Source organism: Cavia porcellus, unplaced genomic scaffold (genome assembly GCF_034190915.1).
Source record: "Cavia porcellus strain 051 isolate PalLab524CR breed Dunkin Hartley unplaced genomic scaffold, mCavPor4.1 scaffold_17, whole genome shotgun sequence".
NCBI lineage: Eukaryota > Metazoa > Chordata > Mammalia > Rodentia > Caviidae > Cavia > Cavia porcellus.
The window spans coordinates 50,235,906-50,307,994 of record NW_026947500.1 but is presented as its reverse complement, the minus strand read 5'-3'; the positions used below and the strand labels follow the sequence as shown (position 1 = coordinate 50,307,994).

Below are 72,089 nucleotides of genomic sequence, written 5' to 3'. Positions count from 1 at the left end.
CACTAGCAGCATTTGGGAGTGCAGAGAGAGACTGGAAAGTCCACAGCTAGTGGCTTTGCTTTTGGGGACACGGTATTTAAATTATCTTCTGACAACTTAATGGTAAAACTTAGCAAAACTTTATTGGATAACAGGAGATCAAAAAATTATCTACAGCTAGATGGTCAATATTTTTTTATTATGAAAAGAAAATCAGGATGGCAGAGACTGGGAAATACCTGTCACAGGACCTCAGACAACAAGCCTTCTTTCAGGGCTTTCATCTGTGTTGTCCACTTCAGGTTGTGTCATGTGAAACTTCATAATGTTTCACAAATACAATCTTTATTTTGAGCTGTGTGACCTTTCTGATGTCAAAAGAAACTTAATTTTATATGACTATTAAATCTAAAATTATTATAACATTTAACCCTTTATTTTACTTTCATTTCTACTTTTCTTAATTGCAGAAGCAAAAAAGCAGGAAGAACATGCAAGTGCATATTTAAATTATGCTTTCAGTGTATTGGCCTGCTTTCAAGTTTGAGGGTAGTCTTTTCAGGTTTGAGAAAAAACTGAAATGTGTTTTGAGTATTTGTCACAACTGCACAACCGTACTGGAGGAATACTGTGAGATACCTCAGAAGATACACTCTAGATTGCAACATTAAACAGGAAAACGGCTCATAAAGTGTCAATCTCTCACTGTGTGTGTGTGTGTGTGTGTGTGTGTGTGTGTGTCTGTGTTTGCACACAAGCATATTCACATATGCATAAATATTTACAAAAAATATTACAAGTACTTTTGAGGACTTGAATTCTTTAAAGAATAGGCAGCTAAATTTTTAAGTTTAACAAGCTGACACATCTCTCGCTTTATTTTTGCAGCTATAACAAAACATCATGGCATGGATACTTAATAAAGAACAGAGATTTCTTTCTCATAGGGAAGGCACAGCAATCTAAACTCTAGTGAGGACTTTTTCCTTCATTATGTCTTCATATGGGGAAAGGTGGAGAGGTCGCAGCCCGTGCACTAAGCCTTTTATTGATATTTTTTATTTATTTTCTCTGAGACAGCGTCTCTTGTAATTCAGGCAGCAAGGCTGAGGTACAACTAGAAAAGCCAGGGAGCACTGCACCATTCCCCGCGTTTTGGACAGAGATGGAGGGAATGCATGGGCTGCCAGAACTTGGGGGCGCTCCAAGCTCAGCCTTCTATGCCTGGCTCAGTGCCACACCACCCACTGGTTTGCATGGCATCCTCACTTTTGTCTCTCAAACTTGTGCTTCATTCTTGGAATCGCTAAGCTGAACACGTCTTTTCCCGTTTTTAGAGTTGCATCTGTATTGAGTGATCCTAATAGTGGATAATCTGAAAATCGGAAACATGGTCTTATTTACTACTGCCTCTGAATAATTTTGTAGTATCATTATTTTATTAGATGTTTTAGACAGGAACACAGACAGTGAAAGTGGTGAGATATGAAAGAATAAAGGAGAGGTGAGTAATTGACAAACTCTCCAAAAGATATTACGTATAACATATAAAAATCATTGTATTCACTATATACAGATATACCACATAATTGGTAATTACACAGGAGATGTATATAGTGGGTAGGTGAGTGTGTGTGCGTGTGTTCAATTGTGGTGACTTGAAAAATTGTCTCTGTTAATCTTCTGCCTTGCTTTGACAGATCAGATGGAGTATTTCTTGCTCATCACATTTTTCTTAAATTGGCTCACTTCTTTAATTTTAATGAAAATGAAAACTAACCCAAGTAGAACAATTGCAAAAGATAATTTCACACCTATTGTCACAAATGGAAAGAAAACACTGAAATATTTAGAATATCAAAATGTTTCTGAACCATATTAAACTATCTCATATACTATACTTAAGTAAAAATTATAAAGAATGAATGATTAAGTGTTAGCCAAAAGCCATTGTGAAGTCATCTGAGTTTAAATCTATTCCAAGTTATTTTCAAACAGACTATAAATTTAGATTTTAAAGTTAAGAGATGATATTAACATGTAAAATATATAATTTTTATTTATTTTTGTAAAACTGTATCCCTGGATGCAGAAGTTCAAAGTTGGTATAATTCATATTTCTTATGAAATATTATTGTCTATCACCATCATTTTTATAAAAGTAATTTTTCTGCCTCAGGCTACACCAAGCAGGCAGTGGTTATGGACTGGGTTTGACAAAGCTCAATTCCTTCTGCATAATATTAACACTCTTCTTTGCCAGCCTACCTTTTGTCTGTATATATTGTTTACATTTTATTTTTTTTTAAATTTTATTTAAGAGGAAAAAGAGAAAAACACAAAACAAAACAAAGCAGTGTAAGGGTACACATAATACAGAACTACAAACATTGTGAAGATGGCCATTCTCCCCAAACTGTTATACAGATTCAGTGCAATCCCAATAGAAATACCATCAACATACCTTATAGATCTAGAGAAATCACTCCTAAATTACATTTTATTTTTAATTGATGTTTTGATACTTGTATGCTTAGCAGAATGATAGAATCATTGCTATGAGCTTGGTTATCAACTCAAATTATTTGGTTTCTTTGAGATGGAACATTGAAAATCCTACCTTCAAGTTAATTTGAAATATGGAATACATTATTATTGAGTATCATAGATCTAAATATTAAAACAGAAATGCTAAATCTACTGGAAGATAAAATAGGTAGAAATCTTGATGACATAGGGGTAGGCAGAGAGTTAATGAAGAAAAATCAAACTGTCCAGAAAATACTTCTCAGAACCAACAACTGGGATCTTATCCTATCAAATAGTTTTTGCATGTCAAAAGAAATGTCCAACAGAGTGAAAAGAAAACCTATGAATTGGGAAAATATCTTGGCCAACTATCCCTCAGACAAAGGACTGCTATCTAGAACGTACAAAGAATTTTAAAAAATCAGGACCCCAAAATTCAAGGACCCAGCTCAGAAATGGTCATCTGAGATGAATGCACACTTCTCAGATGAAGAAATATAAATGGCAAATAAATATATGAAAAAAAATTTAACACCAATGGTCATTCAAGAAATTCAAATTAAAACTGGCAAGATCAAGAAATCAACCAAAAAGTAGATTGTTCTTAATATAAATAATTCTGGAGAGAAGACAATGGAATATAACTATGGTTTCAAACCCTTAAAATTATTTTTTGGTGGAACTCATCTACAGTTAGCAGAGAAATTAATCCCAGGTATGCTCTACAAGCACTGTAAAAAAAATATTTTACTGTTGTTTGTTTTGGAATTCTGAAACCATGACTTCGAACAACTTGGAGAACTAATAGCTCAGACTTTGAACAAAAAAGTGAAGCACATGATGAAAAGAAAAATGACAAACAAACCTCCTTCATGACTATCATATAAAGCTGAGATTGTTAATCTGGGTAGCATTTAAGTTTACAAAATCTTTGGAGAGGGAAACTACATCCATTCTACTGAATACCTGCGTTTAAAATTATGTTGCAAAATCAGTCCCTAAGAGGAAAAAGGCAAGCAAAGATCTAGAGAACTTTGAAACTTCTCTGAGAGCTGCAGGGATGATAGCGCCTTCCCAAGCATTAGTCAGGAGACCAATAAGAGCTCATAGAAACTGCAGTTCCAACAGGACTGAATGAAATGGGACTATCCTGGTTTTTTGATCTCCCATAACCTAGGATGTCCACAGACCGAGCAGCTTAAGAGGAGGATAACATCCTCTCATGACTGTGGAGGCTCAGATCGAAATCTGACTCCATAGCACAAGCCCTGCTCTGTCTCCTTGTTCCTAAGGCTTGTGCTCCCCACCCCATCTGAACTTCTCTCTCCTCTTAAGGATAAAGAACTCACGGGAATGAGAAGCTCTCTCATGTTCACAAATGACATCTCCATGACTCTACTTCCAGTTAAAGTCCTTGCGAGTCTCTGTGAGTTAAGACTTCAGCATATATTTTGGGAGACCCCTTTCTACCCATACTGTGTAACAATGGTGCAGCGTCAAACTTTTCTCTACAAGCATGGTGTAGAGAAAGCAGATGAAAATTCCTCAGCCTCCAACAGCAGCATCTGGATAGGCTACTGGAAGGAAATAGCTTGGCAGTAGGGTCTAAGAGGATTAATTCATAACCAGCTAACCTGACAATAGGAGGCCTGGACAAGTCCAACCGTGTAAGTAGGGAAGCAATAAAGGAAAGAGAATTAAAATGTAATTTTTCCTGAGAAACTGTAGTCCAGATGCTCAGAAATATGTTTCTGGAAAGTATTATAAGAACAGTAGAATCAAGGAATAAAGTTTCCTCACTAGTAGTTAAAGTGGTAGGACCTCTAAATACTGTGATAGAATAAGGAAGAACATAACTTTCTCATGATATGCAGAGTTGAGTAACATGAACACCTTCTCTATTCAGAATTCTAATCTTAATCTAAAGCAGGGGGAACATTTTTGAAAGACAGAACAAAGTTTCAGGCTATTGGCTCCGACTTTGTGGAAACAGGCCTTAAATATTAGACATGTGTCAATGGGCAGCACAGTAATAAAGTTTAGTATGAAATTCATGCCTTTTCAACAGAAAAAGATGGAAATTAAGGTCTCTGGCTTGTATTGCTAGTGTTTTGTTTAGAAAACAAAATAAAATATTGGAGTGGCTTCTGAGTAATGTCTCTGCCACAAACATCACAGCAGCATGATCTTAGAATGTCAGATTTTAATGTCAAGCTCTGTGGAAGCAGATGGCACTCGAGTGCCCACATTTTTCTGTTTAACCCTAAACTCTTGGAAGTGAACATTGCAAATTCAAGGGCAATAGTAAGCGATGATAATCTTCCATGCTGCTCTCAGACTCAATGCCCCCGCTTCATGGAATGCCTCCCAAGTTCCCTGAGGAATGGCCCACTGGTAAGTGGAGGGAATGTAGCTATTTGCATGAATCTGCCTTGCCAGGTGCCTCAGCACCATCTTTGCTTCTTCTTGAATTCATTCTGCACTTACTCAATTGTCTGCTCGTTTTAGTTAGACGCACAGTTATCTGAGGATGAATTAAATTTTCATGAATGCTTCCATTTCCCTCTGGCTTTTCCCTATTAGGCTATCAAGTGTTGTAGAAAGGACATAAATATAATTGTTCCTGTGTCAAGAATACATTATAGAACAAGTGATCTGAGAATGTATCAATCTAGAGAAATTAGATAGCAAGTCTCATCATTTCTGTTGTATCCAGGCCTAAATGTGATACATTTGTGTGTATGTGATAACATTGTGTGATGACATTGTGAAATGCATTGATCACATTTGAATGTACGTCCAAAGCACTGCCATTTAGCTATATGACTGATAACTTGTAGATACTGAAAACTGAAGCTGAGCTGCTAATTCAGAGAGTCAAAGAATAAAATGGTAGTAACAAAAGCTGGAAGTAAAGATTTGCAGATCACATTGCCAAGGTGCTAAGTGATGATACTTCAAGGTAAAAAATTAGACATTAAGTACCAGTAAGTCATACTCCTTTGTCTTTTGATTATGATGAAGGCAGGAAAGACTTTTGATTAAGATGCTTCTCCTTTCTAACATCAAAAAATATGTACTAAGATCCACATCAGGGAGCTAAATGGAGAAAACAAAGTATTGGAACATAAATATCATTAATAATTGAAAATGCAACAAGAAGAACAAACTTTATGATTATAGTAATACATGACTTGAAGTTTCTAAATATAATTCTGTTGCAAAAAATCTACTTAGGTATAGACATTTTAATACATTTTAGGTAATCTACAGTCATGAAATTCACAGTCATGGAAGATAAATGAATTATTTTTTTCTGCAAAAACTGCACAGGTCACAAGAAATTTGTGATGAACAATTGTATAAATAAAAAAACCCCTAGGAAATAGTATTCAAATCTAAAAAAAATTTGCAAAATAACAATTATTTATCTAAACTGATTTGTTTTATATTTTTGGTACAATTTTATAAATACATTGACACTGAGCAGTTTTATGACCGTGATAGCAGGTGGAGGGTAAAGCATTTGTAATATTCAGAGCATGTTCGTGAGGTAAAACGGCACTCTGTCACAGTGGACATTTTAGTATATGAAAGAGCTGCCTTTAGACAGTGCTATTTGAGCTAGGAAATTTAAGGTGGGACAAACACCATACATGCAAATATACCACTAGGATACATAGTTCAATATCACTGCCCCAAGCATTTCTTGGTGATTACTTTGGTGACTGCCTCTTTAACATCCTTGTTCCTCAGACTATAGATCATGGGGTTCAACATGGGAATCACTGTGGTATAAAACACAGCCACCATCTTGCCCTGCTCCACGGACTCCTCTGTTGGTCGCCTGAGGTACATGAATATGAGGGTCCCATAGAACATGGAAACAGCGGTCAAGTGTGACCCACAGGTAGAGAACGCCTTCTTCCTCCCATCAGCAGAGCGCATGCTGAGCACAGCCACTACAATGAGAGTGTAGGAGATAAGGACCACAGACAGGGAGTATGTGAAGTTAATTCCAGCAATCACAATCATCGTGTATTCTTTGACACGCACCCCTCCACAGGCAATCTTGATGAGGGGAGGGTCTGCACAATAAAAGTGGTTGATTTCAAAGTTGCCACAGAAATACAAACCATATGTCCACAGTGTGCACATTAAACTCACAGAGAATCCGTAGAGGTAAGGTACAGAGATGAGCCGAACACACACAGTCCTGGACATTTTACTGCCGTAAATCAGAGGGTTGCAGATGGCCATGTAGCGATCGAAGGCCATCACTGCCAAGATGTAGACCTCGACATGGACAAGGGCAATGAAAAAGTAGCACTGCACTAAGCACCCCGCGTAGGAAATGGTTTTGGTCTTGGATAGTAAGTTTTCCAGCATTTTGGGGGTAACATTGGAGGAGAACCACACATCCACAAAAGACAAATGACTCAGGAAAAAGTACATTGGGCTCTGAAGCTGGGGACTGATGCCAATCAAAATAATCATACCAATATTCCCTAGCAAAGTGATCATGTAAACAATCAGGAACACCACAAAAAACAGAACCTGGAGCTCTTGATGACTTGTCAACCCCACAAGAATGAATTCTGTCACATCCGTGAAATTTGGCATTGCCTGAGCATTGAGTAGGATGGGGTGGCCTGTAGAGACATTTTTTTCAATGTGAATATATTAATTTTTCTGAAGCTTTACATTCTAGTTATTTTAATCGTGTTTTTTTTAAAAAAATTAAATACAGTGTTTACCCACCAATGTCTAAAGTAAGATTAAAAATACTGCGTGTATAGTGTAATGAGTACATAACATAGTAAGCTATATAGATTTAAATCAAATCTAAGTTACATGATTTTACCTTGTCTGTCTTAGCTCATTTTTAAGTGAGAAAATATTTAGGGAGATGTGAGCTTTGTGTGTGTGTGTGTGTGTGTGTGTGCGCTCGCGCGCGCATGTGTTCATGTGCATATGTGTGAAATAGAGCTAAATATAAAGATTTTTCTATATTAAAAACTTTATCCTTAATTAAATTGTCTATATTCTCTCCTTATCAGAATTTGATTTATTTGGCACTACAGGTAATACTACTGGTTTTACTATTTTATTTTAAATACAAGGTATATTAAAAATAACATCAAGATTTTTTGGAAATGTGACCTAACATTCTTCTGATTTCTTCCAATCATTAATAGGTTTATTTCTCTTCTTCTACATACAATCATTAGTTGGGTGGTAGTGAGCATTACCTTGGAGATCTGTCAACTTCCAATTTAAAGGGCAGCTAAGGTAGCTAATGTAATAGATATTGCTAATGTAACAGATGTTGAGACATAGTCAAGTATATAGTTTTCTTAGTTTCCTGATGTGTAGGTCAGCATTGTATCTGTTATATGAGCACATCATATCATTCAGTATATTAATAGTATTAAAACTTCATGAAAGACTTTTCTCATGCAGCAGTGCCAGATTTATATGTAGAAGAATAAACAAGTTTTAGTGATTTCTCATTGAGTCTTTTACATGCAAGTAGCTGTGAAACAGCTTCCATTTGCATATCCTCTTTGCTAAGATGGAACTCAGGAATGAGGCACTTAGGTCTCTTTGGCATCAGTTAACTGGCAGGACTCATTTGCAAACCAAATAATGCAATATACCATTGTTGCTCTATAATAACCATCTCTTGCTGCCTTTAGTAACCTATTCTAGGACGTCTCTTGTCATTAGAGGTCCATTTGGATTACCTTCCAACTGATAAGGCAATTCTCCCTTTAATAGCTCATAGCTGCTGGCTTGATAGAAACTTTTGTGATTACAGAGAAGCTGGACCCCAGAGACAGTAGACCAGTGCTTCCCCTCACCTCTCTATGTTTAGGATCTAGGATCCTCTAGTTTGACCTAGGATCACATTACAAGCAACATTTATGAGAAAATCAATTTACTATATAGGGATGAATTTTTTTATAAAACAATCAACAAGGTGGAATATATGATTCATAAGTAAGAAATTTTGCCAACATTTCAATTATTTCTTATGATAATAAAGAGTAAAGGTATAAATGAATGGATCTGTAATTTTTTCTCACTCAATAGTCCTTATGCTATTTATGTATATTGTAAAATAAGAATGTAAAAATCAATAGTCCAATAAATCAGTTTGTTAACAAAAAATCTATAAATAAGGTATTAGTGCTCTGTTTAAAATAGTATTTAAAACTATAAAATTTGACTGTATAATTCTATATCATGAAGAATATAAAATCTGTAGACCTACCTTCAGCCAAAGAGAATAAGAGGTGATAATTTTTCACTATTTAAAATAAAATCTTGAACACCATGGGTAATGGGAAGATTTCCCTCAGGTACTATCTAATTAATTATGAAAGGAATAATGACTAAGATTGCAGAGACATCTCAGGGTTGTAATTAAGGGCTGTACATAGAAAGAATTATTAAAATATTCTTGACACCATGATTATCTCCCCCATCACATAGATACCACTCTTTCATTCACACATTGCCAATTTTATGGTTCTCACTAAAGTTTATCCATGTATCTTGAAATATGTTGTTGAATTATTTTCCTTTTTTCCTGTATGACTGTTCTAAAAAGCACATTGTGTGAGAGGAGGTGTTATCAACAATGTACGCACCGTACACCCCATGGTTGTTCTCAGGTGTCAGCTGCCTCAAAATACAGACAAGGTGGCAGCACCTGGGAGAAGGACTCTAAACAGAGGTCAACACAAAGAGGAAAACACACCTTCAAATTAGACATCTGAGATCGAATCCTTGCTTCTACCAAGTTCAAGTGAACTTGAACAAATAACATACTTCTGAGCCTCTATGCTCGTATCTGTAGAAATAACTCTCAGACTCCATCGGTAAATAAATAAATAAAAACAAAGGCTGGCAATGTAGCTTCAGGCAGAAGCTCTGATTTCAGCCTCTAGTACCACAAAAGTTAAAAACATTGTAGAGATTATTATCTTGCAGTTCTTACAGGGTGATTGTAATGATCTCAGATTCTATAAGAAGTATAATTCTATCCACAATACCTACTCTTTATTGTTGTTTATGCTTGCAATACGTAACAATTGCACTCAACTTAGGGAACGGTATGCCCTTTATTTCCACTTAGTCTCCTCCACTCTCCACTTTCTCTAGATCTCTGTTCCATGTTTGCAAAGTCTGCCTGTTTGCTATCGACTTTCTTTAGTTTATATCTTTAAATTGTTCATATTTGGGTTTCTTAAATAAGATAAAGCCTGGAATACTTATTCTTCAGTGTACGATTTATTTCCTTTAGCATCATGGTCTCAAAATTTTCCATTTTTTTAATAACTGACTCAAATCTATCCTTCTTTAAGTTTGGATCCAATATAAAATAGTATATAATATAGTATTCAAAACAGTGTAGTATATACAGTATACCAAATAGCACATAAAACATTTTCTTTTTCCATTCATATATTTATAGTCATATATACAGTAATATGTATCACTGTAACACAATGTCTTTAAATCTTTGAAGAATGTACCCAAAAGAGGATTAGATGGGTGGAATGGAATTTCAATTTTTGGTTTTTGAGGAATCTTTATACTGATTTCCAAAGCTGTTGTACTAGTTTTCATTCCCACTGGCCATGTGGAAGTGTTCCTTTCCCCCCACAGTTATTGGTTTTTGAGTCCTGGTTGATAAACATTCACCATGGGTTAAGATGTACTGTCCTATATTTTTTGTATATCAACAATGCAGGGCTTGATATTATTTGTACAGTATCAGTGTCACAAGGTGCACAACTATTGTCTCCCCTCACCTATGGGATTGTGACTATTACATTTACTTAGAAGAATAAAAATATACACATGCAAAACAACTATGAAGCTACATTTTTTAATCTACTGTAGATAAAAGTTAAAACATAGAAAAATCCAAATTGGTAATGAACTATAAAATATATATTGATTCGGTTTGTTCTATGAAATTATGGACATAGTGTGTTCAACTTTTTTTTCTGGAATTTTCAGTGCCCAAATATTCACAAAGTTTCAGTGCTTTTTTAATTATTAGGGAAAAAGGTTATTATATAAAGTCATTTACACCAAAGAATTATGTCTTAATACACAATAAAGAATAGGTATATTGGAAAACAAGACGCACTATGTATCTGTGAATCATATTTCTTCATCTGTGTATATTCTCTACCAAAATAAAGTGATTTATTTATATACTTATTTATTTTTATGAGGACACGTTTTAATAAAGTTCTTTCACAGTTATTGACACAGGCATGTATTTTCTGAAATGACATAGATTTGAAACATGAAAGTTACAGGAATGATGCTGTTTTTCTTAATGAATACTAAAATATCTGGACAGAAGGATTAAATAAGAAGCTATTATTGTTTTCAAAATAGTAATCTTTGAACCCTTCACAATGAAATAAACAAGATTCTTTAAGCAACCTTATAATCCTCATTGGCACCACAATTTGCATATGAGAATATTAGGAAATAAACTTAAATGCTGTTTTTTTCTGCACTAAATCAGTTTGTCAATGGAAAATGAATGTTTCCCAAATATATCTGCTGCAATTTTGAATAACAAAAATAAAATATTAAACATAAATGGTTAAAAGTTGAAGTGCTATCTATAAACTTTGGCACCACTAGTTTTTTTCAGTGGATTATTTTATTTTCATTAAGATTTCAAGCTTTCATCAGTAAAAACAGGTTATCAATATTAAACTAGATTTTAAATTTTTCTTTCAATTTTCATTGATATTTTTCTCTTCCTGAAACAATGTTTACCATAACGTTCTAATATTGGACAATAACCTCCATTAAATAAATAATAGAAGATAACATAATGCCATATTTTACTTTATTTTGAAAAGTATGTTCTACTAATCAGTTTGTCCATGGCTTCTTTCACATCCTTGTTCCGTAGACTGTAGATCATGGGGTTCAGCATGGGGATCACTGTGGTGTAGAAGACAGCCACCATCTTGCCCTGCTCCACTGATTGTTCTGTGGGTTGTTGGAGATACATGAAGATCAGGGTACCATAAAATATACTGACGGCTGTCAGATGGGATCCACATGTGGAGAAGGCCTTCAGCCTTCCTTCTGATGAATGCATTCGTAGAATGGCAATGAGAATGAAAAGATAAGAGATGATGACTACAGTCAGGGAATAGGTGAAGTTCACACCTGGAAGAAAGAGCATTGTGTATTCTTTTACAAAGATCCCAGTGCAGGCCATTTTGATAAGTGGTGGGTCTGCACAGTAGAAGTGGTTGATCTCAATTTTTCCACAGATGTGCAAGCCATACGTCCAGAACGTTGCTGCCAGAGTGGTGAGAAAGCCATGCATGTAAGGGAAAGTAATCAGCCAAATACGGACAACCCTTGACATTTTGCTTCCATAGAGTAGAGGGTTCCCAATTGCCATCTACCTATCAAACGCCATCACAGCAAGGATGAAAATTTCCACATGGACGAGGGCAATGAAGAAGAAACACTGTACTAAACAACCAACATACGAAATGGTTTTTCTCTCTGATAACAGATTTTCGAACATCCATTGATGTATGGATGAAAACCATACATCAATGAATGATAGATGACTCAGGAAAAAGTACATGGGAATGCTGAGTTTTGGACTGACCCTAATTAACACAAACATGCCGATATGGCCCATCACTGTGACAATGTAGACCCCAAGAAACTTGATGAAGAACAGCACTTGCCTTTCACAGGGACTGGTTAACCCCAAAAGAATAGATTCTGTCACATCAGTGAAATTCAGCATTTCCATTATTCTGTCTATGTGACTTGTAGCTTTGGGAAAGTAAACATAAAAAGTACATTAGAAAGACTGGTAGAAGCAGTACTATATAAGTGAAGACTATTCTTACAGATTTATAACAAGGAAGCAGATATTGGAAAAATATTGACATATTTGGGGACTACCAGAATTCTGAAAGTGACCCTCAATGCTTTGTAAATTTATTATCACATACAATGTACAAACTTTTCTAGAAAATATTTAAAAATTGTAATCCTCAGAAAACACTAGCACCTTCTATGAGGTTAAGAGGTACAATCGAAAAATATTCCACCATCAAATAAACTGGAAAAATGTTTGTTTACTGCTTACAGACACAAAATGCACATAGTGGAGTTAAATGATGAGAATTTATATGTAAGAAAGTTGTATTACATTTGTTTTTCCCACTAAATAAAAAAAATTATGTATATGTATCTATCGGTGTGTATGTGTGCATGTACCTAACACAGAGGTGAAAGGGATTACATTAAACTCAATGAATATTTGTGCTCTACAGAACAGAGTGTGAGTCCATGGTGAATAACTTGAAGCAACTGGATAGGATGATGGATTTTGAAGATAAGACTGTGGTTGGTGTCATAACTTTCAATGGTTAAATAGAAGGCCTAAGACAGATATTCTCAAGACCACGTTTAACCTTCAGTCACATAGTTTGTCAAATGATAATGTGATGGTCCATATACACAGAAAAGGCAGAAAGCAGAAAGAAAGAAAGAAAGTAAACTCCATTACTGCAGTCCAATACAAGATATCATATCTAACAATAATTTATAGCTTTTCACTCACTCAACTTAAAAATGATATTTGAGAATCAGAAAGAACTTACTAATTGAATTAAATTAGAACAAAGTCTTGAGATAATTATGGAAAACTTAGGAGTACACTTACACAATATAAGATGCTTAAGGCCATCTAAAATTAAGGAAACTACCTCAGAATAGAGTTATTTACAGGCTGCACACTCTGCTATGAAGTTAAATTTGTCTTTAAATTCACATTAAATAGAGACAAAATTATCTCAGATCCTCATTTGCTATGTGATATAATAAACCACAACTGACATTTGTCTATGCCTGCTTGAATTTTTCTGCTTTAATAGTCATAGATCTGTGACAGTGAAATTTTTATTTGAAAGTTATATCTGACTATATGGTAACAATGAATGTCTGGCCCAAAGACAGATATGAATAATGAAAATTTTAGTACTTTCAAAAGCTAAATTCATGCTAAATGTAGTGGTGGTTCCCCAGGTGTTGCTGTAACAACTGGAAAATGAGAAGGCCCCTGGAAAGGTAGGGATCGACCTTAGAGAGTGAGGTTTACAGTGAAGTAGAGGCCAGGAAGCCTCAAGAATATTTACAGGATTTCCTGCTCATCAAATGCAAACATGTACACAAAATTTTCTCTTATTATGTCATGGTATTTTAAAGTAAATTACCAGGAGATATGGAATTTTTCAGAGCAAACATAAATCAATAATAATAATGTAACTATTTCATTCTACTTTCAGAAATTTGATGAATCCAGGATCCAAGACTTGTCTTATAGAACTGGACATATTTTATTCTTGCATTGTTTTGCTTTGCATCACGCTATACTTTAATAGATCTTAATAATAGTAATTGTATGGGATTTATTGTGCATAAATGTGAAAACTTATTACTCATTTATGCATTCAATATATACAAGAAAAATATTATTAGATCAGACTCACAAATACTCATAATAAGCAAGTCTTGTCTCCACTGAATATTCATGTTTGTGTGTCTTTTTTACAGTTTATATGAGATGGTTCTTGTATTCCTGTAAAGACTAAAATAGATAACATTAAAGATGTACATTACACCTGATAGATTTATTGTTCATTAACCTGAGCATCAGGAGAAATGCTGTCACTAAGAGAGCCGAGGCAGAGGGGCTGGGGATTTAGCTCAGCGGCATAAGCGCCTGCCTTGCAAGCAGGCAGTCCTGAGTTCAATCCCCGGCACCAATAAAAACGAAAAAGACAAAAAAAAAAAAAAAAAAAAAGAGAGAGAGAGAGCCGAGGCAGAAAGTGAGTATTTATAAGCAAATGGTGAACAACTTAAACCAGCACAGAAGACACTGGCAGTGGCCTGCAAGATAAACGTCCCTTAAGTATTTGCCTTCAGAAACAAGAGCAATTAGGATCATTGCCTTGAGGAGTGACCCAGGTGAAATTACAGCTTTAGAGGAAGAGTTGGCTGAGTAGACTTTTTTCTTCTGAAAAAGTGGAAGAAAAAAATAGATTCCTACAACTTCATTTTCCCCCAGTTTTTGGTTTTTTCTGCATAGTGTCTTGTTTAACTTCTGTTATTGTAATTGAACACACTATTGAGTAACTTAAAATATGCAGGACCAGTCACTCACCATCCTAGGAACTGTGAAGCCCAAAGCCCTGGACCCGTGATTGCTGAGAGTCTTTGTGCTGAAAACCAGGGGCACTCAGCACATCTCACAGATGGGGCATACGAGGAACAAAGCCAAAGTAGCTCTCATAGCTGATCTGTTCTCCAGATAATCCATTCACAGTCCAGTCGTCACTTACACGTCCCACCTAGCTCCATTCTGTAACACTTCAACACGGGGATTAAATATCAGCATGAATTTTCATGGAAACATCCAAATACAAGCAAACTGTTCTTGGGAATCAAACAACAGTAGTTTGCATGTATAATATTGAAGCTGTTGATGATGTCACACAACCTGCATCCACCAAAGCTGGGCTACATAGCTCAGCATCTGTAGCAGTTGGTTTTTCCAGAAGATGAATTGAGTAGTGTTGCTTCAGTTCAGAAACTTGTTTCTTTCCATGATTCAGGTCACCAATGCAGTTGGATAAGAACCAAATCAAATTCAGTGGTTAGGGTCAATGTTTTTCTATTGGGGAAATTTTATTTATGTCTCATCCAGTAGGGTATGTGACTGGAAATGAGGAAAGAATTGAGTTTATGACCTGAGACACCACTGCAGAATTCTCCAGTGGATCAACTATCTCTTTCAAGTCTATCTTTATAAATATTGAAAGACATAAAAATGGATAAAAAGAATGCATTTAGTGATATAAACCCATGCCGGATACTATACTAATTTAATTTTTAAACTACTACTCAGGCAAGCATTATTACTTCCCATTTTATAGGTAGAAAACTTGGTCTTTCCCAGGTTCAAAGATTTGTTGCCAATGACACTGTCTGTGCACTCTGGGCTAGAGTCACAGGGGCATAACTTGAGCTTACCCACCTCATTCTATTGCCCAAGAAGTAACTGTCAAAAACAAAGTGAAGCACTTGTGGCCACTCCTGCAGAGGTCCCCAGCAAGCAGAGTACTGTCACTGTGGACAGCAGGACACTGCACACTGAAGGACTGTACAAACCAGCAGTTGTGAGAGAGGTGAACCAGTGCTGTGCTCCCATTCACAGGCAAGCAGAACAGATGTAACCAAAGGGCCAGCATTTCATTCCAAAGGGAATAGGGTGAACCCCAGCAGAAAAACAGCACAGTCATCTCATGCTTAATCCTTGAGTGGGATAAGGGAAGCATCTTCCAGTTACAATAGACTCCTGGTGGTTGGGAAGAAGGCTAGGGGAATTCTACTGGAAAATAGGAGCTGGGACCACCCAGACTCCACTCAGGTGGATGCCGAAAGCCACTTTTAGCGCTACATGTGAAGAACCAGAAATTCCCTCTGACCTGGCGTGGGTGGAGTAGCCTGATACAGGCACACATTCAGACAAAGCCCTTGTCCTGTGACAGGATAGGGGCATTCCTCTCACCCAGTGATTAGTGGGTAAGAGGAGCTAGTGGAGAGGACTGAGGAAGCTGTGCAGGGAACAGAAGGAGCAACTGAATCAAGTCTGGAAGCCACCCCTGCCTTTCTCTACCAAAAAGGGCCACAGTGACGGAGATGACGCCATTGAGGTGAATGCGGGAAGGAGAAGTGGACACTGAAGCACTGTCAGCTGAAGGCCAGTCCTAGCCCCCACACCCTAAGGACCAGATTGGCCACTCACCCAGCACAAATTCTGCTGCAGACTCAGCAAGGCTACACAGCACATGACTGAGATCCAGCTTTGGCACTACCACAGAATTGTGGACACCAGAGGAATTTAGTGATCTTTCTTTGTTTGACTGTTTTTCATTTTTCAGCCTGATTAGGGCAGGTGTTTTATTGTTTGTTTGTTTGATTTTCTCTTTGCTTTTTTACTGTTTTTTTTAGTTTGTATTATTGTGTTTGCTCTTAAATTCTTTTTATTGTTTTTTCTTTTGATTAATTAGATTTGTGTCTTGTATTTTTCTTTTGTTCTATTCATCTTTCTCTTTTCCCTCAACTATCTCTGTTCATTTTATGATTTTCATGTGAATGAACATTGTCTCTTCTTTTTCTGGTATGCCTCAATATTATTTTGCTTTCTCCTTCACTCTTTATTTTCTGCCCTATTTTCCTGCCTCCCAGAAACTGGGTGATCATCCTTAGCCTTTCACCTTTGCTTCTACTACATTTCTCCTCATTCATCTCTTTATTGGTCCCTATCCCTCTTAAACACCATTCAAACTTAGTAAAATCAATTTACCAATGGGAAGTTCATCACATACAAATTCCTAGTATAAAATGGATTTTGTTATATAAATATAGGGACTCTCATAAAGTTAAAATTACCAAATTATTAGCTACCACAGTTTGCCATAGCTAAGCTGTGCTTGAATATACTGTTAGTGCTAATTTAACAATATAGCCAGCATGTCATAAATGTTGTAGTTAGCTTTCCTCCCTCATAGAACAATATTGTGATTGTTTGGGGCAATAATCACCATCACACTCTAGTACTAAAGGATGAAGTAGTAAGCCAAATAAATATCAACATCTCACTCTTAATAAATTGGAAAGGCATGTTCTTGGGATGGACACAAAGGCAAGAAACACCTACCTACACCTAGAATACAGCTCTGAGAAATAGACACTTCCTGGAGAAGTGTTGAATTAGGGATAAACCTATCTATCATAAGAAATCTATGAACACCAACACAAAAAATAATAAAACCTAGAAAATGACAAGAGGCAAAAGCAAAATGCAACTACAGACCTATAGACTGCCTAGGACAAGTCCATAGCAAAATGAGAGAGAAGAGATTTGAAATTATAATACAGAAGTGAAAAATGTACATGGCTAGAGAAAAAAATAGTTTCTTAGGCAAAAATTATGATCAAAATGAAAGACACACCCAATAAATTCAGCTAGCTACAAAGAAAAAAGGTAAAGGAGCTTACAATGGGAGCAATGAATGCTCAATATAGGAAAGAAAAGGAAACCATTAAATAGATCCAAATAGATGCCCACGAGATTAAAAATTTCTTTGAAAGTATATGCTATAGATTGAATGAGGCAAGACACAATATCAAATCTTGAACGTACAATTCTAGTTAATTACCAAAAATAATCTTAAAACTATCAAGAGACCATGAAAACTCAATCCAATAGCTGTAAGATGAAAAGAAGAAGAACAACAGATGCTTGATTGGAGTTAATGAGAAAGCAGGAGATAGCGTGAGTGTCATTAAAATCTCTTGACAGAAGTAATGGTGGAAAATTTACCAAATATGGGCACAGAATTTGACATACAAATAAGGGAGCATATAGAACTCCAATTAGCCATGACCAAAATAAATCTTCACCAACGCATATAATAATCAAGATCCTAGAAATTCATCATTAAAAAACAGAATATTACAAACTGTTAGAGAAAAGAAACAGATCACTGAAAAAGAAAGCCCATCAGAATCACAACAGACAAACAGTGCAAACTCTCAAGGCAGGAAGACTGGAATGAAGTATGTCAAGTCCTGAAAGAAATCTTCCAACCAAGATTGATGTATCCTGAAAATCTATCTTTGAAAATTAAGGGAGAAATAAGATAGATCCATGACAAAGAACGAGTGAGGAAATTCATGACTACCAAACCAACTCTCCAAAGTGCTCTGGAGGCTATTTTAGAAACAGCAAAGAAGGCCAAATTCCAAGAACACTACCACAAACAATGAGGCAGAGAAAATAAACAGAAAGGACAAGCAGGGTACCAAAGACAGGAAAATATTATGAGATGAATAAGCCAAAATGCATCAGTTATAATCTCTAGTCTAAATGACTTTTATTAACCAATCCAAAAAAAAAACCAGAATGGTAAAATAGACTGAGAACCAAGATTCAACAACATACTATGCACAAGAAACACATTTTAACTCAAAAAGAATTTGACAGACTAACAGTCCAACTTGGGAAATAATATTCCATGTGGCAGAAACCCAGAAAAAATAAGAGGTAGATATTCTATTTGCAGACAATGTGAACTTTGAATCAAGACTGATCAAAAGACACAAAGGTCACTATGTGCTTGTTGAGAGAAAACTCCAAAATGAACAGATAACAATCATAAACATACATTAAACAAATACCACTGTACTCAACTACACAAAATAAATATAAATGGACATGAAAAATCAATTAAGTGCCAACACAACTGTAATAGGGAACTTTTATTCCTCATTGTCCAAAATAGACAGATCAAATAGACAAAAAAGTCAACAAAGAAATATTGGAAGTAAACCAAACCCGTGAACAAATAGATTTAGTACATGTTTCCAGAGTGTTCCACCTCACAACATCAGAATGCACATTCTTCTCAAATATATATGAAATGCTCCCCAAAATAGACTATGTCGTATCCCATAGAACATACTCATGTAAATGTAAAGGAACTGAAATTGTCCCATGTACATTATCTAACCATAGTGCAATGAAATTGGAAATCAGCAGCAAAAGAAAACACAAACACTACCTAAACAAGTCAAATAACACCCTCCTGAAAAATCAAATAACACCCTCCTAAACAAACAATGGGTCACAGATGAAATTAAAGAAGAAATTAACAGTTTAGCAATTAAATGATATTGCTGATACAGCATACAGGAACTTATTGGACACAGTGAAAGCAGTCCTAAGAGAGAAATTTATAGTAGTGAACTCTCACATCAAGAAAACAGAATGAACACAAATAAGCACCCTAATATGGAACCTCAAGCTTCTACAAAATGAAGGACAAATCAAAACTAAAGCTTATATGAGGGAAGGAATTATAAAGATAAGAACAGAAACAAACACAGTCAAACTCAGAAAACAATACAAAGAAACAATGATTCAAAAGAGTTAGTTCTTTGAAAGATTAAATAAAATTGATCAAACTTTAATCAATCTTATCAAAAAGAGAAAAGACTCAAATCCACGCATGTAGGCATGAAAAGAGAGAAATCATAATGAATCACATGGAAATCCAGATCATAAATACTTTGACTACCTGCATTTTAATAAGATGGAAAACACAGAAGAAATTTGAAGATACATATTAATACATATTACATATTAATAATCAAAACTGAATCAAGAAGATATAAAAAATCTCAGTAGCCAATATCAGTCAATGAAATTGAAAATGTGATTAAAAACTTACCAAGTGAGAAGTCCAGGGACTAGGGATATAGTTCAGTGACATAATTACCTGCTTAGCAAGTGCAAGGTTCTGACTTTGATTCCTGGTACAAAAAAATTCCAAGATCCTGATTGATTCACTGCAAAATTTTACAAGTAAAATAGAAACTTAATATCATTACTGATGAAACTCTAATGACATTGTAGGGAACCAACACCCCCAGTGTCATTCCTGGCAGCAACTGTGGCCCACATAGCAAAACAAGAGAAGGACTCAACCAAAAAAGAGAACTATAGCAAATATCCTTAATGAATGTAGATGCAACAATCTTCAATAAGATACTGGCAAACAGAATTCAGCAAGTAATCAAGGAGATTATGCACCATGACCAACTGGAATTCATCCCAGGAATGAATGGTTGGTTCCATGTACTCAAATTAATAAATGTAATATAGCATATCAATATATCCAAAGACAAAAATTATAAGATCATCTCAATAGACACAGAATAAACACTGAAAAGTCAAAATGCCCATTTCTGATAAAAATTCTACAGAAAATTGGAATAGGTCTTCATATAAGTCTGATTAAGGCCATCTATGAAAATCCCAAGAGCCAACATCATACTAAATGGCCAAAGAATGAAACCTTTCACTGTAAAATCATGAGCAAGAAAAGAATGTCCACTTCACCACTCCTATTCAGTATAGGGGTGATTACATTAGTCAGTGATTAGACAAGAAAAGGAAATAAAATTAATCAGGAAAGAAAAGGAAAAACTTAAATTATCATTATTTACAAAGACTTGATACTCTACAAAAAAGACCTCAAAAACTCCACCAAAAGGTGTGTAGTTAATAAATGAATTCAGTAGTAGTTGGATATAAAATCAACACTCAAAATCAGTAGCATTTCTGTACACAAACAAACTCACTGTGAGAGAAATTAGAAAAGCCACACCTTTTACAGTAGCATCAAAAATGAACTATTTAATAATCAGTCTAACAATGGGAGTAAAAGATCTACACAATGAAAATTACAGTGCTTTGAAAGCAGATCAAAAGGTATCAGAAAATGGAAAGACATGCCTTACTCATGGACAGAAGAACCAATGTAGTGAAAAATGGCCATACTCCCAAAATTCTTATACAGATTTATTGTAATTCCAATCAATATTCCATTAGCAAATCTCACAGAATGATAGAAAAATTCCTAAAACCTGTTTGGAACCAGAAGAGACATACAACAACAAAACAATACTAGACAACAAAGTCAAGGCAGAGTGTCTCACAATTGCAAACTTGAAATACACTATAAAGCAATGATGGTGAAAACAGCACAGTACTAGTAAAAAAACACACCAAAAGATCAATGGACCAGACTAGAAAATGCAGAAATGACACCAAAAAGTTAACCATATTGTCTTTGTAAATTGGGGGGTGGGGGTGGGGATCAAGCAGGTTTATTGGTAGAAAGGCAGCCTCCTAAAAATGGTGCTGAAAAAACCTGACTTTCCACATGTCAAAGACTAAAACTAGAACTGTGTCTGTCACTGTACACTAGACCAAAATCAAGTTCAATCAGAGATCTAAATATTAAAGCAGAAACACTGCATGTGCTGGAAACAAGAATAAGTAGAGCCTGAGATAACAAAGGTCTAGGTAATGATTTCATGAACAAAATCTCAATTGTACAGGAAAAACTACATAGAATGAACAACAGGGATCCCACCTTACTAAAAATTTTCAAGCTGCAAAAACCATCGCCAATGGAATAAAAAACCCAAAGAGTGGGAAAAAGTCTTAGCTAGTTGTCCTTTAGTCCAAGGATTAATAGCTAGAACATAAAAAGAACTGAAAAAAATCTAGACTCCCCAAATTTAAAGATTCAAATGAAAATAGGCTTCTGCGATGAATATTCACTTCTTAGAGGAAGAAACACAGATGACGACAAAACAACAAAAACATGAAAAGAGTGTTTAACATTACTGATCATTCTAAGTATGCAAATTAAGACAACTCAGAGATTCCATTTCACCAGAAAGAATGGATATTACCAAGAAATCAAGCAATAACAAATGCTGCAGGGGCTCTGGGGGAAAAGGAGCCCTTCTCCACCATTGGTGGGAGTGTAGACTGGTGCAACCATTTTTTTCTGGTGTGGCAATTCCTCAAAAGCTAGGATAAAGGATCCCATATGATCCAGTCATTCTCCTTCTGGGTATCTTCCTGGAAGAATAAAAAACATCATACCACAGCAATATATGCCCACACATATTTACAGCAGCACAGTTTGTAGTAGCTAAACACTGGAAACAACCAAAATGTCCATTCATCAAGGAATGGATAAAGAAGTGGGTGTTTTTATGCAGTGGAGCTCTACACAACCACAAAAAAGCATAAAGTGAGGCATTTCTGGGTAAACACAGGTACCTTGAGATCATACTCTTAATTGAAATAAATCAGACTCACATGTTTAAATATCACATTGTTTCTGTAGTATGAGGTACTGAATATATAAATAAGAAGCAAAATGTATAAGTTACGAAATAGGAAGAAATAGCTCAAAAGAAAGTGGAATTAGGGAGGATAAAGAGGGAAAAGAAAAAAGGGAAGAAAAAGTGCCCATATTCTTAAATGAAATAATTTGGACGCACATATTTTAAAAACTGTGGTACATCTGTGGATCCCCAATGAAAGATGGTGGAGGCTTCTGGAGCTGGCTGTCTTCTGGAATGTTGACCTCAGCTCGTCTGATGGGTGCTACCAGATCTACAGGTGTCCAAATGTAATAGGCCTCTAGCAATCTCTCCAGAAACCCCGAGGAAGACTCATCATCTAGACTTCCGGGAGAACATCGCGGACAGATAACAGCTACTATGGAGGCTCTCTCTGAAAGGCTCGGCTCAGAAGTCAGGAAGGCTCGGAGTAAGGAGACATAAGCAGGTGGAGATATGCTCTGCTGACACAGGAACGAACTGGGCTGAGAGAAACCAACTTGGAATGCAGTCCTGGTGCTAAAACAGGAACAGAAAAGCCTCAGTGTGGAGGCTGGACCCCACGCCATTGGAAGCCGCGATTTGGGTTTCCCGCCGCGTGGCGACTGCCTCTACAGCGGCTCGGCGGGGAGAGAGACGCGCGGAAGCTCTGAGAACGGGAATCTGCAAACGGAGTCGAAAACATGATGGTCAGGGAGGCATGCACTGACTTGTGGCGAGGTGAGTGAGAGAAACTGACACTCTACCACAGTTTGACTCCAGCGGAGGACATTCTGGGCCCAGACAGTCCTGCGGGAGCAGGGCGTGGTGGCGACTCCAGCCATACATCCCCCTCTCAGGCGGGATTGGTGAAAAGTGCCTAGCCTATGTGATGCTGCTGGCAGACCCAGTGGGCTGGCCCAACCCAGATCCCAGAGCCTGATGGTGGCCGGGAGGGGCGGGCCCCGTGTAGGCTGCCTGGTCCGTAACTCCCTGGTGCGCTGTGGTGGGCAGGAACACCTAACTGGCACAATTCGATCAGGCTGTGGCTGACAGGGAGAGAAGCTGGGTCTCCTATATAAGCTTGCATATATAAGGAACAGAGAATATGGGAAAAGGCAGCAACAAGAAAGGCTCCTCGGCCCCCAATTCTGAGAAACAGGCAATAGCGGACACCGCACCAATAGACATAAAGCACCATATAGAGAGCCTCATAGACCAATTCAGGAATGAAGTTACCAACGACCTGAAGCTAGAAGTATGCAGAATAGTTAGAGAAAGGCTAAGCACCACCCAAGAAAAAACAGATGGTGGAATGGAAGAACAGAAAAAGAGGGGAGAATTGTTTGATGGAGAAAACAGAGAAAGCATAGAATACGTGAAGCAGGTTCAAAGGGACTACCAAGAAACTAAGAAGTCTATCGAAGACTGGCATAACAGCTTGAAAGAAACTAAGGACAGACTATCTGAACTGGAGGGCAGACTTGTAATATGGGAGAATGAAATGAAAAACTTCTTAAAAATAACAAAGAAACAAACAGCAATAATACAAAGACAAGAAGATGATAAGAGGATCCATAACTTAAGGATTAAGAACATAAAAGAAGAAGTAGGGACACAAACAAATGAACTACAAAAGCTACTCACAGAAATAATCCAGGAGAATTTTCCTAATTTAGCAAAAGGTAAAGATACTCAGATGTATGAGGCATACAGGACCCCAGCTACCTACAACCCAAACAGAGCAACACCCAGGCATATAATAATAAAAGTTCCAGAAATTCAATACAAGAACAGAATATTAAAAGCTGTCAGAGACAAGAAACAGACCACTTACAAGGGAACACCCATCAGAATTACAGCATATTTCTCGGCACAAACCATCAAATCACGAAGAGTGTGGGGGGAAATAATTCAAGCTGTGAAAGATAATAATCTCCAGCCAAGATTGAGATATCCTGCACAACTGTCCCTGGAAATTGATGGAAAAACAAGGTGCTTCCAGGATAAAGAGGAACTGGGGGAATTTGCAACCACCAATTCAACTCTACAGAGAGTATTGCAGGATATTCTAAAAAAAGAAAAATACAAAGAATCCAGAAATAGTGGCGGGGAGGCCACAATGAATAGAGCAGAAAACAAAATGAAGAAGGCAAACTGACAGCTAATGACAGAAAAAGAGCTCAACAGAAATGAGGCAGAGAAGATTGGATGATAGGAACAGCTATTTTGGAGAAAATGACATCTTAATAGGTAATACTGATTTAGTATCATCTTGTTTTGAAGTCTCATCAAGCTTTTGTTCTTCTGTCTCCAATGGTCTAAATAGGTTGTATCTTATTGGATTTTATTATGTACGATAGTATAAGCAAAAACCTTTTAAAGACAAGGAGATTATACAGAGACCATTGTTCATTTTCTGTTAGTCGATTCTAAATACTCTGTAATGCTGTAATTCTCTTAAATGGTTTTACACTGTTTTGATATATTTAATGCTACAGTATACGAAGTTGTACTCAAGGATTTCAAGGAAAGAGACAATATGGTAACTACTTTTATGTCAGGATTATCTGGTGGTGAAACACTATTCTGCTTAAATGGTTATGTTTTGATCTGTGCTGTTTCGCTGTTATGCCCTCTTTTATCTCAATCTCCACTCCATTATTTACTTTTTTATTTTTATCCTTTTAATTAAAGGAAAAATAAATAAAAATAGCAGGATATATTATAGTAACCCACTTTGACTTTCCATTATCTCGATTTAAAGCCCTGTATTACTCTCACCATCTTGTTTTTGACTGCTGTTCCCTTATTCTGTTTTTCTGGATAGTATCAGGTTCGAAAGTTTAGGCATCAGCTGTGAAGATAATGAGATTCATTATAACACCCATTCTCGTTGACTTTTATCTACTTTTGAAGACCTACAATGTCTCCAATGTTTTGGTTTTGTCAGTTTTGTTCTTTACTGTTTTGTTCAATTTTATTATAACTAATGTTATAGGCAATTCTATTAGAGATAGCGGGAGGCAATATGGTAACCATTGTTGATCACCTTGTATTATGTTTTTACATTATCTATTATGTCCACCCTTTTGACTTGACCGATTCTGTTCTGTTATGACACATTTGGTTTTACTCTCTTCCAAAAAATTAATAAGAACTGTGGGAGCAATGAAACCCAAAATGTGTAATAGTCATTGTACAAAAGAGAGGAAAAGAAAGTGCTCTAAACTATATAACTGCATGTATATTTAAGTATATAAGATAGAAAATGATATCACAGAGTTTTATTGTATCATTGAACAGAACTGTTTGCAGTATCATTGTTGGAATGTCCACTTTACAAGCTTTAATTTTGTGACTTGAACAATTATTTCTAAGATGACAATATGTAATCCATTAACTAGTGATTTCCTACTGTTAATTTTTTTTTCTGTAAATTTGTATAACTTGTACCCTTTATCTGCTTTTTTTTCCTTTTCTCCTTAAATAAAATAAAAAAAAAACCTGTGGTACAAAGATTTATAGAAATGGTGAATTGTCTAAAACACAGTTTTATCAAGATGATGGTAACAAAATAGAGATACTTTTAGATCTCTAAAAATGATCGATAAAGAAAACTGAGCCAACTCTTCAGCTAAAGACAACTCGAGATTCTAGGCAAAATGTTTTAAAAGACATTAAAGAGGTAATAAGAGAGTGAAAAAACATTGGGATGAGGTGTGAGAGGGAGAGAGGCTGAGGGGCATACACCTGGCTCTTGGAATCAGTTAAACCATGGAAAATTTACTAATCACAGAGAGGATTGCTAAGCTCCTGCTCTTCCCAGCCATGTGAGAAAGGGATGAATTGGAAAGCCTGGTGGCAGTGGTTGTGGTGTGTGGAAATCTTGAGGACATGTATTTAGCTTCTTTAACATTTTTCCCCTTTAGAGGTGGATCCTGTTCCCAACCATTCTATCTGGGGCAAGATTATGGGCCACTAAGACTTAACAGAATGGTGGGGGAAGTGAAAAATGAAATAGAAAGAGATCACAGTTCTCAATCCTGATTATAATGAAGAACGTTCTACATGATGATGCATCATGAGCTTGAAGAATTTGAAGGAAATAAATTTTCTTCCTTTTTCAATTTAAATAAAATTCACTATTGATTCCTAGGCTCACTCCTTCAATTAAATCTCTAGTCATAATTATAAATGACACACACAAATGTAAAAATTGTACATATTAATCTGGGTATTATGTGATGTTCAGTACGTGTACATGTTGATCTAATGAAATATTTATCATTTATTTGTGGTAAAATTCTATGTAACCTTTCTTCTAGCACTTTGAAATGCATAGGAGATAATTAGCCATAATTAGTATGTTGTGAAATAGAACCCCAGATTTCCCTGCTCAGTAACCATTCAAAAATGTATTCTTTATAGATCCAGGAGAGTGTGGATAATTTGCTGGTGTATCTGACAATCAAATCTAACAGTTGCATGCACATAAGCCAGATGCATCTGTTTCATTATGTATTCTGTTGCACTGTTCTCCAAATGTTGGCAAGAGAGTGTCACTTGCAATACAATTTAGTATAGGGTTATTTCTTTACATATATCTCACACTACTGCAGTATAAACTTTGTGAAACCATTTTTCCTATTTTATTCATTGCTAACTACTAAACAGCCTGTTCTACAATAAGTACTCATCAAAAATATATTAGATCAGAGAATGAATGAATAAAACAACAGGCTACAAATGCTGAAAAACAGGCCAAAATTACCATAAAGAAAAGCACTTTATGTATTTTATGATTAGCATTTTAAAACTAGTGAATAGATGCATTATTAAGATGATTTGGCTAAGTTTTAAGAAAATCTATCCTGAATTATTGGCTCAGACAGTGTACAATGTCTCTGAATGATTATACAATCTGTTCATGAGAATTCATGTAGGGCCCTGGAGGGGAAATAAGAAGCTAGTTAACACTCACAGTGAGCCAGGGGCAGACACGTGGAGCCAGGAGGGAAAATAAGTAAATCTGCCCTTCCCATGAGCCAGCAGGCATGCAGGGCCAGGAAGAAAAACAAGAAGCCAATTTTCCCCTTCCCGTGAGCCAGTGGCAGCCATGTGAGAATTAAAACAAAACCAGTGATACAACACTTCATGAAAATGTGATTAGGCATCAAATTGATGTTTTGTCTAGTAGATGTTTATTTCTTATTCATATAACAGTGAAATGAGCACATTTGCAAGTATCTGACAGAGCAGTTCTATGAGCAGACTTTGTAACCTGTGACTCCCCGCCAACCTCTCCAACCTAAGAGATCCAAGTTTGCAACTGATGGACAGACACTGCCTAAGAGATAAAACAGTAGGAACTGTGGGGAGACAATTATGTCTGGCTTAGGAATGGTACACAAACCCCTACCTACATGCTCTAGGGAGATGTAAGCCAGGTAGACAAAGAAACTGCAAGTGAAGCCAGGAAATACAACTATATTTTGATTTGGTTTTATTATTCACAAAAACAGTATATGAAATTGGTTTTTAGTGCAACATAGAAGACTCTATATATTTGAGAAATGAACTTTTTATTGACCATAAAATATAAACACAAATTTTAGTAAATCCAACTACATAATTATTGAAAATATCAGTATGCTGTAAACAACATCAGTATGGTATAAACACCATAGGAAAACAAGCAACAGCTTTAGCAGAAAATATGGCTTATATTGTAAATGAATGGGCCACTGCTGCTATTCTCAAATATTAATTAATCCCATATAGCATGGAGAGCTTGTCACATTGGTGATATAATCTTGATCAAGTCAGAAACAATCTTCTCTTTCACAAATGTTAAAGTTCAGTGAGCTAGTACTTTAACTATTACATGATCATTTTATTTCAATAATACAGATTATCAACCAGAAAAATAAACAATATAAGTAATCATAATTCAAGTAATTGAGAGTCCCCAAGAAATATGTTGTTACATTTAACTGCATTAATTCCTTGCATATTTAAATTACAACAGAGAAAAAATATTCTGCATTTCAAAGTGACTGAGCTATATAATCTATGATCAGGATACTGAAAAATAGAGGAAAGGGATCTCTTGGTGAATTATAAGTTTGGAGTTACAAATTTAAATGTAGTAGAAGGCATAATAAGATACTGGGATATCATGTGATGTGATATACTAATGTAATCAATGTAGTATACTACAATGTAAGCAGTATTTTTCTTCTGAGTCAGTAAGTTTGATCCAGAGGAGAATTTCCAAAGAGGAATTCATATAGAATTTTGATCAAGTTGCCTCACATTAAAAAGTCATATAGCTATGCAATGCACTTACACATAAATGCACACATACTTGTACATATGTATATGTGACTGTGCATATTTTAAGTGCCTAATTTTGATTTATTTGGGAAATGCCACTTTTATGTTTTCAGTGTCCTTATAAATAATATTGGTAAATAAAAATGAACAGACTTGTATCATAACCAGGAAAGTTATAAATATGTGTATTTATTATCAAAGTTCATTCTCTGTGGAAAGTAAGATTCTTTTTTTCTTTTCCAAACCAAAGTTTCAAAGCTGAGGTAAAACTACAGCAAAATGAAGACAATATTGCAATGACACAATGACTGTATATGAAATTTCAGTTGTTAATTTTAAAGACAGATAGAGTAAAAATGAACATGCTAGAAACTTTGAAAACTACACTTTGTTCTTCCTTCCACTAAACCTCAAAAGGCAGCTCACAAAAGAGGAAATATGTAGTAAATTTATTTCCACATTTCTTTAGAGTATTCTGAGTGACTTCCCAATATCTACCTACTGATGTTCATTTAAAATTCCCAAATACCAGGAAGTGGGTTTATCACGTTCTGGTACTCATTTTAAAATGTAAGGCATGAACATCATCTTAAGGAGATAGTATAGGGCATTAAGTAAGATTTTAGCATTACATCTGTGTAAGACAGTCACATCCATTTAAAAGTGAACACTCACATAATGTGCAGTTTGTAAATGTTTCTTAAAGCTTATGATATACTTTACCCAAAATCGACACCAATGTTGCCTTAAAAAAATTACAGTGGGTAATATGTTGCTTCAGGAATGCTTCTGTTCACAAACAATTCAGTTCCCAACCAGAAGGACTGAATACTTGCTTCCATTTGTGAACTCCACATCAAGTGACAACTGTGAGCACTGACATTTGCCCAGTATCATGGAAGAAACTAAGTTTCTGAAATGAGGCATCATTCTGTTTCATGGTGAAGTTTGTTCAATTTGAACATTAAATAGTGGGCAAAATATTTGTAAATATTTGTAAGATGAATAAAGCCACCAAATACATAGGTAAACTACTCAGAGTAGAGTTATGTGCAGTTTGAAAAATCTGTTATGAAGTTAAATTTATCTCTAAATGAATGTTAGAGCCCACAGATCATGTCTGTGCCTGCTTGAATTATGTTACTTTGTCTAACATTCAAATTTTCATGACAGTGAAATTCTTATTTGGAAGTCAGATGTGACTATGGGGTAACAAAGAAAGACCAGCACAAAGAGACATAAAAGATGGAATTTTTAGTACCCTCAAAAGATAAATTTGGGCAAAATGGTGATTGGTAGATGCTGAGGTGATTCTCTAACAATCAGAAAATCAGTAGGTGTCTAGAGTTGTTGCAGTTCAAAGAGTGTGGGCTTTTCTACATAGCAGAGATTGTGACATCTCAGGATCCTGTTCAAGATTCCCTCATTATCTAGTGGAAACTTGTACACATAATGTTCTCTTACTATATCACTGTATTTTAAATTAATTGAGCAATAAAATTGACACTTCATCAGAGCAAACATATGCCTATGATAAGGCCTTCGTTTAACAATTTCTTTTTTTAAATTTTATTTAAAAGGAAAAAGAGAAAAAAAAAACCCAAAACAAATCAGTGTAAGGGTACAATTAATACAGAACTACAAAAAAAAAAAAAAACCAGTAAGAAATCACCAGTTAATGGATTACAATTATCATCCTAGAGACAGTTGCTCAAGTCACAGTATCAAAGCATACAAAGTGGATATTCAAAGAGTGAGGCTGCAAACATTTGTGTTCAATGATCCAACCAAAAACATTAATATGGGCATCTATTTAACACTCTTAAACACACTTGCAGTTGTATACTTTAGAGCACTTTTTTTCCTCTCTTTTTTACAACAAAATTTACACATTTTGTAACAATTTCTTTTCTATTGCCTGAAATCTGATGAACTCAAGATCCAAGATAGCTTATAGACTTGGCCATGCTTTCTTATTGTTTTGTTTTGCTTTTCATTTTTCAGTCCCTCGATAGGACTTAACAATGGCAATGGTATACATTATATTGTGTATAAATAGTAAAAGACATATTACCCATTTACACATTCTAAATATACAAAAGAAAAATGCTAAGTGCACTCCATCCAAAGCTCATAATGATTAAGTTAAATCTCTGTTGAAAATCTATCACTTTTGTATCTCTTTCTTATACTGAAAGTTTATATTGGAATGATTCCTGTATTCCTATAAATACTAAAACCGATAACATTAAAGATGTATGTTACATGTAATAGGATTATTGTTCATCAACCTGAATATTAGGAGAAATGATATCACTAAGACAGCAGAGGTATAAAGTGAATATTTATAGGCAAGTGGGAGCCTGCAAGGTAAACATCCCTTAAGTGTTTGATTCAGAAACAGGAGCAGTTAGGATCACTGCTCTGAGGAGTGACCCAGGGTAAAGGACAGCTCTTGGGGAAGTCGGCTGAGTAGATTTTTTCCTGCTAAAAAATAGAACAAACAAATAGATTCCTACAACTTCATTTCCCTCCAGCTTTTGGCTTTTATCTGTGTAGTCTCTTATTTAACTTCTGTTATTATACTTGAACACACCAATGAGCAACTTATAAAGATGAAGGGCCAGTCACTAACCATTTCGTGAACCTTGAGGTCCAAAGCCTTGGACCTGCGTTTGCTGAGAGTCTTTGTGGATTGTGGAGAGCCAGGGCCACTCAGCACATCTCACAGATTGGGCATTCAAGGGACAAAGCCAAATCAGCTCTCATAGCTGATCTGTTCTCTAGATAATCCATTCACAGCTCAGTCATCACTTACAGGTCCCACCTAGCTCCATTCTGTAACACTTCAACATTCGGTAACACTTTAGCATGTACTTTCATGGAAGCATTCAAATACAAGCAAATTGTTCTTGGGAATCAAACGGAATTTGTTTTGTATTTGCAGTATTGAAGTTGTTGATGATGTCACACAGCCTGTGTACACCAAAGCTGTGCTACCTACTTTACAGTCTAGAGCACTTTGCTTTAACAGAAGATGAATTGGGTAGAGTGTTTCCTCAGGTCAAGAACTTGATTGTTTCAATTACCCTGGTCACAACTGGGTTGAATGAGAACTAAATCTAATTCAGTGGTTAGGTTCAATATTGGCCTCCTGGAGAAATCTGATTTGGTTATCATTATGCCCTAATGCCAGGCTACTCTTCCTTACAGTCAGCTGATTATGGATTGCAACCACCACAAACTGTGAGTTAAATAAACCTTTCCTTTCTTCATTTTAGGTGTTGGGTATTTTATTCCAGTAACAAAAGAAAAATAACCAAGATAACAGCTATAGTACAAATGAATGTGCTGGAAACCTTGAATGCTACAGTTTGTTTCTTCTTCCACCAAACCTTGAAACACAGGATACACAAAAGAATAAATATATAGTAAATACTTTTCCATATTTCTTCAAAATATTTTGAGTTCCTGATACCTGCATATTGAAGGTCATTTAAAATTCTGAAGTATCAGGAAGTAACATTATCACTTTCTGACACTCATTTAAAAATGTAATACAGGAAGACCATCTTAAGTAGACAATATAGAATGTTAAATACAATTTTCATGAATTAATTCTGTGTAATAAATTAGTATGCATTTGAAAATGAAAACACATGGTGTATAGTCAGTTTATGTTACTTATAGTTTACACTACATGGTTAAGTGAAACTGACAGCAAACTTGTCTTCAAAAATAACCATACAATAATATCTTGGTTCATTTGAATGCTGCTTTTTCCAAACAATTCATTTGCCAAACAGAAGGGTTGGGGAACTTTTGCTTCCCTTTGAGAAACCAATATGGAGTGAAAAACACCACAGTCTCAGAACTGTGGAATAAATTGAATTTGCAAACCCAGGAACCACTGACATTCATGGTGAAGCTTTCAGTTTAAGTACTGAAAAGTAACGAGGTACTGTATAATCAAATAGAAAATCATCTGCTAGGTGCAAAAAGAAACTATAGAGGACATGAGAGCTCTTTTAAAAAGTGGAACTTAAGTAACGGAAATCTCGTGAAATGTCAAGGAGTCATAAAAAGCCTTCTCAACTCACAAACTCCTGAATTTGACCTTTATGTGGAGAACAGAATCTATGGAGCTTATCAACATGGTTTCCCCATCACAGATTTCATGATCCTGAATCTTGTTTACAAGTGCTTCCTTTCTGCACCATTATTCCCTGTTCAGTTACATACTGTTTTTATCTACTCACTGAACATACAAATAACACATTTCCTCAAAATTATCGGAAATGATATTTTTCACCTGTTATAGAAGTGTGGATCCCTCTTGTATTTTAAGGTTTCATTTTGTCAGAATTTTTCTACTGACAGCTTTGTGCATGGCTTCCTTCACATTCTTGTTGCTCATTCTGTAGATCCTGGGGTTTAGCATAGGAATCACTGTGGTGTAAAACACAGCCACTATCTTGCCCTGCTCCACGGACTCCCCAGTTGGGCTCCTGGGGTACATGAAGAGCTTTCCACATGTGGAAAAGGCTTTCTTCCTTCCGCAGTGTGCATTCTTAGAATGGCAATGAAGATGAACATATAGGAGACAACGATGACCAATAAAGAGTAGGAGTTGAGGCTTGCTTATACCTGCATGGTGTATTCCTTAATGGTGGCCCCAGTGTAGGCCATTTTGATGAGAGCTGAATCTGCACAGTAGAAGTGGTTGATCTCAATGTTTCCACAGAAGTACAAATCATGTGTCTATAGTGTTGAGATCAACTGATGAAGAAGTCATACACACAAGGCAAAGCAATCAGCCGAATACAGGCAGTTCTTTTTTTTTTTTTTTTTTTTTTTTTTTGTCTTTTTCCTTTTTATCGGTACCAGGGATCAAACTCACGACTATGTGCTTGCAAGGCAGGCGCTTATGCCGCTGAGCTAAATCCCCAGCCTCCTATACAGGCAGTTCTTGACATTCTGCTGCCATAGAGCAGAGGCTTGCCAATCGCCGTGTAGAGATCAAAGGCCATGACAGCCAGGATAAAGACTTCCATATGTACAAAGGCAATGAAGAAGAAGCACTGAACTATACAACCAGCATAGGAGATGGTTTTGATCTCAGAAACCAAATTTGCCAAAATTTTAGGGGTCACATTAGAGGAGAACTACATACGTGAAAAGAAAGGTGATCAAGGAAAAAGTACATAGGACTGTTGAGCTGAGGACTCGTCCAAATCAATATGATTATACCAATATGCCCACAAGGTGATAAGGTAGACCAGCAAGAAAACCACAAAGAAAAGGAGTTGTAGGTCAGGGTGACTTGTTAACCATAAAAGAACAAATTCTGTCACATCAGTAAAATTAGGCATTTTCTTAAATTCAGTCCAGAGAAAGATATCAGAAAAAGATGCAGTTACTTTGCATTACCTTTTTTTAAATCGTTATCAGGGATCGAACTCACGACTGCGTGCTTGCAAGGCAGGCGCTTATGCCGCTGAGCTAAGTTCCCAGCCCCTGAATTATCTTTCTTAACTCATTTTCTTTCAATTGGCCCTGATATTTTTACACCACATCTTTTTTTAGATATTTGTCCAATCCATGTATACATATTATCTTTTACACAAAAAGCCATAAATTATTGTGTATTTTTTTAGTTACCTAGAAATAAGTATTTAAAAAAAGAATTTTTATCTTCTTGAAAGAAAAATAGCATTTGTCTCACATTCCAATTCTGAGCATGTGCATGTATATTATTTATTTATTTGATTTGTGATACACACATGGTCTACCATATATTAGAAATCCATTTAAAGCCACAGTAAGAAATGATACTCCTTAACCAGAAAGTTAAGTAGCATTTCCACATCGTCACCTGACAAATTTCAGATGTCTATTTTGTAAATGAGTTAAAATGGAATAAATGGCTTAACATAAACTCATTATTCACATCAGAAAAAGCAGCACTTAGTTTTTTAAAGTCAACGTTAAAAAGAATCAAATCCTTTCATGCAAAGAAATTCACATTTGGACCTTAAAGAAGTAACACATTCTGTGGCAAACCCCTACTTGTCTTTCTTAGAACTGTGAGTCACAAAAGTTTAATAAAATATTCAGTCTTTATTGTGTTTGTATTTTTGTCTATAAATGAATAAATTAATGAAAATTTCAAAATGCAAAGTTAATGAAATTTGTTGATGGATTGCAGAACAGCATGTTTTGTTTTTGACTGCATAGTATTGTGATGAGGAAATTTGGATACTGGACTCTGGTTACTACATTATAATACCGTAAATATTTGACCTAATTTACAAGCGTTAATTTTCTCCTAATGTTATATTGATTTATGAGACAAGGAATTGATCATTCATGATAAATTATCCTGTATTTGCCACCAAAGTATGAGTTATAAAACTGTCATTATCTGTTGGCTGTATGGGAAAACCACAACAAAACCTAGATTAGCAACTTGGGTATCTTGGCTGTTGCATTATGCACTATGTATTAACAAAGTTAAAGTATGTTGTTAGTAATAAAATGGTTAGAACCCTGAGTTCAATTCCAAAGTTTACTCTTCATGAGATTTGTGACATTAGTCTATTTACACAACTGCTATAATTTCCTCACAGTAAATAGAGATAATAAGGGGATATGTATTATGGATCTAGGATCCTAGTTAATATAGGACTAACTAGAATACTTTTACATGAAGAATTGCAGAAAGGACACACTAAGGTAACTCACAAATTGTGTGTACTAATATTAACTCTATTTTTGTAGAGCATTTAATTTCCTTATTTCTAAAAGTTAGAAAATAGATTGAACCAAATAATATCCACTGGGGAAATAGAGATATGAGGATCATGAATTCAAGTCCCACAGGGGCAATTTAACAAGTTCCTGTTTCAAATTAAAAGTATAACAAATAAAAAAGGGGCTGGGAATGGAGCTCTGCAGTAGATCATCCTGGATTTGATCTCCAGTACTAGAAACAAAGGTATTACATCTAAATAGCACACATTATGATTGTACTCATCTTTGAATAACTATGACTATGACACACAAAACAAGAAGGGACTAACATTTTGTTACTCATAAGTTGTCCTATAATTTGAAAAGTATGTTTTTGTAGAATTCAAACATAGACTAGAAAAGTTTAAGACAAGGCTCAACTTCTAGTCTTTAACATTATTTGGTCTTGTTTCATCAACATTTTATATTAGGGTATTATTTATGTATAAGAAAAAATGAAGTTACAACTTAATATTTTACTTCATATTATACAGTTTTACTTTGGATTATTTCAAAGACATTTGTCATTTAGTATCTAGTTTATCATCTTCATATCTCTATGATGGATAAAAATGTTTTTTGTAAGTAATTAGGAAGCCATTATATGAGTTATCTATATAAATTCTGTATGTATATGCATACAAATATGATATATGGGGGTTTCAACTGATATTATGAACCACTGAGTTAAACCCTTAGCCGCTAAGAAAGTAATTCTTGCAAAAAATATAGCTTGGGGCCTTGCTTAACTAGGACTTTAACAAAGAGCCATGGTGCTGTGGTTTGGTTAAGTGTCTGCTACAAACCCAGGTGTTAAAACACATGATACTTAGCTCAGAGTGCTTTGTCCCTTAGAGGTAGAGCCACATGGAGATCTTTTAGCTCTCAGAGGAGTGTCCTTGAAGGGGTTTGGGTCCTTGGCCACATCCTCTTCCTCTCTCCCACTCCTCCATCATCTGCTAAGTGGCTTTGTTCCATAGAGAACTCTCCACCAAGATGTGCTGCCTCATCTCAGTCCTGAAAGCAGTTGGCCAACCAAGCACGGATAGTCTTTGGCAGTTGACTGTCTTGGGAACTGTGTGCTACAGTAACTGAAACCCGACTGGCATAGGCATGACTCTTGACATAGTGACAGAATGCAGAAGATCAGTACCAGAAGTCCAAAAGGCAGGAAACTGAAAAGGTGAGCTTATCAGAGGAACTCTACTCACAGACGCCCCTGTCTTACCTTCTGGTGTCTTCCTGGGCTGATGAACTGCTATCTCCTGTAACAAGGATTTAGTTTTAAAAAAATCTTTTTCTGTGTGAGATTTCTGTCCTGCGATTAGTGCAGACAGGACAGAAAATACTCTCTTTCATTTCCACTGTATTTTCATGAATAATCTCTAACATTTCAGTGAGAGACGTTTTAGTTCACGTTGCTAGTTTTGTTGTTTATGTTGTTGGCTCTGTTTATAAATTCTATGAAAAATAAGCTCCTTAACATTTTTACTGATAAACTGTAGTACTCCTATTTTCTCATTTTTCCATGGAAATAATAGCTATTTTCTCATGTTTACAGTTTCCAGCCAATTAGAAATGTTAAATGGAATTGACAGTCCTAACAGACATTCAACTTAAAGTATTTATGGGCAATGACATTTGTTTGCAACTGAATTGTGCTTAAACTGCAGTTCACAACATTTATAAGGCTTGCTACTGTATTCCTCAAGTTAGTCTTAACCAGCATTTAGGTTGTGTTTTCAGATGGAACAAACTCAATTTGATTAGTTCTTCCTGATTTCCAGTAGGTGGCATCTGATTTCTAGCAGATGGGTGTTCTCTGAAGCATCAAAAAGCCACAAGGATTTTCAACCTTACTGTCATCATCCATAGACATCTGTATTCATTTATTTACTTAGACATTTATTATGCATTTTACATATAGTTAAAAGTGTATCTGTTCTTTCCCAGCTAGTGGTCTGTTTATACATTCTGTCATGAGTTTATTTCAGCATTTCCCATATTACACCAGTTATTTCCCAGTTTTAGCACTTTTCCTGATCTTTACTAAACAAGGAACATTTTAGAGTTCTCATACTGTAATGGACTGTACTAGTCCTTGGAAAACAGATATTATCTCTCCAGACACATTCTGCAATCACTTTTATTTTACAAACTTGTGACTTTCAAAGAGTTCTACTAACTCTTACAGTGGCTGACTAGACAAATGAATACATATTATCTTCATACTTAAATTTTAAGATTTAGTGGAACATCTGTTAGGAGTATCAATTCCCAAACCTAACACAATGGAAGAGGCTGAGACACACAGAGCCTCCTGTTTCCCAGGAAAATACACAGCCCAAACTCTTCTAGCTTTGATTTTTGTCTCTCCCACTTTTCAAAAGGAAAATAGGTTTCAAAATGTTTTAACTCATTAATCTTTCACATAATTTTTTAAACTTTTGAGTCTCTTATACTTTGCCTAGCATGTATACACTGTGATAATGTGATATAAAAAAAGTTATGTGTTTGATCTTCATCTTTGACTCCTGGCCAGTGCTTCTAGAACTCTTAATTCCCTAAGTGATAAGAGCACAGAAGTGACAGCAGTAATTTTTGTCATTTATAATAAACCCCTTTTAAGCACATGTGTGGTTTGTGTTAATGAAGAGTCCTTTGGAAAGCGTCTAAGGATGGGACACTGCTTACCCAAAAAAAAAGTAGCCTTGGGTTTAGATGGTCCCAGTTTTCACATCCACCTTCTGACCTCTGGGAAACATGAAAGAAGAACTAGATATGACTTCATACTCAGTGCCCAGTGACCTAATCACTCTTCCCATGTAATAAAGACAAGAACTCAACAGAACAAGAACAAGAACAAGAACAGATCAGCTTCTGTTGGATGCGCACATGGATGTGGTGGGAAGGGGTGATGGTAGAGGAGTCTCCCAAACCCACTGGCGTTGCATCTTCCCCAGATGGCTGGAATGAACTAGTGGTCTGGGAACTAACCTTTTATTAACTGTTTTCCTTACTTTTATGAACTATTTCAGTAAACTATCAAGCCCAAGAAAGGGAATGTCTAGCTGATAGCCCCTTGGTAAGAAGTAGGAGAGATCCACACTTGAGATTGGCATCTTGAGAAAGGAAGTCTTGGGACTAAGCTCTTATCTTGTGGCATCTGGGACAGAGTCCACATTGACAGAGTCAGAAATAGATGGATTTGTTGGACACTAGTCAGAATCCACAGAGAATGAATTGTTTGGTGGGAAACAAAACACAGTAAACAAAATGAAACAAAAATACCTTAGAACTCACAAGTGTGATTTGGCTGAATTCATATCAGAACCCCATGTATGATGATGGCGAATGAAACAGTGCAATAACCAGAATGGTAACAACAGCAACAGAAAGAACATAGCAACTTCTGTTAAGCGAGCAAACTTGATCATGTTGCCATCCCGACTCATTAAATGGTGCTGCCAATGAAATGATTATTAAAAATTATTTGTGGTTTAAAAAATTCCTGGAACACAAGAAAAATAAAGTTAAGAAAGTAAATACAGTGAGCCCTCAATCTACGTAAAAACAGAATTTTCCAAATAATCTTGGTTTTAAACTCCTAGAGTCCTGTAGTAAGTATGTCCTCAGAGGCATTTTATGATGTTGAAAAGAAAACCTAGTTGTAATAGAGAGCTTCTGGAAAATTCTTATTTATGTGGTAAAGTACCATATAAGAGATTTCATATAATATTTGTGGAGATTTTATTAGGTATAGAGAAGCTGCCTTCATACAAGAAGCCTGATGTTATTAACATTAGGTGCTGGGTGTCATTGTAAATATGTTGGTTATGCATCAGTTAGATGAGAAAAGATGAGAACTACAATCATTTCTTATTCATCAATTTTAATTCATAGACATCTATGTATATAAACAATTTTAGATTGTACAAGAAAATGTCATCACCTAGTTAAGTAAATATTACCAGCTTTGTCACAATATGAGAATGGACAGTTTTATTCTAGCAATATCATGGCATCCTTTGAGTGTAACTATTTTCTCTACTACATCACGTTTTTGAATTAGATGATGTCTAAAATACAACCAGAATTAAAGTTATTTAATTCTATTAAGCAATTGAAAATAATGCACCACACAGAAATATTTGAAGTAGAAAGGCCCATTAAAAGTATTTATCTTATTTTGAAGAGTTTGGAAAACGGTTCTTCACTTGAAAGTAAATCAGAGGTGATTGGCAACACAGAAGTGATGGCCACTTAACTTTCACCTGTGCTGGAATATACACATATGGGGTAGGGGCAGAGTCATTTACATAAAAACTACTCTTCTAGTCCATTAAAACTTTATTATCTGTTTTCTCTTTTTACTCCATCAAAGCTATGCTACCCATGTACTCTCCCATGTTACTGTGGACATTTATTCACTTTACTAGAGAATAGTACACTGTTCTGTTACTGTGACAAAATCCCTGTGATAAATAACATAAAAGGAGAAAATTTATTTTGGTTTCTGGTTTCAGAGATTTCAGCCTGAGACTGGTTAAGCTGGCTACTTTGGGGACCGTGCTGAGGGAATCATCATGGTAGAAGTGGGCAGCAGAGCAAATCAGCTTACCTCATAGCAGCCAGGAAGAAAAAGAGAGAGGGAAGGAAGATGCTAGGGTCTCCCCCAGGAACCTGCATCCTCCATCCAGGACCTATTTCCTAATGCTCCCACTCTTCCAGTAAGCAATCAAACTATCAATCCACTCAGTTATTCCATTGATGAGATCAGACTCATGATGGTTTTTTCCCTCCCAAAGCCCCGACTGTGGCCACAGCAGCATTGGTGACTGAACCTTCAACACATGAGATTTTTGAAGAAAATTCATATCCAAAAAACAACATTCTCCAAGGTCATGAAATTGTTATTTAATTACACACAGACTCTGATCTTTTACTGTAACATACTGTGCCATGGAGTAAGCATTTCTCACAAGGTAAGTGTGAAGATGTGATTCAATATTGACCTCTGAGATACAAACCGGTATGTTGTTGGGAATATTTACAACATCTGAGGACCATTTTCACAAGTGAGCTGCTTTCCTAGTTCCCATTCAGGATCAGGAGAGTAATTTTATGAATCCAATCCAAGCTTAAAATAAAACAAGTTCTGAAGGGGGTCAGAAACCAAAGCAAATCATGTTGACATTGAGTCATGAGACTGTAGACTCCTTTGATTGGTTAATCTAAGAGGAAAGCAAAACAAAGCAAAAGCAGAAAAATAAAAGATATATTTAAATGGACTCTTTTTGACTGAGATGATAGTATCTAGTAAAAGTGGAATGAAATGTCTCAGTTATACCTGTTTTTTCCATTGCTAACCTTTTCTTTCAGAAATTTTAACCTCGGCCTCTTACCTACAGGCAAGGTTAGCAATGCATTGAGCAAAGTCAGCCCACGGTATGATGTTTAACTGAATAATGTTTCACTTTTCTATTTCTAGAATGTTTTTAATGCTAGCCAAACACTTCCATTTCTCCAGTTTTTGCTTCCTATTGTTTTTCTCGATGCAGCCTTCCCATCCTTGTTCCTGAGGCCGTAGATCACAGGATTCAGCATGGGGATCCCCATGGTGTATAACACGGCCACCATCCTGCCCTGCTCCATGGACTTCTCTGTGGGTTGCCTCAAACTCGTACAGTAGGGGATTCCACAGAAGACTGACTATTGTCAGGTGGGACCCACATGTGGAAAAAGCTTTCTTTTTCCCCGTTGCAGAGTGGCTTTGGAGGACAGCAACAAAGATGAACAAGTAGGACATGAGGATGATCAGGAGGGACTGGCCATTGCTGGAGCCAACTACGATGCACATGGACAGCTCTTTGCTGTAGGAGTCAGAGCAGGCCAGTTTGATCAGAGGAGGCTCAGCACAGTAGAAATGGTTGACTTCATTGGAACCACAGGAGAGGCTATCAGTCTGTAAGATTTCCATCTCACTGAGGAGGAAGCCATGGACATAAGGGACAATGACCAGGCACACACATCTTGCTTGCTATAGGGTAGTGGGTTGCAGATAGCCATGTAGCAGTCATAGGCCATGGCAGCCAGCATACAGTGCTCTATGAGGACCATGGCAAAGGCAGTATAGCCCTGTACTAGGCAACCAACATAGAAAATGGTCTTTTTTGCTGATAAGAAATTTTCTAGCACTTTAGGGGTGACATTTGTGGAGAAACACAGGTCCGGAAACGACAAGCTTGAGAGGTAAAAGTACATTGGAGTGTGAAGTCAGGGATCAATTTTGATTAAGAGGATCGTGTCCAGGTTTCCCACTACAGTGATTATGCAGTCAACAAAGAACAGTATGAACAAAGCAACTTGTAACTCCAGATAGGTTGTTAGACCCAAGAGAATAAGTTCTGCCATTTCAGTGTAGCTCCTTCTGGATGTTTCTTCATGTCATCCATGAGGCACTGGCTTAATTCTCTAAAGAGATTTGCAAAATATGTGTTTTTAAATTATTGAAACCTTAGGAAGATACTATATTGGTAAAGAAAAGCCAAAGTACTTTCATTACATTCACCTCAAGAGCACTTCCATAATTAAATATTAAGCTTGGGCTTGGCACAAATTTATAAAGTATCCCCATATTTTAAAAAGTTAGACATGGGAAGGAATAAATTTTGAAAGACATTTTCAAACTTCTTAGAATTTTATTTCAACATTTTAGCTATGACAGAAATGAAAATAAAACCTACCCTGTAACTCCACCTCACCGAGTAGAGTGGCTGTCACTAAGGACACACGGTAAGAGCACAGGGAAAGGGCCATCTGATGCTGCTGGTGCCAAAGTAAATTAGAGCAGCTGCTGTAGAGTTCAGAGTGACGATCACTCAGAAAACTCAAAACAGGGCAACGCTTGATCCAATTGTGATCCAATTGTGTGAGAGAACTGAGTTCAGCATAGCTTAGAGATACCAGCAAACCCATGTGTGTGCCGTGGCATGATTCACAGTAGCTAGGTCATGCCATTATCCTGGGTGACCACCAATTGATGAATGGATAAAGAAAACATGGGGCATAGATACAAGGATTCCTCAGCTATGAAGAACAAAATCACAACATTTGAAGAAAAGTAGGTGTAGCAGGAAATCATCATTTTTAAATGAAAGATGCAGAACTCAGAAAAAAATGTTGCATATTTTCTTTTGTATATAGAAGAGAGAGGAGGCAGAGAGAGAAAGAGGGGAGATTAAAGCAGAGGGAGGGGATTAGACAAGGGGGAAGGAGAGAAAAGAGAAGGATAAGGAATGCAGGTGTGGAGATGGTCAGAGTGTGCCTTATGCAAGTAAGAATTTACCAAATGAAATCCAGTATTCTGTGCAACTAATATACACTAAGCAAAGGGAATAAAATAGAAACACTTATAACTCCTACTTGCATGCTTGCATATACACATATAGAGACAGAATTTTCAAAAAGACAATGAATTTTCAATTCCCCAGTTTTTGACTCTGAAGATTGAGAAACTGAATTCCAAAATAAGAGCATGATTTATCACACTCACCTTATTCTTTCCCTGTGACGTTCTAATCTGTAACTTTCTAACGTTCTCACCAACTGTATAGACCCTGAAAAGTGTTTTACCTATTTGTGTGGTATTGTTTTTGAAGGGGGTAGTGGTGATGTGTGTTCTATTTCTTAGTTTTAAAACTGGTTGCTTTGGAATTCATGTCAACTATCTCTTTTATTTGAGTATATAGCATTGCCAGTATGGAAATATAAGCTTTTTTTTTTTCATTTTTACACAGCAGTTTAGGTAGTATTTCTATCAGGTTGCGTGAATGTGCTGGCACTCCTTCATCAGTACCTGGGTTCTCTATGAACGATGTATTCATCTTGGATGATGTAGTGTATATTTAAGTTTAGTCCTCTGTTTCTGTATGTCTCTGCGTTGGTGACCTCATGCTAGAAAGATATCTGTACAGTGCCCAGGCAGGCTCATGCTTTCATCCATATGACATGGAGGCAGTGTTTTCCCATGAATTTCCTCCTCTTTCTGTGTCTTAACTGTGATGTACACATAGTCATTAGGATGAAAGGCTGTAATCACACCTAATGATGAAAACCTCATTTTAGAGTTCTTGGTCTAGGCTTATTCCATACTAATGCAGCCTGAATTCCCGCTGCTTCCAAGTATAAGTCAAGAGGGCCACAAGTTCCAGGACAGCTTGCCTAACTCTGCAAGATCTTGTCTTAAAATCTATAAAACTAAATAAGGAAGAAAGAAAGGAAGAGATTTAGGGATGTAATTCAGTACATGTCTTGGATTTAATCCCCAGTATTGCAAAAAGTTAAAAATTAAAAAAAGGAAATTAACATGAAGCAAAGGCATTTACAAACGAAAAAATAGAAAAAGTAAGTGGCTAGAATTAAAGGAAATTAAAAAAAATCTTCTTGAAGGTGAATAAAAAACTTCCTTGACAAATGATCTGAAATAATAAAATTATGAAAATACAACTATATGTGTATCCAAAAAGGCATCTTTGGAAAAAACAAAACAAAACAATAATATGATTCATGGGGGGAAAAACCCTGGAGCTAAAACAGATGAGGACAAAACTAAAAAAGAAATCACCTCAAGAAAATTTATAAACCCAGATTGATATAATCAAAATTAAGATGTGTTTTAAACACAAGATAGTTTTTTACATCTTACTCTTATTAGTCTTAAGAATTCAATACCCATTGCAATACTGTGAGTAACAAATTTAAAACTAGAACAATAGCACATCAACTTCAAACAGTAGAGAAAAATCTTAAAAATAAAACTCCAAGTCTGTAGAAGACTAAAGAGAAATGAAATATTGGAAAAGACAGTTACAGTACAAGATAACGCTCTAAATATATCAATGATCACAGCAAATGGATACTGGAATTTTAAAAATGGATATAAAACTAAACTTCCAATAAGATATTCTAAAAGTATGTATCTAAAACATAAAGACATTGAAAGGTTACAAACAGAATAACAATTATTAGTAGACACTATTTCAAAAAATAAACCTTGCTCATTACTACTAACATCAAGGAAAAAAGATATTTAGGCCAAGGTGCTATTGGGAATAGAACAGGTTAGTGTATTTTAAAATATTTAATTTATCATTTATGCTTCAATTTTAAATGCATTCTAAAAAGATCTTCATGTATATCATACAAATAAATAATATAGCATTATATTACAAGATTTTAACAATAGTTTGTTAATACTTTAGCAATGTTTTACAAATGGGAAAAGGACCAAGAGATGCAAAGCGGGAGGGGAAAAGCAAGTAAAGGAATTCAGAGTGTTATGTGTACATACCAACTAGCCGTGATCAATGTAATCATCACGGACCACAAACAGTTGCTAATAACAGTTAAAAATACTAGTTTCATGAAAAGAATAGCAAATTTAAAAAGACTAATTATCTGTTGACTAGCTATGTATTTTACTAGAAAACTAAGTATCAGATTATTAGTTTTTCTAAGCATGCATGAAACATATTCTAGACTGTCATTTACTAGGAATGTTGTGATTTGCTTGTCCAATTATTTTGAAGTTAATAAAATTATAAACAATTGATCTTACACTTTATCAGATTTAGATAATATAAATGTATATTTCTACAGAGAAATGAATTACTTATAAATTGCATTGTACCCTCAGTTCAAGAGCTTAATTCCATCTCTAAGTTTTGGGAAAATGACCACAGTGTTGGTTGTCACCCCAAGGGAAGTTCGTGAAGGGAGGCAAAATCGTGGTCAACTTTTCTCTTCCACATAGGAGCATCCATGAACCAAGGTTGTATTGCATTATTATTGAATAATTATTTCAAAGCTTTCTACATTTCAAAGATTTCTTTTTTTATTTCAAAGATTTCTGATTCTTTAAATTTCTGAAGTGTAGTCAAGTAAATATATAAGAAAGAAGAAAGTTAAAAAGAAGAGGGTTCATTTGCTGAAGTAGGCCTCCCAAGAAGTTCTTATGCTTCTCAAATAAACTCAAGACATACTACAAAGAAGTTTTTTGTTTTTTTGTTTTTTTTTCACAGTGAGGTCAAGAAAGACCCTAAATATTATAATTAAGGTCGCATCCCTTCTGAGCTACGCAGATGATGACTTGTGATCAAGAGCAATATTAAACCTGCTCTTCCTCATCTCCCAAATCTCAGAGCTGTTACCCATTCCTCAAAGATGAATCTCATGCTACTGTGACTCCTGAGTGATCACCTATACTCGGTCTAACAAGACCTGGTCTCCTCTCACCATTCTCCACCACCTGAACTCTGCTCTCAAAGAGGGGTTCTCTCCGTGGTCTCTTTCTCTTCTCTCCTTCTTGAGAGTGCCAATCTGTGTCATCTGAAATCCAGTCTGTTATCAGCAAAGTCTACCATGTCTGCCAGCTTCTCTTTAGTATTTTCCTCAGCTGGTTTTCGTTCTCTTGCAGGACTCACCATGGGTGGTCAAGTTTAGCCTCCACTTGACACGCAGAGCAGAGCGAGGGTCTTATTAACTTTTCCCATCAGTCTTCCTTAAAAGTCCAATGTTTCAATTGCTTATCATCAGATTGACCATGATTATGCATTCCTGCTATATTACTAACCTCCACATCAGCTTCTTCCTCATTGTTTGTCTGTGATCTTAAAGCAATCCTGTCCCCCTGCAGGTTTGTTCCTTATTACTCTTGTCTTAGTTTTGGACAGGAATGGGCATCCTCGGTAACTCAGTGTTAAGCTTCTCTCATTCAAGGTCTTGCCTGTCCTCCGACTCATGCTTGTGAAAGCACCTCCTTATCCGTTATTATGATCATTTTAGTCTTTGTCTCATGCAGTTCTCTTGCATCCCACCCTCGGGGCACAGCCTTCTTTCACTCCATCCTACTGACACTCCGCAGACTCTCTTTCCTTCACCTCTGAGCTGCTTCCTCGTTTGTACTGTCTGTGTCGATTGTCAATAATCACACTCACCTCCTTGATTTGGATCATTCTCTCCTTCCCTGTGCTGTCTTATGAGGCCTTGCTAAGTCCAAATCTGAAACTGTCTGCCTTTAATGCTGAATCTAAGTGGTGATGCCTGCACAAAATTAAAACTGCCCTGAATGTGAAATTCCAAACTTTCGTCCTACCCACCCCTGTTATTTTCTTAATAAAGTCACTCTCCTCTCTGTCACTCTCTGAATCTCTCACCACCCCACCTACCATGAATATTGGACTTTTCACAAATAACTTTCACAATCAAATATAATGGAGTATTATTTCTACTCAGTTCCTCACCACTCACCTCCCTTTCCCTGTTCCCCACTATAGAAAAGCATCTAAAAAATTAACTTTTTCCTGTCTCCCATTTTTTCTCCTATTTATTATGACTTTTGTCCCCACCACTTTATGAAAATGACTTTAAGTTACTGAGTCTTTATCCCATAATACTGCTAACATGTAACCCTTTCTCCTTTCACACACTTCAGTTGCTGAGATTATATCCAAAATATTCTCTAGGCTGTCCTCTGACTTGGGGCATCATTCACTGTTGGATTCTTTAGGATTCCTTTTCCTGTGCTTTAGATACAGTGTGTTTTCCAGTGGGGAGTAACACGTCACTTGCACTAATATCAGTGAAATTAACAGTTCTGAAAAATTTCTTGTGTAAAGTGATAATTTAAATAACAACTAGGGGCTGGGGATTTAGCTCAGCGACACAAGCACTTGCCTTGCAAGCAGGGGATCATGAGTTTGATCCCCGGTACCAATAAAAACGAAAAAGACAAAAAAAAACCCACCCCAAAACAAAACAAAACAACTAAAACAATAGCCATGCAAATATTAGCTATGTGATTGTCTCTCATGTGCCATATTCAAGTACTTTGCATGCATTATCTTGTTTAATTCCAGGAATAACCTGATGAAATACAAGATTCCATTTTGTAGCCCAGGAATACAGTTTATTGAGCCTTCTATTCTCACATCTTATTTTCTGAAATATTCAATAGTATAGAATAAGCAGGACACAAGTCGGATGTCACATTATCATGACGTCTGCCTGGATGCTCGTTTCATAGCATTCTAGTTTCATGCAGAATCAATCTCCTGCTCTTTGTTCAATTGGAAGTTTGAATAGAAATAATAACTGCTGCCAGATATGTTAGCACAAAAACTGTTAGCATTACCACCTTATTTTGCAATGATTGGACTAGTGGGAAAAAATGTGAATAAAATAAATTCAAGTTTTTGTCAAAGCATAATTAATATGGGCAGACCTTCACCCCAGGAAAACAAATTAAGATGAGTTATGTGCATGTATCACCTCCACACAAGGGAATGGAAATGTTATGAATGGCAGACATGTACAAATAAATTATAAAAATAAATTAATAAGGATAGTAGATTGAAGAGAAGAAAGGCAGGCAGTGACAATGTGAATGTCTTAAGTGTAAATAATGGGTAGTAGAATTTTGACCAAGAATCTAGGACAGTGCTTAGGAATTGTGACTCAAATGACAAAAAAGATGACTAAGATTCCTTGCTAACTTCTCAGCCCATGAGTAACTCCCTCTGCCAAGATCTGCACGACATTATTGATTTAGTTTCCAAAAAGGTTTGAAAGCTTCCTTGGCTTTTGGAGGACCTAGGGACACACAATTAAGAGGAAAACTCAATCATACTGTTTAAAATTTGAATTTATGAACATGGGTGAATAGAGACAACAATTCCAAGATAGCTTGTTGGCTGTCTGTCAGGCCACTGCTGAGAGACAAGAAATTCTCAGAGCAAGTGTTCTGATGTGGGCAGTAGCGCTGATGGGGAACTAGGAATGATTCTGTGACTACCTGTGCAGTCTGGCTAACTAGGCATCAGAATACTTTTCATCATCTCACTCTGTTAAAATGTTTGACCCAATTTGGCTATGATTAGATTTGAATTCTAAATATCTGATTTAAATTTTTTTAATATAATTTTTTTTTAAAAAAGACTTCCCTGGAATATTAAGATTGCTTGTGATGTAACAAAATTAAGACACTAGCTAGGGATACAGCTCAGTAGCACAGCACCTCCCTACAAAGTGCAAGGTCTTGGGTTCAATTCTTAGTGCGTGTATGCGTGCGTCGCACCCCCCCCCCCCGCCCCACAGACTCACACAAAAGAGAGACACTGCAAAATAACAAAGAATCTTATGAAATAGTACAAGCAAAAAAGATCTTTTCACCCAAGCCTGTTAGCTCCACATACTGAAGAAAACAGATTTCCTGCATCTTTAGTCATCACAACAATAACCCTGCTTGAGCATTTACTTGAGTCCTTAGAGGTCAGCACACTTTTGAACAATTAAAATACAGCATAGTTCTGAATTTTTTCCGATTTGTAATTTGTTCTGCATGTTGATGAAAGTAGACACCAAGACACTAAGCAAACAGAAAATGTAAAACAGAATATCATTGCTGCAAGATATAATGAAACCCATTGCTGAAAAATCCACACTACAGAATTATAATAGCAGAGTATTTCAGTAACACTGGCAGTTCTACAAAGTGACACAGTGAGCTAATCCACTTTACAGATTTTCTTACATACATAGCACATTGCCTGTGCAAATCCGCTCCCCCAGACTACTTATTTGAACATAACACAATCTAAAAAGCACATGCTATGATGAAGAAAATATGTATATGTCAAGATAATGAAAGTTAACGTTCAAATGCATGTCTATTTCTACCTGCAAAAATAAGTGGTTCTTGATAATCACAAAGGTCAAATTTGGACCAGTGTTGGTGGATTTATACCTGCTTTATTGACATTAGTATTTATCTAAGAAGATTCTCCTGTGTCACACAAGGAATTAATTGGAAGGAGAATCACAAGGGAGAGCATGCTCAGAGGGTTAAATGCTAACTGGCCTGAATATGCTTCATTCAATCAAGCTAACAGAAAAAAAAATCCATATTCTAAACTTTATGAAATTCAAATCACCAGTATGTCATGATTGCCAGGATAATGTTTTAGACAACACTAAAAACCAAATCCAAAATACTCTCAAATCCTCATGAAACTGTGTCAAGCTTTTGATATGAGAGCTATGGTGTTTCTCTATTGTTCTACACTAAGTTCAGTGTAAAATGAAATGTTGTTTAGGCTGCATTAGAGGAAAAGAGTAGCCAGATATTGTTGCAACTGTAATTCTGGTCCAAGGCCAGCCTGAGCTACACAGTGAGCTCAGGACCAGCCTGAATTATGTAGTGACAACATGTTTCACACAATGAAAGAAAGAAAGGAAGAAAGGAAGAAAGAAAGAAAGGAAGAAAGAAAGAAAGAAAGAAGGAAGGAAGGAAGGAAGGAAGGAAGGAAGGAAGGAAGGAAGGAAGGAAGGAAATCCTTCCACTACAATTTTCTTATGGATATAATAAATGAAATACAATTTGCTGCTTTTTGACACAGTTTCTCTCTCTTCAGAAATCTTTCCTGAAATTAAAACCAAAATTGAACTCTGAGTGTCTGTCTGAATCTACACTTGAAGCAGGGGTAATTTATAAATATTTGCCATTCACAATGATACCATGAGACATCACTAATCCTGTTTTACTATTTACACTCACACTGAGAGGTGACTTCTCAATGCTTATCCATCTAATCAAATAAAGTGGAGCAATTACCAAAACTGAGCTCCATCCCAGTTCTGAATAACTACAAAGCCAAAACTTTCTGTCTCAGTGTGAGGAGAGGGCTGTGCTAAGACTGGAGGATGAAGACAGTCTGCATCTTAACATCTTGGGATAAATAAATGTCCATGAGAAAACAAGATATAAGCATATTCTTCTTTCAGGGTGGGAAATTTTCTCATTTTCATAAATGACTATTCACTGAATTGTATCCCACAGCTTCCCAGCTAGAGCACCAGTGAGATCAGATACTGGGAAGCAGGGTGAATAGTAGGAAAATCCATTACTTGTTTCATAAAATTATCTTTGTTAAATCAGAATAATAAAAAAATTATTGATTCATCAAATTATTAATTTTCTTCTTCTGCCTGTTCTGAGGTATCTTTGCAACATTTCAGGCTATGGGACCTGAAGTGGGGGCACACAGGCCAAGTGTGGGCAGCTCTCTGTCCTACCAACCTCGCAGCACCATCAACTTGTAAGCAGTCGGCTTTGCCTCTCATCTCCTATGCTCTGTTTCACTTACTCAATAGTTGTTTCTGGTGTTTTGTCACAGGAATGGAAAGCTGATCAACACAGTCAATACAACCAGCCAGTGTGAAAGCTGAGGCAAGAAGATCACAAGTCGAAGGGTCCTGGCCCAGGCAGCTGAGTGAGATTCTGTCTCACAATAAAAATATTAGAGCTGGCATGTGGCTAAGGTACAGTTGCTTAACATACAAGAACTCTGGGTTTGACATCAAATACTATGAAAGAGAGAAAGCAAGCAAGCAAGCAAGCAAGAAAATATTTATTAGCTATGAAATACAAATTATGCAAGAAGAGAATTACAATCAGCATTAGTGTTACTATGGTGATATTTACATTCATAAAATCACTCATATTATTTTTCAAGTATTTCTAATAATGCATTCATAGTCATTATAATAGTGCAGGTTGATTTAAGTAAAATTTCAGAAAGAACTCTAATATGAAGACTAGGAGAAGCAGGTGATGAGGGGCACAGGTCACCATGGCAGGATTAGCACTTTGTCTTCAGTAGCAAAGGATGAATATAGCATGTGCATATTTGAAAGATTGATAACCAGAAATGTAGTTTTGAAATGAGTTAATTACCAAAGGAAATGGTAAAATGTTAATGTTATGAGATGATGAGTGAAAGGAATCAGAAATGTCTATAAACATGCAATAATATTTGGTGTTTAGAGCTACATACATGTTTATTTATTAATATCTTAGGTGAATTAAAGGTAATTTCCCCTAGTGCACACATTATGCACAAGCAGACAGAAAATAATAGGAGAACATACAAAGTATCTCAATATGATTTCTCTGTGTGTGGTATTGAGTATAGAACCAATGGGCTTTTCACAGAATCAAATCTCCAATTCCATTTATTTACTTTCTCATTCTTTTGTTGTTGAGACAGGCCCTTGATCACTTACCCTTCCTAGATTTGAACTTGTAGTTCTCCAGCCTCACTTCACAGAGTTCTGGGATTCCTGGAGTGCATCACCACGCTTGAATGCAGTGATTATTAAAGAAGTGTGGTGCTCCTTGTTTATGCAATGGACTGCAGGGAGCTGAAAATTTGTGTAAAATATAATACACTATGTGCTTCTCAAGAAATTATGCTGTGAAAACCACAAAAACTCAATATAACATAAAGACTGATGAAAATCAAAGTTACTCCTCAGTCTTCCCATTTTCGATATGAGTGGGCTGAGAACTATTTTTCCATGACTTCTGACTGTCAGGCACCATCTGAAACAGCCTGGCCACTGTGCAAGAGAAAAGGAGGCCAGCAAGTGGTATGTTTTCATAAACAATCTAGTGCTCACTGCAGAAGTAACAAGAGTGGAAGAAAATCTAATTTACAAAAAAAGAAACATTTCTTCCAACTTATCCCAAATGCAAAGCTGCCCCATGCATAAAAGGCATAATAATAATAATAATACATTAAAGCAATAAAGGAAAACTATAACCATGTAAAGTTTTGTAATGAAAATTTTATTTTAGATATTTGGCTTTTAGACATAACTTCGTTTTGTCTAGGGTTGTACTACCTTCCTCATTCATCATCAGTTCTGTCCTCCTAGTTAAAAAACTGTTGGAGACTGAAGCTGAATACACATGCAGGGCTGTGGCATGGCTGAACTGGGAACAAGGAGGTACCTCAGGGGGCAAGATAGGCCACAGCTGAGGACACCTGGCTCCAACCCCAAGTTGCAGGATGGAGATTGTGGCTGCAGGCATTTAACTCGTGCAGAAGGATTCACCTGGAGATTTTCTCCTAGGACAGTTCTCCTCAATTAACATAGTCTGTTGCTTAGAGGGGTCCTTGAATCCTCCCAGAGTCCTGCTTAGGTTCCCTGCATTTTTCACTCTAATCTTTTCCTTGTTTGAATACTACATAAATACGGGCTGCCCAGAGACATTCCCTGTCTCAGCCCATAGTGTCTCAAACTCTGCAGAGGGATTTGATCCTCCTGGAGCCCTAAAAATCACACCACTTTTCTCACTTAAGCCTTCACATACGCTTGTTTGGAAGATTGGGGATCTAGGCCATGTCCCCAATAAAAAAACATGTCAAGAAAAACATTTGAGGTGAAAAGAAAAATGACTTGTTTTAGGAAAATGTTTTCTTCCTTGAAAGCTGATTGACCAAGGCTTCTTTCACCTCTTTATTTCTAAGGCTGTAAATCATAGGGTTTAACATGGGAATCACGGTGGTGTAAAATACAGCCACTGTTTTCCCTTGCTCCACGGATTCCTCTGATGGGGGCCTCAGATACATGACAAAGAGTGTCACATAGAATATGGTGACAGCTGTCATGTGGGAGACACAGGTGGAGAAGGCTTTGCGTCTGCCTGCTGTGGAATGGATCCTCAGGATGGCACGAAAAATATAAAGGTAGGAAAGAAGAATGATGAAGAGAGAGAAGGAAAGGTTGCATCCGGCCACGACAAACATGGACATTTCCTTCTTGGAGGTGTCAGAGCAGGCCAGCTTAATGAGAGGGGGGTCAGCACAGTAGAAGTGGTTGATTTCATTGGGGCCACAGAAGGCCAGGCTGTAGGTCCACATGGTCTCCATGAGGCCCGTGAGCCCCCCATATACGTAAGGCCACAGGACGAGCGCCGTGCACATGTGCTTGGACATCTTGCTGCCATAGAGCAGTGGGCGCCCAATGGCCATGTACCTGTCGAAGGCCATCACGGCCAGGAGATACATCTCCACGTGCGCCAAGGAGATGAAAAAGTAACACTGTGCCAGACAGGCAGGGTAGGAAATGGTTTTCCTGTCTGAAAGGAAAACTTCCAGCATCTTCGGGGTCACATTGGAGGAGAAGCAGAGATCCACGAGGGATAAGTGGCAGAGGAAGAAGTACATGGGTGTGTGGAGCCGGGCAGTAACCAGGATGAGGACGACCATGCCGCCGTTTCCCACCACTGTGACCACATAAACAGCCAGGAACACCAGGAAGCAGAGGAGCTCTAATTCCCGGAGATCAGTCAGACCCAAGAAGACGAACTCTGTCACCATGGAGAAGTTTCTCAGCATCCTAGCCTTCATCAAGAGACGAGAACTTTAGGTCTCTACACATTTTCTTTTAGATGGAGAATGTGGCATATTTTCTCAGTATTTTATTTTCCTTCCTTCTCCTATGACTCACTTTTGTCTCATGAGATACTAGAATGAGTGCTTTGATTTAAACCAGATCTAATGAATCATCAGTAAAAAACATCTCAACTGGTCCTAGATTTCAATGACACTGACCTTCATATTTTTTTCTAAATTTCCCTTTTCCACTTTGCCAATTAAATTCCTTGATTTGCAACTATATTTCCTACCTATTTCACTTCTATTTTCCACTTCTAATTTTTGCATTTTATTTAATTCTCAGCTATTTTTATTCTTGACTTTTGCCCTTCTTTGTGCATCAACAACTGAATACTTACTACTAAACTTAATTCCTTCCAGAAAACTAGTCACAGACCTGTAACACAAGTTTATTTCCTGATAACATTTATTTCTTTCAGACAATCTCAGATAGAATTTCTTGGTTCTTTAAGTGATAAAGTAAAATATACCTTAATTTCTTCATGGTTTAGATATAAAACAGAGAGTGTTCTATTTCAGACCCATTAGCTGATTTGGGGGAGAAAATAGAAAAAATATTGACTTCAAATTGGACAGTTACAAAGACTAAGGGAAGCCTTTCAGCAATTCCTCTAAGATTATAGTATAATTGGGACAATCTAGTTCTTCAGACCATCAGACCTACTTTAGGGTTTAGAAGTGAATTATTTTAACATGAGAGTCAACAGTAATGAAAACTGAGATATAAAAGCAAACATAAATTCTATTAATAGCCTTCTTTTCTGTTTCATGTATTAAAACTTTTGGTCTATAGTTACATTTCTTACCTATCTACTCATTTATTTTGTCTATATTTTAATTTTATTTAATCTCATGTTAATTTTAATTCTGATGTTTTCTTCTACACATTTTGAATAAGCAAATGAACGCTCACAACTGCATGTAAATTATCTTGTTTCCAGATAACAAGAAGGACAGAATCCTATAAAAGAATTTCCTTTCCTGATAGGAAACAGGAAAAACATTTGATAAAAATGTTTCCTGATTAAAAAAAAAAACATTTATTTTTCCAGGTTACATCAGATTAAAAAAATCCTTTAGTTTTTTGCTTAAGGGTACCCACAGATAAATTTAAAATATAAGTTATTTCATATTTGTAAGATATAAACACAATGAGCCCTATTACACAATGAATAGCTGCTACTTTGGGAGAAAATAAAATAAAAGGTAAATACTTGTAAAATTGTACAATTACACATCCTGTGAGAAAGCTTTCAGAAAGCCTAACATTCTTCCAGTCAATTCAGTCTACTTTAAACAATCTGAAATCTTCAGAGTGTGAGCTTTGAGTGTGCAAAACTGATAATTTTAGCACGGTAGGTTACAACTGTGAAATCTGAACTAGGTAAAGAAGATTTGTCACTCAAAACCATTACTTGGCTTCAAATTAGGGATAATTTTTTTCACTGAAAATTTTATTTCATTGAATCTCCAGGTTTATAACACCTCTCTGACTTCTCTTGTTTCTGTTCCCTTCTTGTTTCTTATATCCATCTTCCTGTACTTTATTGAAGCAAGTTCAAAAATTTCTTATGCTGTATTATTCTGAGTCATCCACTTTTTACCAGTTCCTGATCTCAAACTCAGCTCTAACTCCATGTTTGTCTGTGTACACATTAAAGTGTTTTATTAAAGTAAAGGTTTTGAATATAATAGTAATCATCACCTTTAAAAAGACAGTGATCCCCTTTTACTGCTCCTTTCATATCTCTCCCTCCTCTTTGTTTTATTATATATGCAAATCTCCTGACTCTGAATTCTGTCTGTATACAGACAGACATAAGACATGTATCTAAACTTGCATGAGTACATGTGCAGACATAGACACATACTACAGTTGAAATTGTTCTCATGCGCATGATTGAATTTTCAAGAAATTAGAAGAGTACCTCTATCTCTGCCTCTACCCCAACTATGTGCACCATTCTAGGAATGCTATAATAACCCCCAAACCGACTTTCTTTTAAAGTTGTTTACCAGGGTATGTTAGTACTCTCCAAACTTGAACATTTTGTCCTCAAGTGTTTCTCGTAACCTCAGCAGTAACGTTTATTTCACAAATCAGTTCAAAAACTTAAAACTTAATAGATTTGACTTAAAAATTATACCTAAGCTGGAAATTTTATATCCACAATTGTAGAGAAAAACAATATAGAACTTTGTGAGCATTAGGATTTCTTACCTTAAAACGTTGTTCCAGGGATTTTCCTTGAGGATTAAATTAAAAAGTATGTAGAGATCTAATAGTGTATGAAACAAGTATATACATGACAGAAAATTTTAGTTTCTTCTTCGTGTTTGTTTAATCTTTAGAGCAAGTGCAAATTGTCAGGCTTTCAGCATTGGTCCTACACACATAACCAACATCACCATTTCTGCGCAATCATTCATTTATTTATAATTACACAATCATTCCTACCAGGTAAGTGTTTGGGCTCTAATTCCAAAAGACATCTTAGTTAGTTCCCAATGTACATAAAAAATATAGATAGCCCTGCCAAAAAGATAAAGTGAAACAACCTAAAAAGAAGGGAGAAATTATGTGCCTTCAAAATTAAGGGAGAACAAATTTGCTTATATTTATACGGTTGACTGCTTTTCCCAATTGCATTTTTGAAAATGAAGATGACGTTTTCAGTTCCACAAGTTAAGTGTTCCCTGAAGGCAGCTCAGACACTCATTAGCATGGGAGTTAGAAATGATTTCAGTGTCACTTCTGGGTCTTCTGTGTTTCCCTGTGTAACATCCTTCCTTCCTGTTCTCTCTGTATCACTAGGGTTTCTGCTCTTTACTTAGCAGAAAGGCTGCGTTCTTAGAAAAAAAATAGCAAACACTTCAAAATACTTCACTGGCTTTCCCAGTATGCAGGGATGACAATTCGTATCTCCAGGAAGCACTGTAGGGATGATGCATTCATTTCAAAGCAAGAGTTTTGAGCTGCTTTTAGCCTTTGCTATTCTTACCTCACAATGTTTTGTTTTGAGAAAAGTCCAAGAATGAATGAAGGTAATCAGAGAATAAAGAATGCTATGAATTGACACAATTTCTTCCACTTTTTCTTTTCTTCATTGTGTAATTATGTATTCAAGTGTGGCTAGAGAAGATAAGACTGTCCACAGGGCCCCTTTAGAAGCTCTTCGAATTGAGCTGAAATTCCATGTGTGGAGCTCATTTTGTTCTTTTAGCACATTGAGCAGTGACATCAGGGGCAACCTCCCAAAGTCACTATGTTTCTTATTTTTCCAAAATATTTAAAAGTATTGATACTAATTACTTAACGCTTGGTGTCTCGTAAGTGGTTGATAACAGGAATCCAGTACACACAGTATGCATCTGTTTAAATAATTCATTCAGTGTGTGTGTGTGGGGAGCTAACAGTGGTCTTTCCACTATGTCACATATGCTCAACAACATCTTTAAGCCTTGTTAAGACCAGAAATCACAGAACTTACTCAGAAAATTCATTCTCCATATATGGCTTGTCTAGAACAACTCTGTTATCATCTCTGTTTTTCCAAGGGTTCTTCAAGGAAATAAAGCCCACAGAAGCGTATGTATACATAGTGTATTATAGATAATGTATTGCATACATGTATAATACATATTACATATATATTGAACATAAAGTATATAGTATTATCATAGGAAATGACATGCAACAGTGAAGCCCAGAGTGCCATGGGTTATGCTGTTTGGAAACGGGAAAACATGAAAGGCCCACGGTATAGCTCAGTCTGAATCTGAAGGCATAAAAAACGAGGGCAGCCTAGTCCGGATGTGAGTGGGGAGCTGTGACAACCTGGAGCACCAACACACAGTGATAGAGGATGGATACTTTCCCGCCAGCAGGGGGAGCCGCGCTGCTTTCCTTCCGCTGCTCTCTGCTCTACAGGCTTGCTGTGTGCAAGTGCCTGCCTAGGCCTCTGAATGGGAAGTCTCGGTGGTCACTTTCCCTGCTCACACGTTCATCTCTTCCAGAGAATCATTCATAGGCACACGTAAGATAGATGTTTACCTGAGCTCTCTCAAAGCAAATTTCAATGACTTTTTTTTTTAAAGCTTTTTGTAAAGAAATAATATAAGTTTTAGATAAAATTCTGGGTTCCCTAAAATAATTTATTCAAGAAAAAATAATGCACACCTACTTAATCTATGTCTGTCCCAGTACAAGGTGAATTATAGGTGGTCTCAGCAGGCTGATACCTTTATTCCAGCTGCCTGTTAATTCAGCACAGCACTTGATGCAATTTCTTATTTATTTTAAAATGATGCACTGGAATGTATATTTATGAGTTTAATATCAGCCATAAATGTCAAGAGCATTTCGTTCACTCATATTTACTTCTGAAAAGCACTGATGCCTTATGACTGATAATGTGTTTCCCCAGTGCCACTGGTTTGTCCAAGGTAATTTTTTTACCTTTCCTATTGTGGAGCACTTGTTCTCTTTGTCTGTGAATGTTTGTTAGGTATTTCACCCTGCAATGATTACTGAACTTTTATTTTGTAGTGCACGAGGCTGTAAAACTCAGACATGGATGACGTAATTAAAAGACCAGAAGAATAAAGGGGCTGGTTTTGCAAAGCTAAATATGTATGAAAGGTTAAAAAAAAGTATCAAAGTATGCATTTTACCAGGATCTAATAAGCAATTAAATGTGTAAATTTCAAAAATAGCTGTTTATCTGCTTTAACATAATTTATGAGCAAGCTAATTTCCAAGTGAAAATATTTAAATAATAATATAAAATTGAAAAATTTACATGGAGTAATGTAGAATGAGTGTATCAGAAAATGTGACTGTGTAGAAAGTATTTAGCAGAAAAGTCAACTCCACGGTAGAAAGAAAGTTTTGAGGAAAAGCATGCCTATTGTGAAGAGGGGCTAATTATTCTCTGGGGCTTTTCCTTTCTGTCACATCTACATCTGTGTCCTCAGAGTGGTGACAGGAGCTGCTTGATTTTCTCCTCTCTAGTCTAAAATGACATTGTCGCAGAAGCTGTGGGTGAGCCAGGGAGAGTGCATGTTGAACGGACAAGTTTACATCCTGCACAATCATAAGGCTGGTTTCAGTTTACTCTGAGTAAACTGATTTTCTTTTCTGGCATTAGCATTTTTGCATTCTTGCATTACAGTACACAACAGACTGGAAGGCTTCTCTTTCCAGTTTCACAATCTTTACAAAACTATGTTAGTTTAATAAAACAGAGATGAGAAAGGCATGTAGTACTTTTCAACCTAAAAATGTGGAATATCACTGATTGTCCCTGCTACAGTCACAGTTATTTAAGGACACTCTTTTTTTTTTTTTTTGTAAGAGCTTAATCCAGAAATGATTCACTGAAAATAGTGACATTCTGGGAGTCTGTTGCGACGGAAGTAGAAAAGCACCTCATAGAAAGTGATTTTCATAAGTGGATGTCAAGCACTCAGAGGGAAGTGTAGTAATAGATTTTTTTATTCTGTAGGTGACAGCAAGTTTTCTCAGCATGCTCAAGGACATTCACCCAAAAATACAGATTAAAGCTCTGCATATTAAATCTATGGCATTCTTTGTTCTTAAAAATCAGATAATAGCAAGCATTTAAAAGTTTCTTCATACATGTGTACATATATAACCACATAAATATTTTTCTATATACAAAGCATTTTTCTGAAAACTTGAAAAAATGATAATGAAGTCACTACCAAATAAGAATGTATGATAAGAGGTGTGGAAAGAAATATTTTACTGTTACATTGTAAGCTTCTCTTAGAGATTTCAGTATAAAGATGTGTAATGATTATTTACCAAATTGACATACATAGCTTTTCACCCTTCATACAAACATGGCATTTAGGTGTCATATGCAATTGTAAAATATTTGTACCCATGCATTTTATGTTTACTATTATAGATTTCCATCATGAATATAAATTAATTTTATAATAAATTGTATTAAGTTGCATAATGTTTTCATAAATAAATTTTTTATCGGTACTGGGGACATAAATAAATCTTTAATTCATAAAGAAAAGTAATCATTGATTTTTGACTTTATTTGGAAAGAACACTCCTTCTGACAAGTTTTTGAAAAGCTTGGTACACATCCTTGTTCCATAGACTATAAATGATGGGGTTCACTATGGGGTTACAAAGGTGTAGAGCACAGTAATGATTTTGGGCTGCCCCACTGACTTGTCCATGGGAGGCTAACACACATGCAGAACAGGGTCCCATAAAACACAGCGACTGTCAGCAGGTGAGACCCACAGGTGGAGAAGGCTTTGTGCCTGTCCTCCGCAGAATGTACCCTACAGACAGCAGTGAGAATGAAGAGCTAGAAGATAAGGATGATGAGGAGGGAGTTGGAAAGGTTGAATCCCACTACAACAAACATGGAGGTTTCCTAAATGAAAGTGTCCGAGCAGGTGAGGCAGATGAGGGGAGGGTCAGCACAACAGAAGTGATAGACAATATTGGAGCCACAGCAGGCTAAGTGATATATCCACATGGTTTCCATCAGGCCACTGAGGAACCCATAGACATAGGGGACAGCAATGAGGTGAACACTCCTCTGGACATCTTGCTGCAAAGGGCTACAGATGGCGACGTATCTGTCATGGGCCATCACTGCCAGCATACAGTATTCAGAGATCACCATGGCAATGGAAAAATAGCACCGCATTAAGCAAGCAGCATAGGAAATGGCTTTCTTCTCTGATAAGAAGTTCACCAGCATCTTGGGAGTGACGTTGGTAGAATAGACCAGATCCAAGCAGGACAAACTGGCAAGAAAGAAGTAAATAGGCTTGTGAGGCAGGAATCTAGGCAGATCAGGACCATCATCCCAGGGTTCCTCCCAACAGTAATCGAGTAGATCACCAGGAACAGCTCTGCGTAACCAGGTCTCGGTGTATGCAGTAATGAATTATACAATGACATTTATTTGTTAAAACAATCAATAGAAATGAAGTTCTATATAACATATCACTACTTCAAAAAGGTCGCATTGTTTTTCTGTGTATTAAAGTGATGAAATGTAAACTAGATATAAGTTTAAGAGAATTGGCCACTTCAATGATTTTGATTCGTAGTGAATATATCTCCACATATGCTTATTTTTATTATATGAAAATGCAAAAGCATAAATTGATTGTTATTCATGATTGTTTAGTTTCTGTTGTTGGGAAGATAAAGAGGTGCCATTTACCTTACATTTGTATCCAGTCACTTAGGTTTGAGCTTAGTAATGCAAATGTGAGAGGCAGCCAGGTAGCACAGAACTGCTGTTGGTTACTAACCAGTCTTGGGCATTAGGTTGCCTGTGTATAAGGTGCCTGCAGCCCTTTGGGATTGGATGCCTATGAAAAAGCAAGAGGAAGTGGAAGGCAAGGAAATGGTTGAAGAAAACAGAAGTGACTAAAGTATAAGTTCAGGAATTGAGCTCAAAAATCAACTCCACTGGGGGCTGGGGATTTAGCTCAGAGGCATAAGCGCCTGCCTTGCAAGCAGGCAGTCATGAGTTCGATCCCCAGCACCGATAAAAAGGAAAAAGACAAAAAAAAAAAAAAAAAAAAAAAATCAAGTCCACTGAGCCTGAAGACAAAGAGTTATGCTGAAATATACAAACTGCTAAGGGGACCTCAGAGTAATTTTTCAGGAAAAAACACTTGCTTTTTCCATTCTGCTTTAGAGACTCCAGCCTGTTCCTCGTCTGCTGAGTTTTCATTTCATTGTCTCACAAATACTCGAGCAAGATGTGTTACTCAATGACAAGGCACAAACTTGTTACAGGAGGTGATCTGCAGGAAGGCTTGATATTTTCTGTGTGTCAATAAAAATTCTTTTCAGTCTTCACTTAAAACCTAGTTTCTTTAACTTGATGTCATGATTTTCTTTATGGTATTTAGCAGCCTCATCTATATAATGTCAGATTTGACTAATTTCCAAAGTCTTCATCACTTTTAATATCCTAATTTTTCACTCATCAGTTTGCAATCGCTATTTAGGTAACTCCTAGTAATAGTAAATTTCCCCTCAAACTTTCTCTCTCTGGAAACTTAAAAGAGGTTTTAAAAAGTTCTATGAGAGTTTTACTTTTCCCAGAATGAATATGGCTCCAGCTTATTTGTCTCATTTTTCAATAAATTGTTGCATCTTATTTGATTTTTACTTTTTTGATCATGAGATTGTTCTTTCTACAAATATTATCAAATATTAACAAGATATTATAAAACTGCTAATATGTATTTTCAATAATGAATGAACGATGACAATTTTATTTGTGATGAAAATTATTATAAATACATAATTAGAGTGCAATTATATGTTTAATGATCATTCTAAACAAAAAACCTGAACTGACTCATTGTACCTGTCTGAGGATCTGGCAAGTGCCAGAGCAGGCTGTTTGTATCATTCAAAATTCTCAAAGGATCACCATCAATGATGAAGATTACAAAACAAAAAAAGACAAGAAAGGTTAAGTCCAGAAGACACTGTCCTCATTCCTATGACCCCAGGAAAGATCTCTCAGAAACACCAGTGGTCTGGGACAGAATCTGCCCAAAATGACTTATACCTGCTTATAATTGGGAGATTTATCCTTAAGATATTTTTAACTCACCAGGAACAAATGAACACATTATTACTACAAAAGATAACTCCAGGGAAAACAGAGTAATTGGCATATACTTTCACCTGTTAGGATCTTGGGAGGTGAGCAGTGTAGTTGCAATAGTTTGTCATCAGTTTCAGTTGGTCGCTCTGAGTGATTGAGAATTTATTCTCATGAAATTACTGCATTATAAGTCACCATTCATCTAGGTAAATGAATAAAACAACCAAGACAATTACACAATTTTGACACACACATGGAATTTGATGTTTCAGTGATTCCATCTAAGTATTAATCTGGTATTGAGCAATGACTTCAAAAAACTGCTAGAATCACACATCGAATTTATAAAGTCTGTTGAATTTAATGATTTAAACAAGACCACAGAATGAGTTATAGCAGTGCTAGTTGAGGTTGTTAGATTTAGGTATTGGGAAATATTGTTTTATGGAAAATCTGATCATTATGCAAGCTAGCAAAATATTGTTTGTCAATGTATAAAATTAAACAGGAGAAAGGTCAAAACACTGCATATCTAGCTCCTTCTACGTGTCAAGTATTCAATTTCAGTGCATGCAACAGTAACAAATTTAACCAAGATATGTTACACATGTTCAAGCAGTAGTTTGTGAAGGAAAGGAAAGGGACACCTAAGCGCTCCTCATGAGGTACATTCTGCATATGATGTACTACTGACATCAGAGCTCTGACCTGGCTTTTCATAGACACCCACATTATCTCTCACTTCCTCTCTCATTCATTGGCTTTTCTGCCAAGCCTTTCCAAACTTGAGGTGTTCTCCAAGGGTTTATCCACTACTGCGAATTCTATTTCTCCCAGCTTTCCCCCAGTTATTGTCTACTTTTTAAACACCAGCTTATGTGTCATCCCTAGGGGAAGACTGCTCCTAGTTACAGTAATTTTTGCATAAACCACCATAATGGTTTTCTGGTTCCCTTGTTCTATTTGTTACATTTAATATTAATTTTAAATGTAATTTTCTATGCCTCTGATATTTTCCCCTTCCAGGCTTCTACTCTAAAAAACACCCTGATATTTTATATACATTATAATACACAGCTCTCAGTAAGTGCTTGAAATATGATGAAAGGCAAAATAATTTATTTAGTGTATTTATTGCAAAAATAATGAATCAGATAAGCAAATCCAAAACACTGTACAGTTCTCTTCTGTTAGAAACCCTAATTATACATAATTTAAAGAGAAAAATAAAATATAAATAGTAGAAAACAGTCAGGTATTTTGCAAATGAACATTTCACATTAACAAAAATATGAGTAATTGTTGGGCGCAGGCGCTCAACATACCATACCCCACCCGGGACTAAGGACCACGCCAGCTTCCACAATGCGCTACGTCCCTCTTTAAATTAGCCAACCCGTGCGCACTTCGTGCTCACTCCGTACTCTGTGGCAACTCCTGATTGGCCACAGCTGGATATAGTAGCCAGAGCCTGCGTCCCATTCCCGCCCTGCTTCCTCGTGGCAGCCTGTGATTGGTCACGGCCAAATATATAAACCAGAGCCCGCATAAATAAACCAGCAGTTAACTGTCGTCCACAAGAGCATCTCCTGTCTCATTGGTCCTGCGCCGGTCAACTGGTGGCCTGTACAGGGAGCGCAGAGCGCTGAGACCCTCTCTCCCGGAACGCTGAGACCCTCTCTCCGACAGTACGGGGAACAAGACTCTCTCTCCAATGGAACAGAGACGTTAACAGGTAAAACCATCAAGCGCCGATAGCAGGGGCTACTCGGCGGGCGGGGGCTGACAGGTTAAACTGCTCAACGTTGGTAGCGGGTGCTACGCAACAGGCTGCCGGGCCAGATGGCGGGGGCTATCGGGCAACCTTGGGCGGACGTGTCGCAAGGGTGGAGGAACTCATAAAGAGAGTTCCCGGGGCCGTAAAGAGGCCGGTTTTGGGGGCGCCGTAAAGGGGCGCGGGGACTAAGCTGTCCCTGTAAAAAAAAAAAAAAAAAAAAAAAGGAAAAAGGAAAAAAAAAATAAAATAAAAAGAAACTCTTGAAATTCCGGTTAACATGGGTAACACCGCTACTCAGCCACTGTCAGTCACCTTAAGCGACTTACTGAGAGAAAAGGGATTACAAATGAAACGAGAACAAATTCAAAACTTCCTCGATCAGGTCGATAAGGTAGCACCTTGGTTTGGTCCCACGGGGTCCATTACCATCCCCAGCTGGGATAAATTAGGGAGAGATCTGGACTTTGCAGCAGAAAAGGGCCTCCTGGAGCCAGGAGTCAGACCCCTTTGGGCAGTGGTGAGGGGCTGCCTTGCAGACACCTCTTGTCATGACCATATAAGGGCTGGCGCCATGGCGCTTGATTACCATCAGGCAGAATCCTCCCGTGAGCAATCTCCCGAGCCCAGTGTTGCAGGGGAGGCAACCGCACCCAACCCAGAAACAGAGGACTCATCAGATAATGAGGGGGAGGAAGGAGAAGTATACAAAATGGCGGATGCTGACACCACCGAAAGAGGGGAAGTCACACACACGCAGTCGAGAGGGCCCTACTCTGAGGCCATAAATGAGCTGCAACGCAGGATTTCTCAGAGTAAATGGGTCAATGAAAGCGAGTACGGGATCCCAGGGCCGCCCCGTATAAGACCTACGGCTCTACCTCCCGACCCGCATCTTGCAGGGGGCCCAAGTCGAGCCCGCCGCAATTAAGGGCGCGCCAGCTTGGAGGCCCCAGGGATCCTTCTGCACCCCTATCTGGGCAAGGGTCCTCCAGTTTACCGCCTGTGACCCCCTGGATGGATACTCCCAGGAGATATTATGGGGATTCTCCCTGGCCACCATAAACACCACAAATATGACATTTCTAAATTGCTCCACCGCAACCTGTTATATGTTATAATGCTGGGATAACAGTACACTTTCAGCTGTTGTTATGCAGGTACTCCAGTTCGTACCGATTCCAGTTATGACGGACCCAGATGAGTTTCCTGTGATCCAGCTCGGGCCAACTCTCCAATTGGCTTTCATAAAGGAATGGGCGGGAATGGGGGCTCTGGCTACCATGACTACACTTGCCGCATTCGGCAGTCTACTCCTGCTCTGTCAGATTCGCAGACAAAGGAATAGGGTCAAAGTATCAAACAAGCATTGCTGATCATGGAATCTGGTCAAAGTCCGGCAGCAGGGCTCGCCATGCTGTGACGCAGGTGTGAAGCAAAGCATCGCAGGGGGTGTTGTCCTTGGCCAGGAGACACCCCGGTCCCCATGGTGGTGAGCATGTGGGTTGGGCTCATAAAACAATACTCCCGCCCCCTCCAAAAGAGCACCAACGAGTAGTGAGGCACTGTCATGACTGCAGCGTGACACCTCACGAGGGGCACCGACCTCTGGAGACCCTGCGTCAGTTACAAAGAAAGGGGGAGATGTTGGGTGCAGGTGCTCAACATACCATACCCCACCCGGGACTAAGGACCACGCCAGCTTCCGCAATGCGCTACGTCCCTCTTTAAATTAGCCAATCCGTGCGCACTTCGTGCTCACTCTGTACTCTGTGGCAACTCCTGATTGGCCACAGCTGGATATAGTAGCCAGAGCCTGCGTCCCATTCCTGCCCTGCTTCCTCGTGGCAGCCTGTGATTGGTCACGGCCAAATATATAAACCAGAGCCCGCGTAAATAAACCAGCAGTTAACTGTCGTCCACAAGAGCATCTCCTGTCTCATTGGGGCTGCGCCGGTCAAGTAATCATGGGATTAACTGATAGAGGTAAAAGCATTTTATGATGTCAATACCCATAGACGATGAACTGTATCACTGAGCAAGGAACAGAAAAATGGAACTGCCTTGATAACTTTTCTCTCATTGCTGAGACAATACCGATTTCCAAAGTTAAAGGAGGAGGAAAGATTTATTTAGTTCACAGTTTGTGGAGGTTTCACTCTGTAATTAGCTAGCTCCAAGGCAGGGTACAACTGTGAGGGGCAATAGTCCAGAGAGCAGAAGATACAAAAGTAACCAGAGCAAAAGTGAGGGAGAACATCTCCTTTCTTCTTTCACACTGCATACAGGTTAATCTCTGTAGGGTAGGTCCTCTCCATCCTCCGGTGTAGACAGCTGCCTTACGGCAGGTCCTCTGTACCCTAGGATGTGAAATTATCAAGTCACTTAGTCAAACTTTATACTTCTCAAGTTGACACAATGATTCAATCTCCAGCTCTAGAGTCAGCTGCCTTGGAAAAACCCACCCAACAAGACTGTATGAGGCTTTGGGGTGACATCCAGACACAAGCCATAGCAGGAGATTTTTTGCCAGGATATAGGATGTTTATGAAAAATATACAAGCAATGTCATAAAACCTGGTGTACGGAGCCCCTCTGAGATGGGGGACAAGGGCTGAATATCCATTCTCAATATTTCCACTCAGTATGACACTGTCAGTCTAAGGCACTGCAATAATGAAGGTAAAATAAATAAGACCCATAAATGTTGCAAAGGAGTAGAACTTCTTAAATCTCGGATGGCATGAGAGAAATATTAAGGGGTGAAGAAACAAATAAGAACTCAAATATAATTAGAAAGGGAATCAGCAAAATTTGTGGACATTAAGCTCACCATCACACTCAGGTAGCACATATCCTAGAGACAAGCAGCTAGGGAGTAGACAGTGAGTCGTGTGGTTTCTCAGGGTCTCAGAGGTCAGGATTCTAATGATTCCTGGGGTTCAGGCACATTATTATCCAGGATGTGCTAGGATAGGAACATGTGATTTTTAATGTTGCCTTAGCTAATTTGAAAAAAATTTTTTTCATGTACACATACCCATATGCACAAAAAAACCAAATGATAATAAATGGAGACACTATTTTTAATTAATTAATGTCTAGAAAATAAAAATAATACAATGGAGGATGTGTCTTCTTTCTAAGAAAGAAACTTAGAATATATTATAAAGACTTAGAAAGTATTATTAGAAATAACTTAGAAAATATTTGGGCCTAACAGAGGACCTTGTGAGAAACAATGTACATATATATGTTTGTGTATATCATATTTATATAGTATATATATATATATATATATATATATATATATATATTTATATATGTGAATAGGTCGCAGTCCCCTCCAGTTCTGTTTCTTCTTGTTGATTTTAGTCCTTACATTCAAGTTAATCTTTTCAAAGTCTAATGAAATGGAAAGCCATCCTCACACAGTAGAGCTGGAGGAAGAAGTGGGCTTCTGTACCCACAGAGCTGCTCAAGCCTAGGAAAAGGCTAATCAGTCTGCCTTTTTCCTCTCCTTTATTAATCCTTCCTTCCCTTCAACTTCACAAGAAACTGGAGACCACTGACCTGAGCCTGTTTTACTCAGTGAGCACCAAGATGACCAGGCAAGGGCTTCTGTAAGGACCCTTCAACCAAAAGACAGATGATAGAATGGGGGGAAGGGACAGGGCAGAGCACAGGTTTCTGTTGTTTGCTGGAGTAAACAGTAAAAATAAACACACTGAAATATCCCAGAAATAATCTTTGGAACTTGTCACACAGAACAGAGCTTCTCCAAATTGTACATGCTTACGAGTGACTTGGGGATTTGACTAAAATTTGAATTTGGAGACAAGATCTGAAGCACAGAATGTGATTCTGCATCTCTAAGCATTTATGCAAGACATCACCCTGCCTGATACATAACTGAGAGACAAACAAAATAATATCTCTGGAACATTGAAGACATGTCTATATAGGACACTGAACTGCATTTGTCACAAAACAGAGCAAAACAAAACTAAACGCACTCGAGTCACAATGATAGAGTTATGCTTTATTGAAAAGTGGAAGCACTGACACTGTCTTGGTGGATACTGCATCTGACGACATTCCTCAGGGCCTGCTTCACAACTTTGTTCCTCAGACTGTAGATTAATGGATTAACCATGGAACTGATGAAGACAGCTAGTATTTTAGACTGTCCAGCAGTCTCTTCTGTTGGTGGCCTCACATACATGCAGAAGAGAGTCCTGTGAAACAAGGTGACAGCCGTCAGGTGGGAACCACAGGTGGAGAAGGCCTTGCACCACTCCTCTGCAGATGGGATACTGAGAATGGTGATGGTGACAATGCAGGTGTAGGTCACCAGGATGATGCTAAGAGAAGTGAACAGACTGAAGCCCGCAGAGATGAGCACAGCGTGTTCCTTGGCATAAGTGTTTGAGCAAGAGAGCTTAATGAGGGGTGGGTCCATGCAGTAGAAGTGGTTGATGACACTGGTCCTGCAGAAGGTCAGGCGGAAGGTTAGGATGGCCTAGAGCAGCCCATCTAAGGCATAGGGCAGTGCAGCTAGGCTGATAAACCCATTGAGACATCTTGGCAGTGTAGCGCAGAGGGTCACAGATGGCCATGTAATGGTCATAGGCCACTGAAGCCTATGTAAAACTCCATGAGCAGAAGGACAATAAAAATGTAAGACTATGAAGCAGCCAGCAAAGGAAATGGTCTTCTTGTCTGATAGGAAATTGGTCAGCATTGTCAGGGTAGCATTGGAGGTGTAGCACAGGTCCACCAGGGCCAGGTGAGTGAGGAAGTACATGGGCGTGTGAAGGCGGGAGTCCAGTGTGCTCAGCACTATCCTGCCGAGGTTGCCTAGCATGGTGACAAGGTAAGCAAGCAGGAAGAGCACGAAGAGCAGAGGCTGGAGCTCTGCGCGGTCCATGAGCCCCAGCAAGATGAATTCTGTGACTGCACTGCTGTTGGTGATGGGCATTTCCTCAGAGCCAGGATCTCTGGGGGGAACCAGGAAAGCCAAGCCAACCTAAGATACAAACCATGTTAATGACTGTGGACATCATTTTCTCCTTAAAATGCAGGATCCACAAGGAATTTCATTGTAATCTGATTCTATGTTTCTACTAAACCATGATTTCACTTATTTTTATTAAATTACTATATTTCTATCACTGTACTCATACATACGTAGACACTAGTACCTGTATCTATGTCTATATTCTTAAATAAAACTGACCTCACTCTGCCCTCATTATCTTGGGGTTCTCAATGTTTATCCTACAAGCATCAGATTGAAAGCCAGTTTAGTGATGAATTTTTCACCCTCTACTCCACATATATGAAACTGATTTAACATCCTTTTACACTACATTTCTAGTGTACCAAATATGCCTCTAATTTATTCATAGGACATTTCATCACAGTAATTTTTTTAATTTTTAGTTTTTCTATGTTAGGTCTTGAAGATGGAACAAAATCCAAGTTGTTATTTTATCAAAGTTCCTCATCTAATACATAATTTTTTTAAAAAAAGAAACTGGCAATCTGAATGGATGAATGATTGTTAGCCATGAACATAACATATGTGCATCCCTTAGAGCTTTTTGTGATGCTATGTAATAAGGAAAAATGAGTGATTTGTGAAATTTTGTGTAGGAATCAGTTTTTAGTGAGCTTGTTATTGAAGCATATTTACAGATACTTTATTGTAGAATATCCTATGTACATTAGTAGATTCTTCATATTTGATGTTTCCAGAGACTCCTAGCCAAGTCTCTACAGACTGAAGCTGGGAAAAGCATTATAATGACATCCTAGAGAGCTGCTGTAGGAGTGACAGTGGCACAGTGCTTGCCTCAGCTACACAAATACCTGGGATTTGATGACCAGAGCTGGAAAAGGAAGAAGGAAGGAAGGAAGGAAGGAAGGAAGGAAGGAAGGAAGGAAGGGAGGGAGGAAAAGAAAAAAGGGGAGGAGGGAGGGAGAAGAGGAAACGTGCATGCTTATCAAATAAGTGGAAAAAATAACTATCAAATAGATGAATTTTTACATGATGTTTTTAGGATTGTGACAGCAATGAGTTGACATATTTTTCAATGAAATTGTATGGAGTTAACATCTAAGCTGTTTAGGTACTAGAATCCCTCTAACTTTTTTATTTCTCCTAATAACACAACCATTTAGCCCTGAATCCCTTCCTCTTTTCTCTCAAGATATTTAAAATTTTTGCCTTTTCCCTTGTATTTAAAATCTCTTAAAAACTTTTTTCCCTAATTTTTGTCTCATTTCAAATTTAGTCACCACACTCATGTCACTGTAAGTTTTCAGGTCAGTAACTAGGAACTGTCTTTTTAATTGTGTATTTCCTTTATCAAGAATGCTGAGTACCTGAGGAACATTTTTAATAAGCTAGTAATAGCAGATGGGTTCTATGAGTCTTTAAGCACATTTACCAAGTTTCCATTTCTAGGCTTAACTCTTGCCATGAATTAGCAAACACAATATGTACATGATTCTATTTGACACATGCTGTCATCATCATGGTGCTTTTGAGAAAAACAAATTACCAAAAGTTGAATCAGGAGGACGCACTGCTAAGTATAGGATCTGCTCAAATTTTCTGCTTTATGAATCTCTTTTTAGATTCTGCTGGTGATATTTTCCTCCCTAAACCTAGGCTGTGTTATCAGACTCCAGGATCAGAACCCGCAGGCCTCCATGGGGATGAAGCAGCTGGAGAGGAGGACAGTCAGGACCCCGCAGAGCACTCACACTCACTGGAAGCAGAGCTACACTGTTGGCCCTGCTCCCCAGGCTCCCTCCTCCTGGCCGGCTCCACACCTCAGATCACTGGCATCCAATGTGCCTGGGAAATATTTCAAGTAGAAGAGAAGATGGTGTACGTTGGTGTTAGAAGTAGGTTGAAAGCTCTGGATACCACGCTGATTCTGCAGTGTAAAAAAAGCTGGATTTCTCCCATTTGAAAGCTATGATGGTACTGTCTGTCCTGCCTCTTGAGTCACTGCTCAGATCAGCTAAGTAACAAGTTTCATAACAGGGACTCAGACTAGTGTGTGATTGTGCACTGTAGCTGCGGGAAGGAGCACAATTTCAAAAAGGTTTGCCCTGCTGCATTCTTCCTAGTAGACAAAGTCTGAATTAATTGTCAGCTAATAAATGGAATAAGTTAAAAATAAGATCAGAAGAAGGAAAATATTTATTTTAAGAACAGTGTTCTCTGGAAAATAAAGAGAGGATGCAAAGAACCTGTGTGATCTGCCTTTGGATGTCCCAGTGATCCTGTAGTCCAAAATTCATGTTTTTGAAAAATACTGCAATGTAAATGTAGTATGCTATTGGAGACCACTGCGAAGCAGCTCAGAGAAGGATTTAAATTTTACTAATTTGCTTTCTATGTTTATCTGTGAGTCTATCCTAGGCTTCGGCCCATTGCCTGGTGACAGGAGCTGCTTCATAGTAAGTGAACCTCTATGAATCACTGGTCTTGGCTGAGGCCTGCAGTGGTCTGTGAGGCCAGAGATACCTCAAATGGAAAGATAAGGTCACAGCTGCAGATACTTGGCTCCAACCCCAATTAACAAGGTAGAGACCGCAGCTGCAGGAATTACTCCTACAGGCTCACTTCTACCATGTCTTCATGATAAGACAATGCTACTGAATTTACTTGATTCTTTACTTAGAGACATCCTTGAAGTGACTCCCAAGGTCCTGCTCATTGCCTGCGCTTTCCTCAGTCTCTCCACCCTTTGTCCTTGGTCCTAATTAAAGTGGGCTGATCCAGAGAAGTCTTTGTCATTAGCCCTCAGAGACTTGAGCTCAACTAAAGGGTTTTGACCCTCCTGGAGCCCTAAAAAAATAATAGAATTTGTCTCT

General features: G+C 37.2%; 3 protein-coding genes and 4 pseudogenes across 3 annotated transcripts; all 7 read right to left on the bottom strand.

Annotated features, from left to right (window-relative positions):
- Positions 1-6,198: 6,198 nt before the first annotated feature.
- On the bottom strand, positions 6,199-7,131 carry LOC100718742 (olfactory receptor 5M9). The gene has a single exon (XM_003464333.3). The coding sequence runs from the start codon at positions 7,129-7,131 to the stop codon at positions 6,199-6,201; it is 933 nt and encodes a 310-aa protein (XP_003464381.2).
- A 4,267-nt stretch (positions 7,132-11,398) lies between these two features.
- LOC100723792 (olfactory receptor 5M3-like) lies at positions 11,399-12,334 on the bottom strand. The gene is given in 1 exon segment (XM_013146421.2): positions 11,399-12,334. A coding segment is annotated over 1 exon segment (936 nt).
- Positions 12,335-33,034: 20,700 nt separating this feature from the next.
- LOC100719017 (olfactory receptor 5M3-like) lies at positions 33,035-34,055 on the bottom strand (annotated as a pseudogene).
- Positions 34,056-40,962: 6,907 nt separating this feature from the next.
- Positions 40,963-41,942, bottom strand: LOC100719296 (olfactory receptor 5M5-like; annotated as a pseudogene).
- A 10,237-nt stretch (positions 41,943-52,179) lies between these two features.
- On the bottom strand, positions 52,180-56,140 carry LOC100719574 (olfactory receptor 5M8-like). The gene is made up of 2 exons (XM_063229266.1): positions 55,999-56,140; positions 52,180-53,723 (listed from the first exon to the last, which is right to left on the bottom strand). Exon 2 carries the CDS (start codon positions 53,715-53,717, stop codon positions 52,782-52,784), a length of 936 nt encoding a protein of 311 aa, XP_063085336.1. The 5' UTR covers positions 53,718-53,723; positions 55,999-56,140; the 3' UTR covers positions 52,180-52,781.
- Positions 56,141-59,853: 3,713 nt separating this feature from the next.
- On the bottom strand, positions 59,854-60,741 carry LOC106024977 (olfactory receptor 5M5-like; annotated as a pseudogene).
- Positions 60,742-68,235: 7,494 nt separating this feature from the next.
- Positions 68,236-69,174, bottom strand: LOC100719846 (olfactory receptor 5M11-like; annotated as a pseudogene).
- Between the last annotated feature and the right edge of the window lie 2,915 nt (positions 69,175-72,089).

Bases quoted from the DNA above. Each gene is read 5' to 3' on its own strand.
- LOC100718742 (XM_003464333.3), bottom strand. From the start codon at position 7,131: ATGCCAAATTTCACGGATGTGACAGAATTCATTCTTGTGGGGTTGACA.
- LOC100719574 (XM_063229266.1), bottom strand. From the start codon at position 53,717: ATGCTGAGAAACTTCTCCATGGTGACAGAGTTCGTCTTCTTGGGTCTG.